The following is a 70,713-nucleotide window of genomic DNA, read 5'->3' as shown; positions in this document are numbered from 1 at the left end:
ATCAATCACATACCATGGAGGAGTGTCTATTTGCAAAATTAAGTTGCTTATCGATGAATCGCAGCAAAACATGTGAAGAGAATTATTAATGAAGTTTGATTAATCGGGTCTGGGAACCCCATTGCCAGCTCTTTTTGCAAAATTATTGGATAAGCGGATGTGCCACTAGTCCATAATGAAAGTCCGTCAAGAGTAAATGACAAGGTTGAAAGTTAAACACCACATACTTCCTCATGAGCTATGAAACATTAACACAAATTGAGAAGCATTTTGAAGGTTTTAAAGGTAGCGCATGAGAATTTACTTGGAATGGTTTGAAATGCCATGCATAGGTATTTATGGTGGACACTTTGGAACAACTTGGTTTTCGGATGTTTGGAAGCACGAGCAGCGTTCCCGCTCGAGTACAAATGAAGGCTAGCAATAGACCTGGGAGCGACAAATCAAGAGAGCAATGAATCGTCATAATCATGCTTGCGGCAAAATAAATTAACGGAGGCATAAAAGTGATACAAGAACTCTGAAGCAGTGTAAATCATCGAGGCTTAATTGACTTTTGTTCATTCATATGCATGCGTGAGCATGTGCCAAGTCGATATAAATGAATTATTCAGAGGAGGATACCACAATACCATACCTACTTATGAATAAAACAATGCAAGCAAACATCCATGACATGCTACTCATATTAATAAATTGGAGCTAAGCACGAGAGATCATGAACTACTAGACTTTCTCAAATGACATATACCTCACATGAACCAACTAAGCATGCTCACATGGATGAGTATATGTACAAAAATGAAAACAAATAGAGTTCATACCAGCCTCTCACCACAATCCAATTGTCGTAGATCGTCATTATTGCCTTTCACTTGTGTAGCTTGGATAATATGAAATGAAAACCACGCTCCAGCCACCGAAGACCATTGAACTCAAAATGAACTTTACAAACCAAAGAAGAACAGCAAATATTTTTGGTGTTTTCGAATTGGAAACAAGAACAAGAGGAAACAAGCGAACAAAGCAAAATCTTTTTGGATTTTCTTATAGCAAACCAACGATAGCTAATAAAGCAAGATAAATGCAAGAAACCAAAACAAACAAATGGTGAAGAGAAACAACAGAAATATTTTTGGTCTTTTTGGGTTTTAGGAAAGAAACAAAGCGAAAACAAGAAATGGCAAACTAGAAGAGTCACATAAACACAAAGCAGCAGAAATTCGTCAAACTTGACAGAAGTACAGTACTCAATTTTTAAGAAATTCTTCCACTGCTCAAATCGAAAAGTGTTCAACTAATGAAAGTTAGATAACAACCTGGGGAACATGCTCAAAAATTGGCTTCGCAAAATAACGTTCTGGCTGTTTTTGAGAATTTTTATGGTGACAGTCCAGAATCTGTTTTTAGGCAGGACTTCCCCAAATATCATCTTCCTCTCATTAGAAAACCACTCAAAGAAGCAAAACAAGTATATACAAGTATCCAGCAATCATAATATGCAAAGAATGAGTGATGCCGGTATACCTGACAAGGTATCAACTTGTCAATGCCTATGGATTGTAGGCTAGGGTTTAGTTGGAAGTAGAGGGTAAGTAGATCTCGAAGGTTTCAGCCGAAAAGTACTCGACGAATATGAAAACTAGGGTTTGCAGACAATGATTCAATTGATTCTTCGTCCCTCGACTCCCCCTTTATATAGGAGGTGGAGCCGAGGGATTCGTGCTTATACAAGTTTACAGAGTCCGGGACGGTTTCTAACTCATCCCGACAGATTACAAACAACACTTCCTATTACAACTCTATCTTTCCTTAGTAAATCTTGGGCTCCCGAATCTTCTTATTCTTCGGGTATTGGGCCTCCAAGTAAACCCCGGGTACCATCTTCGGCGAGCCCATTTGGGATGCCTATGTCAGTAGCCCCCGAGATTTTGCTTGAATCGTAGAATCAGGGAAAATCTCCACTGTTTATTTTTATTCGGAAGCTTTAACTTTTTTATATTTCTTCACATAAAATTCTATATTGTACAGGGATAATGGTAGTTGGGCTAGTTCATCTGACGGATCAGGTACTAGTTAACTGCTCTAGTGGCAATCCGCAAAAACCTACTTCAAAATCACGTCCCTGGACATGATCTCGGGATACTCGGTGTAAACTTCGACAGTGCCGCTTAAGGTCTTACCATTCCGTCGAGTCCCGGTCGAATTTATCGGGTACCTAACGCGTCCGTTAGGATTTTTCTTCGTATCCGTTGATACGGATAAAAGTAGCAGAGCGCAGTCTTTGGCGATGCCACGCCCGGCAGAACGGATCCGGGTCTTACCTTCGCAAATTTGCGGCATTCAGAAATTGATCGCAACTTCGGCGTTCTGAGAATATATTGTCGAGTGCTTTTCCGGCTGTTGGAATGGCACATTTTATCGAGTCAAATATGACTTATATTGCTCTCCCGATTGCTTAGGCTTTTGGCCTAAGTGGAGTTCAACCCCAACGAGGATCGCTGTTCCATGCCGGTGGATCATACATGGCGTAGTCATAATAAGGTCCATGTGCAGAAGAAAAGCGTGGAGGCTCCACATGCCCAAAATGTTGATGCGAAGAACTTGCTGCATCGGATGACGAGTCGAGGTGTTCCTCGGCCTCCTCCGTGCCACCTCTTGCATGCTGGCCATCTCCCTCCAAGTATACATTCAGTTCACCTTCTGTGACTGACCAATCCTTCCTGGAATCAAAGTTAAACAGAGCAGGTGCAGGCAATCCTACTAGTTTTTTAGTTTTCTTAGTTGTACTCCAAGTTTTCTTGTAAAATGTTATCTTGTAAGACAGGTTACTCAAATTAGATGAATCAGAAACAAATTCATGCTTAATCATGGAGACTATGTCAAGTTTCTCTATGGAGAGCGGAATATCAAGATGGTGAGGTTCTACACCATGCATAGCTAATAAATGGGAGGCGATGAGACCTCCACAAATTCCTCCCTTCTCACGGTTAGTAGCAAGTCTATATGCTATCAAAGCTCCCAAATTATAAGTCCTATCACCTCGTAATGCAGCAGCTAGAAAGGCTAAATCCTGAATAGATAGCTTACTACCATTCTTTCTAGCAAGAATGCACTTGGTAATGAAGTAGGCAAAGTAGCGTATAGCTGGGAGTTGAATGCTACTAATTTTACCACTATCCTCTGAGAAGCTTCTTCCATGACTAATCATCTTGTAGAGATTCAAGAGCTCTTGTGGCGATCCCCTCATCTTCTCGCACGATCCCCATTGCGGCACTCTAATGGCTGCACAAAAATCATTGAAAGGCAAGTTGACAATTTTGTTATAGATTTTGTACCGAACCATGGGGTTAGATTGAGACCAATTGAATTCAAAGTCCTGCACTACAGACATAGTCAGTTTGGCATATTGGCATGGTTCATCATCAACAAAATTACCCAACCCTGCACGAGAAATTAGATTCTGAACATCTTCCAATATTCCCGCACTTCTCATGAAATCTGTGCACGGGTAGTAAGAGGGGTATACTCCCTCTTCGCGGTTCACTCTCATGACTTGTTGTACCTCCAATTCTTGTTGGTTTAGTTGATATCTATTTCACTCCATTTTCAAGGAGCAAATGTGCCAAATTTCAGCAAGAAATCTGGGCTGAGCAAGGAGATCGAAAAATCTGGAGTTCTTGAGCAGAAACGCGAGTGAGAGGAAGCTGGTGTTGATTTTTTCGGGAGAGAGAAGAGTGTGGGAGGAAGAGATGAAAAAGTGGGGCAAAGGGGGGCCCACACACCAGGGTGGCGCGCCCCCCTTGCTGGCCGCGCCAGCCAGGTGTGTGCCACCCTGGGGTGCCCCACTGGTCATCCCCAGGTACTCCCAGGTGCGTCTTCGAAAATAGGACCAATGGTATAATTTTTGTGAATTTTTGAGAACTTTGAAAAATGCACATTTCTGGGTATTAATTTTATTATTACTGGGCAGGAATTTTTTTGAAATCTCTATACAACTAAAAACTTTGGAAAACAAAAGTGCTACAGCAAGTAAAACAAGTGGAGGAAGAAAGAGATGTTGTTTACCCCCTCTATGCATATAAAAAGTATTTGTTAACAAGGTTGATCAAGTCTTGCCACCAAATAAATTTTACATAGCATAAGAAGAAATAAACCTCAAATCAATCATGTTACCTTGAATTGTATTGATATGGACCCAATCATAAGAGTTTGATATTCTTCTTTAGGCTCATATATTGGACAATCAATAGTTCCAACTTTGATAGTTCTCACATTAGAGATAGTATTAACTCCACATACTTTATCAATCCTCTTGGGGAAATAGACGGTATGCTCCTTATCATCAACATTGAAAGTAACCTTCCCTTTGTTGCAATCAATAACAGCCCCTGCGGTGTTAAGAAAAGGTCTCCCAAGAATAATAGACATATTATCATCTTCGAGCATTTCCAACACAACAAAATCAGTTAATATCAAGCAGGTATTAGTAACTTGAATAGGAACATCCTCACATATACCAACAGGAATAGCAAGAGATTTATCAGCCATTTGCAAAGATATATCAGTAGGTATCAACTTATCTAAATAAAGTCTCTTATAAAGAGAAAAAGGCATAACACTAACACCGGCTCCCAAGTCACATAGAGCAGTTTTAACATAATTATTCTTAATAGAACAAGGAATAGTAGGTATACCTGGGTCGCCCAACTTCTTTGGAACTTTACCATTGAAAGAGTAATTAGCAAGCATAGTGGAAATCTCCTCATTGGGGATTTTCCTTTTGTTAGTAACAATATCTTTCATATACTTTGAATAAGGAGGCAATTTAATAGCATCAGTCAAAGGGATTTGCAAGAATAAAAGTTTCATCCAATCACAAAATTTATTATAGTGTTCTTCTTCCTTTGATTTTAGTTTCTTAGCAGGAAAAGGCATTTGCTTTTGCACCCAAGGTTCTCTTTCATTACCATGTTTCTTAGCAATAAAATCTTCTTTAGTATACCTTTTATTTTTAGCATGCTTTCCAGGTTCATCTTCAACTTCTTCTTTATCAGAAGCGTCATTCTTATCATTATCATTACCATTATCATGTTCATTACCACTTTCAGTTTCAGCATCGGAAATAGAAATACTATTAGGATCATTAACATGTTCAGAGGATTCTACAACCTTTTTATGTTTCTTCTTCTTTTTCTTAGAAGGAGCACTAGGTTCAATTCGTTGAGAATCTTGTTCAATTCTTTTGGGATGCCCTTCAGGATATAGAGGATCCTGGGTAGAGACACCGCCTCTAGTTGTTACTTCATAAGCATGTTTCTCTTTAGAATTATTTTTTAACAAGTCATTTTGAACTTTAGTGAGTTGATCAATTTGAGTTTGAACCATTTGAAAATGTTTAACAAGCATCTTAACATCATTGGAGGTTCTCTCCACAATATCATGCAAATTGCTAATAGCTTGAGAATTTTCCATTAGATGATTCTCTACTCTCATATTAAAATTTTCTTGCTTAACAATATAATTATCAAACTCATCTAAGCATTGAGCAGGAGGTTTTGAATACGGAATATCTTCCCTAGTAAAGCGTTGAAGGGAGTTTACCTCGATCATGGATGAAGGGGGAATTATCTCACATATATCTTCTATGGGAGGTAGATTCTTCACATCTTCGGATTTAATACCTTTTTCCTTGAGAGACTTCTTAGCTTCCCTCATATCTTCATCATTCAATTCAATTAAACCCCTCTTCTTCAATATTGGCGTTGGAGTTGGTTCAGGTATATTCCAATCATCATGATTCCGGCTTATTCTAGCCAATAATTCTTCCGCTTTGTCTGGAGTTCTTTTCCTGAAAACACAACCAGCACAACTATCCAAATATGCTCTAGACTCAATGGTTAGTCCACTATAAAATATATGAAGTAGATCATTCTTTTCTAAATCATGTCCAGTGTCGAGCTACGATAAGAGAACAAAATCTTGCCCAAGCCTCGGGCAATTTCTCTTCATCTCCCTGGTCAAACCTATAAATTTTCTGTAAAGCAATATGTTGAGCACTAGCAGGAAAGTATTTTCGAAAGAAAACATCACGCAGCTCAGTTGGACTTTTAATAGAGCCAGGAGGCAAATTATTATACCAAGTTTTAGCATCATCCTTTAATGAGAAAGGAAAATTTTTAGCAACAAAGTAAGTACGCATTTTGACATCATCAGAAAACAAGCTACTCATAGAAGAAAGTTCAATCATGTGTTCTACAGTACTTTATTTTTCAGTACCACAAAAGGGTGCTTTCTCTACAATAGCTATATGAGATAGATCAAGAGAAAAATCATAATCTTTATCCTTAATGCATATAGGAGATGTGGCAAATTTAGGATCATGAGATAACTTATGTCTAACAGTATATTGTGTGAGGAACTTTTTAATTTTTCTTGCATCAGCAGTGGCATTGCATCTATTAATAAAATCATCATTAAGCTCCACATAATCCTCATCAGGATCATCACTAGAATAATCAAGTTCAGGTGAATTAACAGGCGTAGCAGTATTAGGAGTTTCAGCATTTTCAATTTGTCTAGACCTAGCAATTGTAGCATCTAGAAAGGATCCCAATGAACCACTATCATCAAGCACAGCAGAAACATTATCAATATTATGAGAGTTTTCAGATTCAGCAGAAGTACCAGCAAGTGAAGCTTGCGGCGGTGAAACAAGTTGACTTATCACAGATGGTGAATCAAGTGTAGCAGAGGTACTCAGAGTTGTACCTTTTCTTGTAGTGGATGGTAATATGGTGACTTTTGGATCGCGAGATTTACCCATGATGGAGAATTTGCAGCGAACAATATCAATACAAGTGAACTTCCAAATAAAGCTATGCTCCCCGGCAACGGCGCCAGAAAACAGTCTTGATAACCCACAAGTATAGGGGATCGCAGCAGTCTTCGCGGGAAGTAAATCCCAATTTATTGATTCGACACAAGGGGAGACAAAGAATACTTGAAAGCCTTAACAGCGGAGTTGTCAATTCAGCTGCACTGGAAACGAGACTTGCTCGCAAGAGTTTATCAAGTAGTAACAGTTTTATAACAGATAGCGAGTAGTAGAATAACGACACTCGCAGTAACAAAGACATCAGTAGTAATTATAGTAAACAAGCAGGATTAAAATACCGTAGGCACGGGGACGGATAACGGGCGTTGCATGGATGAGAGAAACTCATGTAACAATCATAGCAGGGCATTTGCGAGATAATAATAAAACGGTGTCGAAGTACAAAGCAATCAATAGGCATGTGTTCCAATTATAGTCGTACGTGCTCGCAATGAGAAACTTGCACAACATCTTTTGTCCTACCAGCCAGTGGCAGCCGGGCCTCAAGGGAATCTATCGGATATTAAGGTACTCCTTTTAATAGAGTACCGGAGCAAAGCATTAACACTCCGTGAACACATGTGATCCTCACATCACTACCATCCCCTCCGGTTGTCCCGATTTATGTCACTTCGGGGCCATTGGTTCCGGACAACGACATGTGTATACAACTTGCGGTAAGATCATAAACAATAAATATCACGATGAAACAATAACATGTTCAGATCTGAGATCATGGCACTCGGGCCCTAGTGACAAGCATTAAGCATAACAAGTTGCAACAATATCATCAAAGTACCAATTTCGGACACTAGGCACTATGCCCTAACAATCTAATGCTATTACATGACCAATCTCATCCAATCCCTACCATCCCCTTCAGCCTACAGCGGGGGAATTACTCACACATGGATGGGGGAAACATTGCTGGTTGATGGAGAGGCGTCGGTGGTGATGGCGGCGATGATCTCCTCCAATTCCCCGTCCCGGCGGAGTGCCAGAACGGAGACTTCTGGCTCCCGAGACGGAGTTTCGCGATGTGGCGGCGTTCTGGAGGGTTTCTGGCGACTTCGACTCCTCTCCGTGCGTTTTTAGGTCAAAGGCAATAAGTAGTTCGAAGGAGGGCGTCGGGGGCCGACCGAGGCCGCCACACACTAGGGCCGCGCGGGCCCCTCCTGGGTCGCGCCGGCCTAGTGTGTGGGGCCCTCGGCCCCCACTGGCTTGCCCTTCTGGCTCCGCCAATATTCTGGGAAAATAGGACCTTCTGCATAAATTCTGAGGATTTTCCTGAAAGTTGGATTTCTGCACAAAAATGAGACACCAGAGCAGTTCTGCTGAAAACACCGTTAGTCCGTGTTAGTTGCATCCAAAACACACAAATTAGAGGCAAAACAATAGCAAAAGTGTTCGGGAAAGTAGATACGTTTTGGACGTATCAACACTCAATATTATGATCTTCTCATTTAAAAAATAAAACTAGACACTGATAAAACAAGTACGCTTCAAGTTTTTGCGAAAATTTTATGTTGCTCAAAAAGCAGAGTTTAGAGATGCTCAAACCAGAAGTTTTTGAATGAGTCCCGTGGGGTGTTATGGGCATTCCCAAGCTTATGATAGTCATCATACTTGAATCATCTTGGTGTGATATTCTTCTATTCCCTGTGAAAAAACTTCAACACAAACTTTTCTGACCATTATTTTCTATGGGGTGATGTTAGAGGTACAAAAAATTCATAGTTGCTGCTATTTTAATCAAGAATAAAATTATATCTTCATTAACCAGAGAGAACATAATGTTCTAATCATTCTAGTATATCAAAAGTTTCAAGTAAAAATCATTTTGATACTCAAAAGAATGGATCTAACAAAGTAAGGCATGTCCAGAATTTTTAGCAAAACTGAATTTTTGGCACGACTTAGGCACCTCAGAAAATTTATTCAATTTACGTGCATATAGAGGATGGAAAGTTACAGCTTCTTTAATTTTATGAAGATTTTAGGAGTTACCAAAAAAATACAAAAATTGTGTACCAAAAAGTGCAACGCAGAAATCAACAACTCCATATTATGTTTGCAACTTTTAAACATCCAAATGGGTGAAAACTTGATACTTTATTTAAAAACTATAGAGTAAACTAAAAGAAAACTAACATGGATACAAAAAGTATGAAAAATAAAACCAAATATAGAAAATATCGGGTTGCCTCCCGTAAAGTGCTTTCTTTATAGCCATATAGTTAGGCTTACTTACTTGATTCAAGTGTCATGGAAATTATGTGGTAGCATGAATGCTACCTCCTTATTCCTTGGAAAGTGTTGCATATAGTTCTTGTTTGGTAATTGAAATTTGACATTCCCTTCTTTAGAATCAATGATAGCTCCTATTGTTCTCAGAAAAGGTCTTCCAAGGATTATTATATGACTAGAGGCATTTCTTCGCATGTCAATAAAAATGAAATCAACATGTACATATGTTATATTCAATTCAACCATTACATCATTTATTTTGCCTAAACCCTTTTTGGTTGAATCATCAGCAATTAATAAAGCAATGGAGCATTTTCCATATTTTTGAGATTAGTAATTCATATAGCTCTTTTGATATGACAGAAACATTAGATCCTAAATATAGAATGGCATGATGTTTTCTTTATCAATAGATATTAAAATCTTGGGGATCCACGCATCCCCAAGCTTAGGTGGTATCATAGCCTCATTATTGTACCTCTGGATCTTTTCTTTAATGACATAGTTAGAAATATAGGAACCAAAACCAACTTGATTAACATTAATAGTGGGATCTTTAGCAAATTTGTCAAGTATAGCAATCAATTCATACAAGCTAAATTTATGAAGATCCAAGAGTGGTTCCCTAGTTTCACTATGCATTTTAACTTCTTCAGTATGTTTATCATTAGCAATCATAAGAGTTTATTTTTCATCCATAACATTCAGAGTCTCCCAAGATTTATCTATAACTTCTTGCACACACTTAATTGTTTCTTCATGGCTCTTTTGTTGTAAGATATTTTTGAAAGACACAACTTCTTGTGTTAAGAGCTCAACTTTATCAATCAATGCATCTTTCATTCTATGAATTCCTTATTCAACTCTTTTTGTGAAGCAATAAAAGATCTAATGGTGTTTTCTAGTTCATTAGAGTTACTACCACTAGCATGTTTGTTTGGCACATAAGGTGGCCGGCCATAATTATTGTTATTTCCATACCCATTGTTGCCAAAGTTTATTATAAAATTAACATCCACATTTTTATTGTTGTTTCCAACTAATTCTTGTAAAGGGACATTGTCATTATTTTGTTTGGCTATGTAGGCAAGTATGGCATCAATTTTATTGGATAAAGGATTTTCTTCTTCAATTGAATGCACTTTCTTAGTGGGATTATGTGCTCTTTCAGTATGCCATTGACTATGATTATGTAACATGCTTTGTAATATGGTTTTAGCTTCAAGCACAGTTTTACCCATAAAAGCACCTTCCGCAGCGGAATCTATCATGCTTCTAGACATTATGTTTAACCCATTATAGAAAGAGTGTAAGATAGTCCATTCATTATCTCCAAGTGATGTGCAAGTTCTAAGCATGTTTTTAATTCTTTCCCACGTTGTTTCTACATGTTCATTATCATTTTGTCTAAATGACAAGATGCTATTTTGATTTTGTAAAATATTAACATGTGGGTAATACTTTTAATGAAAGCCTCGTTAAGATCATCCCAAGAATTAATACTAGCAGTAGGTAATGACAATAACCATTCTTTCGATTTTCCTCTAAGAGAAAATGGGAATAATTTTAGCTTGAAAATATTATTTTACACATTTTTAAACTTTTGCATATCACAAATTTTGCAGAAATCATGTAAATGCATAGGGGCATCTTCACTAGCACTACCGCCAAATTGTTTCCTAGTTATAAGATTTAATAACCTAGGACTTATTTCAAAACTTTCAGCAGTTATCTGAGGTGTAGTGATAGTATTAGCAATAAAATGATCATTAGGAGTGTTTGTGTAATCACACAATTTAGTATTTCTTTCCCCGTGATTTTCAGATGATAGTTACTACTACTTTTTATGTGTTTTTCAATTTTTAAGAGAAAGATCTAACAAGAAAATAAAGACTAAAAACAAGATAAATAAAATACGATGCAAAATCTAAAAGAGATAAGAGAGCTCACATCAGTATTACCTCCCCAAGCTTTGGTGAGACACAGTTGTAAGAAGATTCTTGTAGGGAATACCTCTCACGCAACAACCACTATGATGAAACTCCTTTTAGCTCCTCGGCAACGGCGCCAGAAAATACTTTGATGGGGCTTGATGGAGTGTCTTGATTACTCACCGGCAACGGCACCAGAAAATGTCTTGATGACATTGGAACTCCAAGTGCAGAATGTTTTATCAGCAGAGTATTTTCCCCACCAGGGTGACTCGAGGGTTTATATCGAACTCTCAGGGAACTAGACAAAGATTATCTCTTCTCCCTTCTTCTAGCAATCCTACAAATAAAATAAAAGCCTTGTGTCCCCAACTCCACCGTGTGGTTGTCAAGCACAAGGTTTCGTGTAAGTAATATAATACAACTAAAAATAAAGTGAGTAAAACTAGACTAAATAAAATAGCTAAGTAAAGACTGTAAAGAGTTGATTGTTTTTGGTGTTTTGGATGCAAATAAGAAAAGTAAATATTTTTGTATTTTCGGATTAAAATAGTGCATCAAATAGAAAACAAGGTAAAAGCATTATAAAAGTGTTTCTTATGATAAAAAGTGGACCAGGATTCATGGGTTCACTTGACTATTTTCTCTTTAAGTTGTGGTGGACAAATAGTAATTCATCAATGAGATATGAGGGTGCAAATAATAGTATGCATAAGATCAGAATTAATATGGACATCACGTCCTAACATAGAGATGATGCAACACATCTCCTCATATACTCCACAAGAAAGGGAAAACTTCATGCAAACTTGTATTAAGAATTAACAGAGCATAGCCATAAGTACTTTAACATGATGTTTGAATATCAAATATGCTACCTTGAACAAACAAGATTATCACTACCGTCACGTGATGAACATAGCACATGCATTCACTTTATCCCTAGTGAGGTAGCAAAAGAAAAAGGCAAAGCCATAATAGATCATAAAAATATTGTCACTATCCAATCACTAAAACCATGCTACTCCATCTAATACACACATCACCCCACGCACGCTCTTGCATAGATGTTGGATCAGAACAAATACTTAAGAATGGGGTATATAACATGCATCTATCAATACATCTTACACATAATATGATCAGATCGCATAGCACAATATCATAAAATAAGGATCCACCACATAGGTATTACAAATATGGCCATAATCTTGTGAGGCAGCTCATATGGCACTAAGAACTATGAAGAACATGAGAGAAATAGATCAAGCTACTGCCACAAACCCGTACTCTAGAGGTGGACTACTCTCCCTTGATCATGGTGATGATGATGAAGATGTTGGATGAGGTAGAGATCCCTTCGGCGGTGATCCCGGTGGAGTTTCCCCCTCCAATCTTCTCTCATACAGCCTCTGTTTTCGTGTTTCCGTGTTTGTGCGGCGCTCCCCTCCCGATAACTCTGCGAGGTCAAAATACGTCGGTGGGCGAAAAGATCACGCGATTTTGACGATCGACGACCGAAAGAGCACAGGTGGCGCGTCCTAAGTGTTTGGGCGCGCCACCTGAGGTCTTTCGGGCCTCAGGCCCATCTAGGTGTCCTTGAAAGCTCCAGGGGGCTTCTCCCAATGAAAAGTGACGCTCTGAAAATTTCAGATCAATTTGACTCCGTATAGGTCTTTGAAAGTGAAAAATATACAAAACAGGGCTTTCCCGTTCTGCAGAGTGATAAACCAAATAAATGGGATCATTGGTAAATCTGCATAAATCAATGTAAAACATGGTATTATCATCATATATGTTGCAAATATATGGGAATTCAATATGATAAAGGACAAAGTTCATGTATGCATTGTACATGCATCACATATCATAGCGCATACCACGAGAAAAGTTAGTGCCAAAAAAATCTTGTACACAAATTTGCATTGAGATTTTAAAAAGCAATAAATATAGCATTACCATGATACTACTGGATCATACTACCCACTATAGAAATAGTATCATATACAAGACCAGCCTGAACTTTTGCTACCAAAAATAATAGAAACTACCTATTTTACTGTCGGTATTGCTTCAAAAATTACTTCTTGAAATAACATGGTTTTTTCATGTGTGTGGATATCTCCCAATCCAGCTTGGTATCCGTCTCACTTTATTTTTTTTGTCTCCAACCATGTGATTCCTCATAGTGTTAGTTGTTGGCTTCTCCGTTCTTGACCCCTACATCGCTAACATCAGCTAGCTCCATCGATGCCTTCAAAGGGCGGATTTATCATCCGGGCATCATGGGCACATGACTGGTCTCATCACCTCTGCTTATACGGACTCCGACGAGCTTCCTAGACATCGTACATAGCTGGAGCAGCAAGATTCAACTGAAAATTTTGTTTTAGAGAAGAATCAGCTGAAAAGTAGGGTTTGTCATTTTAAGATGGCTAACTCGGGCATGTTCGGTTGTTCCGCAACATGGCCCATTGCATTCCATAGACCATACTTAGGCCATTACTCACGTTTGGGAACTTGGGAAGTTAGACAAGAGTGAAATCCATTCACTTCATATGTTCGACACTTCATCTCTTGTAGCTAGCCGAGGCAGAAAAATATGCCTAGACTCTAAAAGTTTTCTTGGTCCACCACTGCTCCCATTCCGTGGTTTGGGACTCTTTCGTCCTCACCCTTAATAGTTCCTATGGCTTAGCCATTGTTGTTGCATGTCCAACGTGTTTCTTTAAGGCATATCCTTCCATACACATCATTAGAGTTATGCGATACTACCGAGCACATTTTCTCTGCCTGCCCCATGTGATAGTCATGTTAGTCCCTCATATTGTGTGTGTTGGGGGGGGGGGGGGGGGAGGTCGTCGTTACCTCTCTTTAAGAACTTTATGAGCACGCCTTTGTTCCCCTTACAAATCTTTATGTGCATAATTTGGAAGAATCTCAAATACGTGGCATCAAGTTCTTCGAAAAGAACTAAAGTTCAGGAGAAACTTTGACATAAAGAAAAATATGAGATTTTGTAGACTTGAAACTCGATGACTACCAGTGGCTTTGTTACCTAGAATAGTACTTTCATTGAAAGAGCCAAAACAAGAGAAAAAACCTCCCTCGTGGGGAGAGATCCTTCAGAATGTAATCCTTGAAAAATCTGAGTTCTATAACCTTTATCGATTGTAGCTTTGTGTGACTATCAAGAGGGCAGTGTTGGGTCACACAGCATTCAATGTCTGCATAATTAAAAAAATCACCGTGCAACAACACGATCTATGTCTAGGGTTTAGTTCGTGCGTTTGCCAATAGACGTGAAGGTGCAAAAGTTAATAAAGTGTGTCGGGCAGTGTAGTTTAACTCGTCTGGTCCCTCACATAGCTTCGGTGGATCCCACAAACTCCTTCGCATTTATCCTTTGACTACAACGATTTTGTCGGTATCGACTTGTACGAGAAGGAAGGTAGAGCGGTTGATTTCTAGATCTGATCGCATGTCCTAGGTCTTTATGGTGGCTATGGTTTCCAACACTTGGAACTTGTGTCAAGTGTTAGCCTTGGTCACCCTTGCCTCCATCTTATATAAGCATCCAAGCCTATAACTATCGCGTTCCCACTAAGTCCTTATAAGCCTTCTACAATACCCATCGTGGAGAATATCCCTGTGGATCTCTCTCGCCCTTGACCTTGGCCTGTGAAACCACCGCCGGCCTCTCTCCCCCTCGCCGCCGGCGGCCATGGTGGCCGGCGTTGGGTGGGGGAGGGGTCTAGCTCCAAGTAGTCGTAGGGTTCTTAGTGTTAACTTCCTCCCCGGCGAATAAATTCGAGGTCAGATCTGGAGCTTATATTCTTCCCCCTCTTGCCATTCTTAGTGGGGATGAGGTGGCGATTTGCTCCTTGGCTGACTCCTCCAGGTTGGATCCATGGCAAAGAGTAGCTTCGGCTCTCTTTTCTCCTTTCCCCCCTTGTCCTTCTTTTCTGAAGGAGTCGATGTCCTGGCGAGGCAATGGATGCTCTCCGGTGAGGCGCTCCGACGACTCTCCAAGGTGGAGGCGTGGTGGGAGCTGCAGATCTGGCGAGATCTTCTTCAATAATCGCCGCAGAAATTTTCTCCGTCAAGGTTTTCATCGGCTCTGCTGTTACTCTCGTCGTCATGGTGGAGGAGGAGGTAGCCGAGCTCCGCTTGCTTGGTGGTGGGGAGATTCTTGCTGCTTCGGAGCTTCTACCTGGGCGCAACACACAGCGACGGCCGTCGTTGTGATCCTTGGACGTAGTGGCGGCCCATCTGCAACCTCCATGGCGGAGGCCCTCATGGTCGGCTGCTGGAGCTCGACGCCGCGGGGGAGTCAAGTGGTGCGTCCCCGACTCTCAAGTGGTAGCCAGGGGCCTGATCTTCGCGCCGGACAAGAGTATTCGAGTGTCCTGTGCTCGGGACTCGGCTGCGACGCCTTGAGTCCACCGGCGATGGGTGGCCGAGGAGCACTTGGACTTGATTGCTTTTTCTTCATTTTAGTCAGGGTGCTTTTTGCAAAGTGGAAGGCCTCTTCTTCAAATTCTAGGTTTATCATGGCAGTAGATGCTAAGGGGCTTTTCTGTAAGATGTACCTGCCACGTGTGATAATTATAATTGCTCCACCGGGGTCTTTTGACCCCAATTCTGTGCAAAAAAAAACCAAGTCCTTATATGAGAGCAACACAAATCCAATTCAAGCATGACTCTGTCCTCGTTCGACTCGATTCCAACCTAGTCATCCTAGTTTAAGTCGGATCACATCCGACTAGTTTCGTGTCCTTAAATGTGTGAACTTGCAGGTTTACGACCAGTTAAACAACTAGAGCTGCCCTAGCCTTCCAGTCCCTGCCATCACTCTAAGTCCAACTCGCTCCCATGAACACTCAATCTCAAGTCGATAGTCAGTAGCAGCTCCTAGCAGAACATGCCGATTTCCAAGTGTCGTAAAGTCATCACCACCAACCTTTACAATGAGTCGTATGCCTCATTCACTTTGCCTCACTATATACCTTGTAAAGCTATAGATGAGTTCTTGTCATCCTTTTAATAGCTTTACTGTCTTCTCAATCCCATGATAGGGATTCACCGGACTAACTCTTAGTCCAACTCCTTGATACTTTTAGTCGAGTTGCATGGACATGCTTTCTGAATCAATCACAGGGCCAGAGAATATTTCTCCATGTCGGCAAGGGAAGGGGCTGGGGTAAGTTCCATCTTAATCAACCACGCCACGCAACTTGCTTCACAGTTACTACCCAGTTACTAAGTACCATTTGATAGGCCCTAAGTTCACATATCCACAACTCGGATCATTTGAAGACCTTAGATCTAAGGTCATGACATATATATAGTTTGAGACTAACAAATGATAATATGCTCTTTGCATCTCAAAGTGGGTTTGTTCGGCTCGTTAAACCCCTTTACCAGAATCAATACTATTGGATTAGCATCTCCATGGCCATGACTAGTGGGACCGGGTTATTAGCCGAGTTGTATAGTCCCCATACAGTTTTACAACCGAATCATATATTCAATGATACATATCATTGATAATGTTCAAGCACAATTGCATAACTTATAACTTATGAATACACTTCGAAAATACCACCATACATGATCGACTATAGTGCATATTTTCAACATGGAGACCATGTGGTGATCTTCTTGTGAACACCATGAAAAAGATAGCAATTGTACTAGAAGAAAAGCCATTATTTTAAGACTTACATATGTCGATATGAAATTCAGCACTATAGATCTTATAAGGCAAACATTTACTAACCAAAAGTTCAAAACTTGTACTGTCTAGGATTTAGGTTACAGAAATAAAACCCACGCACGTTCATGACGCCAAATGTACTCTGAATATGGGCCCAACTCGGCATGCATATATAGTATCCAGTTCTCACAATACTATTTCTGAAATCCCGTTGTTGGAAGTGATATGTACTCTGACTTTAAGATTTGGACGACAAATAGCGCGGACCTTGTCGACCACCTCCTCAATTGGAGCAGGTAGATCAAGGTACGGTTCATAGATGTAAGATATATTAATTTCCACATTTATCAGCTTTGTTGGACTGCATTTGGACAGAAGCAGCTTTAGGAATTCCACATGGTCATCTGTTCCCTTAAATGAACGGATCTCTATCTCTTCAAGTGAATCAAGGGTACTGTTATCCGCCTGGTGACTCGCCGTCAAACGACACGGACAATCCAACAAGCATATATTTTTCTGATAAAGAAGCACATGAAGTATTTTAGTCACATTCGTAAACAAAATACAACATGCTAGATTTATACTCCCTCCCTACTAAAATAAGTGTTTTAATTTTGCCTAGACGTGGATGTATCCTTGACTCGTTTTAGTTGCAGATACACCCATATCTAGAAAAAATTGAAACACTTATATTAGAACTCGACTAGGAGGTTCTTATTATGCTATATAAAAGAAAAAAATTTAAGTAGGCAGGGAAATATTCACTGCCTAAGAAAAAACTGAAGAAATTACCATCTCATATATCTCCAACACAAGCTTCCTTAAACTGTTGCGCATCCTCAAGAGAAGTGGCATGCTTGGAAAATAGCCATAGTGACGCCCTGTTACGTTTGCCGACAAGGTTTCACACATTGGAAGTTTGTCCAGATCATCCAAGAAGTTACTGTATCCTTCCACTTCCTGTCAAAAATTGGAAAGCCAATGAGAAGAATTAACACTAATAGTTTGACCAAATAATAATGCGAGTGGTTTTTCTGGAAGCTAGACGTGTGCGTACAATGCAGACGCGCAGCCTCAGCTCGTCGACTGCATCGAACCGCCGCATCTTGAGGGGACTGAGGGGAGGTGTTCCATCTCCGTAGTATCGCGTGGTCTGTAGCCGCCGGAGACGGCGAGGCACATCGTCCGCGAAGTGGCACCGGTTAAGGCCCGGGACGTTAGCCTCGGCGAGCTTCGGGGCCGAGATGTGAGCTTCGATGAAGGGGCAACCCAGAACAAACACTTCGAGCACAGGGGCTACGACCTCGAGCGGGCAGGCGGACTCGTTGAGCTGGAACTTGAGACGCTTAAGAGAGGTGGAGCAGACGGAGACGGCTCGGTCGGTGAGGGGTTGGACGCGCAGGGTAAGGTCCGTGAGGCGCGGGCACATGGAGGAGATGAGTTCTCCGAGCTCCTGGGCGTCCACTACGGCCCACTGTATCGTCAGGACGGTGAGCGCCGGGAACGAACCCAGCGGCCGGAGTCTGAGTGTGAACCAGTCGAGGGAGAGCGTGATGCTCGTCGCTCTCCCGCACGGGGGCAGCTTGAGCGCATTAATAGTGACGGGAGAGGGGAAATTGGTGAGGGTGAGAGAGAACGTGCCAGCGACGCGACGCGAGGCGAAGCGCAGCCACGCGGCAGTGGGGCAGTAGGGGACGTGGAAACCTTCGACCTCGGGCACGGTGATGGTGAGGGCGGAGACGGTCGGGGCAGAGTAGGCGGCGAGGGTGCCGTTCACGGCGCGCAAGAAGGTGCTCGGAGCGTGGAAACCGGCAAGGACGAGCTCGGGGAGACCGGTCCAGACGCGGCGCCAGCGACGGGAGAGGAGGCTGGTGCGCGCGGCGGCGGGGAGCGAGCGGAGGCGGAGGAGGATCTCCTGCAGAAGGTCGTCCGGGAGGCCGCTGATGCGGTCCAGCCCGCGCCCCTCCATGTGATCGATCATCGATGCCGCATCTGGTTTGATACGATGGATCGACGGAGTTTTTAACTGACGAATTAGGGCTTTCGGGCGCGTCGTTTTTTTTATGCTGTTATCTTTTGCATCAACCAACTATCCCGTGAGATAATCTTTCTTCTTTCAAACCACTTCATCTCTTGTTTCGTAAGTTACAGAACATTCAATATCATGCCGGTCACTACTTCAAACAAACCATCTAGCCGCCCTTCCTGCCATGGACGAAAATATGTACTCCTCGCGATAAACTACAAGGCCTGCTGGCACGGCTAAAACACAAAGCCGAATCAAAGTCACTCTCCGTAGACACCTAACATGGTCACCTGATGAAGCCCTCGGTTCATGAATGCCATGGCTCGCAGGTATTATGCCCAGAGAAATCATCAATCACAGCTTCAGATTGCCCAAGTTAATCTTTTGCTTGGGGTATGTGTAGGCCTCGTAATTTATCTTCTGCCCAAGGTAGCTCAGCTTCGTGAGCGTGGTTATCAGGTCAACCTGCGATATATACGTTGAGAAGCAAAACTTAAAAAATCCCAGTTGAAGATTTCAGAACCATACATCCTGCAGCATTGGCATTGCCAGCAGGTACAAATTGTCGGATCTTCCGTACCTCGTAATCAGTCCTGGAGACCGTCTCGCGACTACGCTGGTACTTCTCGACCCACGGACGACAGTCTGGATCAACGATCAGTTTCGCCTCCGTGGCAGCTTGGTCAGGCCCAAAGAAGGCTGACATCACAGCAACCTACAATAGAATTTTCATGACATTGGTGTGGTTTAATCACAGTTCTGGAGACCTAGAGAAAAAGTGATCGATACCAAAAAAAAAAGTTCATGAAGATATAATTGACTAGTAGTGACTAGTGACCTGACGAGGACCGAGACCAACGGCGATGAACTTGTCCTTCATTTCCTGCACAGAAGCGCTGCCCCACTCAGGCACCCTGCCCTCTGGATCAGGTTCTTGGGCGTCATCTCGCCCGAATATTTTGTCGAAAAAACCCCACTGCAGTAGTAGATGTATTGAAATGCATATGACTTTGTATTAGCAAACTAGGCCTAAATATATAGAAGAAAAATGAGCAGCGAAACTCTGGTCTGGCGGAGCGAATGAATACCTGCCCACTTGACCCGTATGCTGAGTATAGGGTTCTTCCCTTATCTATGTTCCCACCGGCCTTGGCAATGGCCTCATCAAGAAATGTTTTCTTGAGTGCCTGTTGTGCTGTTGCAGGTAAAAGTAGATTTGAGCATACAGGAGTACCCACAAAGATCCTAGTGCTTACACTCTCCTTGTTTACCAAAAATAAAATGTTGCTAACTAAATTGTGCAAATTATCGCACCTGCTATTTGGATCAAATCTGCAAATGAGATGGGACCTCCCTTGGAGTAGGAATCTATCTCTTTCTTTGTTTCGACTAGTAGATCCAAAGCAGCAGAAAGCCCACTGTTTTCAGGTCTGCTTATTTCTGCACTTTATTACATAACAGGAATTGATCAAACAACAGGACCGAGCAACTTGTTAGGATGTCATCTGCAGATCATAATTGCAACATCAACACAAAGATGTAGAGACACAAGCTGCTACCTTAGCCTGATCGATCCATTTGGCCCTCCTGACTTTGTGGCCTATAGAAAAGAGTTATAAACAGACAGTACATCAGGTTTAGGATATTTTCATATTGTGACATGTATAGAGGCTCCATCCAACTGGTAAAGAATTATAGGAAGCCTTGTGGAGAGTAGACCTTGTCATATGTCATAGCATCATTCAGCGCCAAGGTCAAAAGAGATGAGACGAGCTCTGGCTTTGCCTGCAACAAAAGACTTTGAAAGTTTGAGCCTACAAAAGAAACAGATAGGTGAAATGGAAAGCAAATTGTGAGTGTGCATAGTCTGCAGTCTCACCTCTATGGCTGCTGTGAGGGTGCCTTTGATGCTTGCTGAGGAAAGAACAGAGTGCATTAGTCATTCAGTTGACGTGATGGTAAAGAGCTTGTACAATTTTATCGAAAAAAGGGAGCTTGTACTAGCATTTCAAGGGGAAAGAAGGACCTGAGGCAACCTACATTGGAACTCAGAGCGCTGTCTGCGTTCGATCAAATCAGCTGCAGCAGCCTCTCCTGTGAACCTTGTCGAACCCTCGATAATTTCCTAACGGACACGCATAGCATATAGAATTAGCTGCAAAATTTTGCAACTATGATGAAAATAGAAGTATGGAACCATCTTCCACCAAAGCTACATTTGTGTCAGATGTGTCCTGCTAACACAGAATTGCGCTGTAATGATACAGACTTGCAGTGTGCATTGCTTCTTCTTGTAAGAAATTAAAAAGAAACAGCAGTGTAAAGCACGTACCAATCCAACGGTGGCGCCGAAGCAGCCTCCGATAAGATCCCTTCTGTGGAATCGCAGAGGCTGTCCGGCCTCAGAACCCTCAGGTGTGACCCTGCAGCACACTTGAATCTGCACAGAAATAGCAAGCGTTACTCACCATGTTTTTAGACTAACAGCATTGAAAAACTAAAAACCAAGAAGAATCGCAGGGTCGACATACACGTACCTGCGCATGCCTGCCGCGTGCCGGGGACGAAGAGGACGACGGTAGGCGGAGCAGCGCCGGAGCCGAGAGGAAGGTCGCACCCGCCATTTCCTCCGTTAGACTTGAGCGTTCTCAGTCACGGGGCTGGCTGGCTGGTGCCTGTGTTGTGCGCATGGCTTGCAACGAGAGGGTTCAGGATAAGGCAGCCAATCACAGACATGCACGGCAGCATAAGGCATTTCCCCTGTCTACCGGCACCACACGTTTGCCGGCAAAGCGTCGCGTCGCGGGGTACTTCCTCCGCGTCCCCAATTGGCTTTCCACGTTCTTACCGAGCCGGCAGAAACACCTCGTCATGGCTCGTGCAAGAGGCATGTATGATTTCTGCAAGTTAACTCCTTGCTACTCGGCTGGGAATAAAAAAAAAAACTCCTAGTAACTCCCAAGGGTGAGCCAAGGGGAGCATGAACAGAGCAGCAGGAAGAGTTCATCGAGTTGAAATAGCCTCTTACAGGAGTGAACTTCCTTCTTTTCTGTTTTCTTTCAAACTAAGTCCGCAAACCAGATTCCGTGACCAAAATAACATAACAAGTCACGTACAAAATCTTAACCTACAGTTCATGCTGAAAATAAATGCCCAAACATGGTAGTGCTACAGAGCAGCAAACACAAAGAGGGGCATTTCTGGCGTCGGAGCTTGTTGCTACATCTAGGGCAAGAGCCATAGCCATGGGACACCTTGCAGTAGAACCGCGGGGACATGTCACCGTTGGTAAGCCTGGTTCTCCCTCCGCTTCACGTAGCGGGTCCGGTCGCTGTACCGTGGCCTGTCTTGAGCTCTCTGGGGCACCGGCTCCACCCTCCTCTGCCTTTCCGGTGATCGTTGGACAATCTCTCCATTCACAAACAACTCAGCTGCAAAGAAGTGAAGCGTGATGAAAATCAGGACATAGATTATCGCATTTGAGAGAACTGCTCTTTACGGAGAACAGAAGTATCTACAGGGGGGATTAGTATATAGTTCAGGGCTGAAAAGACAAATTATAGTTGTGCAAGTAATGGTTCACGAGATGTATGAGCAGTTTGAGGGTAGTATAAACCCTTGAATAGAATGAAGGACCAGTCTTTCTAAAAGGATGGTTTGAGCATAGGAACCTTTACAAGGATTAAAAAACTTAAGCATCTTGCTCCTAATATGGTTTGCTCTTTCGAGTATTAAATCTATTGGATCCAACTGTGCAATGAACACAACAACTACATAATTGGTAGAGGTTTATTACTAGAATCAAGTCAACTACATAACAGTAATTGGAAGAGAAATAGCCACCTGGAATCATATAGCACAAAACAGTGAAGTATGGCCTACCAACAACTAAAGAATTCGACAAAACAATGGAATACAGAGCTCTTAAGCAATAAGCTTACCACCATAGTCCTTGTTCTCAGCATCAACATAGGAATCCGGAAGCACAAAAAGAACGCCTGGAAGGCCTGTATATTGAGAATAAAAACAATGGTTACAAAACACCAAACAATACCGAATAACAAATTATTCCTTTAGATTAGATACTGACATTAAACAATTGTGCATATGCATGTACACATATAACTACCATACCGCTGAAGCTGTACTTAATAGAGAATTTTCTCTTCACATTAGCTACTGAACATTCAAGAAACGACTATATGCCAAACTTAATGCTGTTACAGCGCATAGCCACATAATTAACCTTCTAAACCAAGATATCAACACACGATATCCTTGACACACACCAACATAGGCAAAATTGTACTAGCATACCACTCTACCGAAGTGAGATATACATTTACAATGTACATGAGCTGATGAACCCAACACAAAAGGATAGCAGATTGAATTAGTGGCACACATTTCAGCATCTAGTAATACAGGACAAACATAGGCATGTTACAACTTGCCCTATGCTCGATATGTATGTAATTCTTGGAACTTGGCATCCACGCATTCAGTCGATATTTGTTGACTAGTAAAAGCATGTTTTATCATGTTATTCAGCTAGACAACTGAATACTGAAACATGACTGCAGTACATCAATTGGAAATTGAAACCTAAGCTGGTACCTAAATCCAATTAGGTCCACAATGTATGGTTCAAACATGGAGTAAGATAAGCATTTTGCTGTGCTGTACCTTCCAGCTTGTTGGATGTTTCTTCGTCAATCTCGCACCCGAACCCAAAGTAGCGCTCACAGGACACGTTGTAGATCCTCCTCTTCGCCTCCTCCTCGCTGCACCAGCGACCAACAACACAACCAAAATTAGTCCCATTCCATACAGCGTCCTTGGCCGGAAGGATTAATTTTGCGCCAAACGCGCACGAATTACCTCCCGACGACCTTGGCGAGGGTCTGGATGTAGCAGTCGATCATCTGCTGCTTGGCGGCGCCCTCGCCGCCCGGCTTGTCCATGACGATGAGCCAGTGCTCGTAGTCGCAGCCGGGGAACAGCGGCGCCATCTCCGTGGGCGCGCGGTCCCCGCCCTGCCCCGACCGCAGCGGCGAGTAGGAGGCGTCGGGCCGCCGCGCCATGCAGCGGATGGCGCCGCGGCCGCCGCCGCGAGGCCGCGCCGGGCGTGCGGAGGAGGACGGGACGCGCCTGAGCAGGAGCACTGGCTGCGCCGGCCGGGCGGCGGCGGCGACGGCGCGCGCTGCGGTGGCCATGGCGGGGGACAGGGAGCAGCGCTGGCGAAGGAGACGAGCGGAGCGGAATGGATGGGGTTTTGATTGGGGGTTTCGGAGAAGAAGAAGATATTTGCTGCCCGCCCGCGCTTCTGGGCTTTTTTGCTAATGGGCCTTATTCGCGACGAATTAGATCTCGAACGTAAAATAAGCAGCGACTTTCTGGCCCGGCCCACAGCACAAGACAAGAAGACAATTCTGCAATAAATAGGCTTCACACACGTCGGGGCCACGACCAGAGCGGAGGATCAGCTTTTCCCCATCGAATCGTTCTCATCTCGTCTCGTCTCGTCGTCCTCCACGTGAATTCCTGTCGCCTCTCCTCCGCCAGGTAATGGATCGATCCGCCTCCCAGCAGATTTCGTTTCGTGAAATTAGTTCCCTGTAGCAAGCGGATCTGGGCTGCAATCCGTCGCGCTTGGTGATGCAGGGTCGTTTTCCTTGGTTTCGGCCAATACATTTGGCTCGCCTGCTTGATTTTTCCGATCGATTTGGAGGGATATCCCAAAAGATTGGGGAATCGCCGATTTGTTGCGAGGCTAGCCACTGTTGCTGGATCTTGGTTGATCTGATCTGGATTTGCAGTTTGGGGTTAGGGGTAGCAGCTGGTGCCTGGTATGTAATGTTATGAAGAACTGCTTGGTTGGATCCGCAGTAGTTGTTGGTATGTACGGTACCAGGATTAGCTTGCAACTCCAAGGTAGTTAGGTCCTGGAACCTCGCAATTGCGTACGGATGTATACTTAAGCCGCCTGAAGCGAAATACTGCTTGTGTGGTACTTCCGTAGCTTTTTTGTTTTTTGAAGGAAGGTAGTTTCCTAGCTTGCCGTGTGGAATGTATTGTCATTGTCTGGTATTGTGAGGAGCAGATTTGTGGATTTCTCTTCCAGTTAACTTTGTCTGACGAATTCCATGTACATATCTGACATAATGTATAGTGATATAGGCTTCTCATTCCATTGCTAGGAGTTTTGGGATGCTAATGTTCCATTACTATTTCGTAGACGACCTAGCCATGTAGTAACACTATTCCTTACCTTTTGCATTTGATTGACCATGATTCTTGATCCGGCAGCCCAAAAGATGGACGCAAGCAGGCGCCCAAGCGGAATTCAGCAATTGCTGGCTGCAGAGCAAGAGGCTCAGCAGATTATCAGTACTGCTAGGGCTGGTAAACTTCTCTTATTTTGGTGTAATTCGTTATGAATCAAATGACCTGTTTGTGTGGGCTATGCTTCTGTTGGTTAAAATGAATATTTTATACTTCATTTCATCCATCGGCTTTTGTAGGATTTGTCATGATGTAATATCATTTTTCTGATTTATCTGCTATGTCTTGCCTGCCATACTTAGTTGAATCGTACTGTAAAGTCATGGTGCCTGTTGTTCCGTTGTAACATCATCTTGTTTGTAGCAGAGTTCATTTGTTGGCATTCTGTAACCACTTTCCTTTCCTTGTAATATTCGTGTCATCTAATTCCATTGTTGAGTAGAAGTATACTTTACATATTTGTACACAGCCACAAGTCATGAAAAGAAAGTGAAACATCTGTTGCCCTTATTTCTTATTAATTGGCCAAATATATTCAATTGTTTACCATAGACAGGCTTGATCCTGTATGATTTTTATTGTCAACTATGAAGCTGAAATTAAAGAACATCCTTTTGTCTATAAACTGAATATATGATGTATTTGGCAGCTAAATCGGCAAGGCTTAGGCAAGCAAAGGAAGAGGCTGAGAGAGAAATAGCCGAGTACCGTGCGCAGATGGAGGCTGATTTCCAGAAGAAGCTTGCAGAGGTATGTACAGTGCATCTGCCATTCAACCTGTTTGTTTAAAAGATATTACAGGGTTTCGATTCATTTGAATTCCTGTTATTTCCACTTTCCAGACTAGCGGTGATTCTGGCGCAAACGTCAAGCGCCTTGAGCAGGAGACAAACGAAAAGATCGCACAACTCAAGCAGCAGGCAGCCAGCATCTCTCCAGAGGTGATTCAGATGCTGCTGAGGCACGTCACCACTGTGAAGAACTAAAGGTTGATGTGCATTCTGTCCTGCATATGATGGCGAACTTGTATTATCTGTTTATTTATTTGGAAGGTGTGATAAGAATTTGCTTTTGCCACTTCCAGCTGTAATTCCTTGTTTATTGTCTTGGAATAAGCTGCTGCGGCTCAGCAGCATGCCATGTCTGATACTACTTGATAAACATTTGGTGATTAGTTGGTAAATTTTGTGGAGTTCCAACTCATTTCTCTTTCTTGTGTATCGTTGTATGGCTACAATTGTTCTTATTTATGTGAGGGCTAGCATTCTTGTATGGCTACAACCATCCTTATCAGATGCAATAAACTTATCCTGATTCGAATTGATTTGTGTCTATGAAGGCTGTCATTTTTGTGCTTCGTTGATAGTGTTGCATCATGAATAAGCACAAGCTTGTTCCCCTGTCTGGATTAATTTACCAGAACACACAATATAGCAGATTCACATCTCTATCCTGCCCGGTAAATGCAGTAATGCAGATGATTCTTTCAAAAAGTAATGCAGATGACATGACATTGAACGTCTGAAACTACAGTGCTTTCCCTTGTCCTAAACGACGTGGCCTGCGGTTGCCCTCCGCCGGGCCGCGCCGTCGCCCCAGCTGCTGCCACCAGTTGGTCTTCTTGACCTGCACTCTGCTCAGGCTGCGCGTGCGCACCATCCCAGCTCGCGCCGGTGCCTTTCGCCCTCCGAACTTGTGCTTCACCAGCGCGTCAAACAGCGACGGCGCGTGTCCACCGCCACCGCGCCGCTTCGCCGTCACCACCGTCTTACTAGTGCTCTTCTTCTTGCCCTCGTCGTGTCCTGCAGTGCTCTTCTTCTTGCCCCCGTCATGTCCTACAGTGCTCTTCTTCTTGCCCCCGTCGTGTCCTACAGTGCTCTTCTTCTTGCCCCGATCTTGTCCCGCAGTGCGGTGTTGGAACATCCCTCCGAGGTAGCTCCACGGCGACTTGCTCTTCTTCCCGCGGCGGTCGCCCCTAGACAGTGGGCTGTCGGAGCGCCCGATGTGGTGGTGGTGATGGTGGTCGTGGCGGTGGTGGAACACCAGGGCGAGCTTGTCCTTGAACCTTCGCAGCCGCCCTTCCCGTCTCTCCTGGCGCTCCCGACGGCGCCGGCTCTTCGACGTGCTCGATGCCTCCTCCAATGGGTACTCTGGCCGCGCACCGCCCCGCGGTGACACTGAGACCGACGAGAAGGAGCAGGGAGAAGCTGAGGCGCCCCGGCTCGACGGCGCCGTGGGGCTCATGGAGGGAGTCGGGATAGAGGCACTTGCTGAGCTGCTGCTGTACGTGCTGCCGGAGTCGATAGGGTCCAGCATTTGCCGCGGCCGGCGGCTGGACCGGCCCGTGCTGATGCCGCTGCGAACGCTGCTGTCCTTTCTCCGTCGCTGCCGCAGGCTTTGTTCTTCAATTTCTTCAGCTCGGCGTACGCAGCGGTCCAGGAGCTCCCTGTTGGGCCTGATGCGGCTGCGTATTGTCACCGCCTCACCGTCACTGCTCGGCGACGACCACGTAGTTGTAGCCGCGCCGCGCCCAGCGGCTCGCTCAGAGTCACGACGGGAGAACCCCGTGTCCAGCCTCCTGACGCGACGACTTGTCAACGAGCCACCTGCTCCTTGCGCCGTGGTGCGGCCAAGCAACCGCGTCGTCGACGGCGCGCGGGACACGGAGCGGCGCCTGCTGCTGCGCTCAGGCGACGACGACCGGTCACCGCGTCCAGAGCCACGGCCAAGCCTGCTGCGCTCTGGCGACGACGACCTGTCACCGCGTCGAGAGCCGCGGCGAAGCCTGCTATACCTGTCACTACGGCCGACACGCGAAGCACTATCGCTCACGTCGCCGCGCCACGGCTCGGCGGCCATGGACGAACGGTGGGAACCGAGGCGGGCAAGGCGCTGCTCTGGAGTAGCCGGATGGAGCCGCGGCATTGCGGTTCTTGATGAGCGGTTGGAGGCGACGCGAGCGAGCAGACGATCGTCCCTCTCACGGCGCTGATGATCGTCGTAGTCGTGGCGGTCGTATCGGCTTCTCGCCGGACTTTGCGGCTTCTGCCGGCGGGACCACTCGCTGGCGTGGAGGCTGAGGCTGGGCGACGCGGGCGGCTTCAGGCGTTGCCCGGCGTCGCCGGCTGGCGGGCGGCATGGTTGGATCGTCAGCCTTCTCTCCAGAGCGGGAGACATTAGGGGCCCTGAGAGCATCTGCAAATGTACAGAATAACCGTATGTTATGCTGATCAGCGTTTTCACAATTATATAGGTGCTGGAATTTGCAACTGAATGAAATGACTTGCCTTTGCTTGTTTTAGGAGAGTCTGCTGCGTAGCATTGTCTAGCATCTTCATCAGAAGAGATCTTGATGCCTCATCCAACTGTGGCAATTTTGCACAAAATTAGAGAGTTGCAACTGAAGACGTTACTCGTATCATCTTAATACCTAATATAAAATTTCGTCCAGAATTCCCTTGAACTAGTAGGTTGTATGCAGTTGATGAAATATGAAAGAGGCAATCTAGTTTTTTCTCTCTAAGAGGAGAAGCATTCTAGTTAACAATAATAGCAAACGTCACTCTTACATTTTCATTAGCCTGCTGGCCCTTGTGAAGCAGCCCATAGAGCCCCTTCAGCGCCTGCAGATCTGACAAGATTTGCTCCATCCCCGTCGCATCCGGCGTCCTCCCTTCAACGCGACATGAAAGGGAGAGGAAAAATCATCAACACCGCCGTCAGATTGCAAACACCCAAGAACTTGCCTGCTGTTGCTTCCAATGGAAAGCACGGGGAAGAGAAAGCTATGCACTGGGTAGGGACGAACCAGGGGTACGGGAAGACGATGAGATCGACGTAGCCGGCTCCATCTCCGTCGGCGGCATCAAGCAAAATTTAGAAGTTCTGCGGTGGTAAGAATGATTTGAGCAAGCGGTTCCAAAATTCTACTGGTATGGGCAACGAGTGGCGTTAGGAGCAGGGATAAACCGGTTGGAGAATTACGCGCCTTCATGGGCCGGAAAGTAGTAGGGCTGCCCCATCCCATGTGGCCCAAGTATACAGAAGCCCAGTACCAACTGGCTTACTTTCTCTTTGTCAGGGAAAAAAACTAACCTACTGCCTATTTTTCTCCTGCAGGGTGTGTAGAATTGTCAGATGGCTTATCCTGCCACGGGAACACGGTCCAAAGGTGATTAGTAGCATTTTTAAACGCTTAATTCCAGATTTGTGTCACGGTGTCCGTACCTAGGTTCTTGGATTTCGTGTTCACGTGAAAAAAGGTTTGGAATCGAGAATTTTGTATGTTGCCGGAGGAGCAAGGCAAGGGAATTGGAAAGGACCACTCAGCTCAGTCAGTCACCAATACGCACCCTGGTCTGGTAGGTCTGCTGATTCTGACCTTCCCTGCAAGCGACGTCCGTGTTCTTACATATCAGCAGCATAAATGTGCTGCCATATATAGCCTCCTGATCTCTCTTCACTATCCGTACGTTTTCTTTCATTTGAGCCTCGACGACAGGAGGAGGATGGCGCAGTTCTTCAGCCGCATGTGGGAGAGAGCTCAAGGTAAAATCGTGCCATTTTCTTGATTCATTCATGCAATGTACTGTACCAACGTCGTCTCCGAGGTACGTTCAGTTTACGTCCAGTGGAGAAAAAGATTTCAGATCATTCAGTTTCTGAACGGAAGATGCGATCTGTGTTGCTTGGCTGCAGGCAAGCTGGATGTTCTGAGGATTTGCGAGAAGGTGTTCGAGGAATTGGCAGTCATGAACACCGCCAAGAACACCAAGCTACTGGACATCAGCTCCCTTCACGTTGCCACCCTCATGGTCTACAAGTGAGTCATACAGTATCAAGTTACTTGGACACATTGCTAATTTTGGTTCTCGTATCTTTTTGCTTGTTTGCTAATTTTCCTCCGCTTCGTCGAACATTTCATTATCCAGCTCGATCAACAAGCAGCTGGTCGGACCTCACAAGGACCCTCCCTGCATGCAGATCATCTCTCACAAAATGGAGGTATTTCTATTTGCTCTCTTTTTTCTTCTGAAACTTGCTTACCTAGTGGTCGGTTATGTAAATAACTGATTGGAAACGACTGCAGAGCTACCGGGCAGTGAAGCCGGAGGGGATAACACAGCAGGAGTTCCGGGAGCTGATCATGGAGTGGGTGAAGAAGGACCTTCGCCTCGTCCTCGCGAACAAGGCTGCGGTGGCGATCCTGGCGGCGCCGCTGCTCGCCGTCTCGGCCAAGAACGCCGGCAGGCAGGTGCCGAGGATGAGGGACACTGTCGACAAGGTGCCCACGCCGCTGATCTTCCTAGTCTTCTCCGCCGGGCTCATGCTCCTACAGGACGTCAGGGCGGGGAAGCAGTGAACACCTGTATGAGGACGCCATGAACAATGTAGTTAAGCTGCAGCCATTGAATGAAATTTGTATGCAAACGGCTCGGTATGAGAATTTATAGCCAAAGAAAGTGGTAACAACGGTACGTGATGGCATTCATTCTTAAATATGGCTATGTTTTCTCAGCGATTCGGCAATTAAATTCTTAGCATTTCATGATTATAATTATTTTTTAAAGGACGCAAAAAATTTGCCTTATTATTTTAGAGTGAAGGCAAAAGTTTTGCCTTATCCATTAATTAATTAAGCAGAAATTGCCCAGTTTAGTAGAGAGACACCGAGCAAAAACCGATACAAAAAGAGCCAAGCCCACCACAACAACAACATAACAGGGCTACGCCCAACCTCGCCAACGACACATCGGATAGCACAAAATGACGCCAACCACAGACATAACCCAACGGTGACCCGCTCCACCAAACTAGTTGAATTTCCACTGTTGTCGAAGAGAAGAAGCTGAGACTCCCACAAAGGTTAAGAAGCATGCATCCAAAAGACCATGCGCCGGAAGTGGTGCCCGACATACCGACTGCCAACGCTGAGAGTCACCTCATCATCCACACGATACGAGGTCAAACACCCTCAAAGTTGTCGAATGCTCATAGCCACCGCCCCGACATTCCGCTACTCCACCACACCCTGCGCGATCAAGCAAGACAACCACCTTCCGGGGCCGCCACTCGCTCTCGAGCTGCAATGCTGCACAAACTAGAAACTTGAAGCCCAAGCTAACTGGGAAATCGGCCATACACCACAGCCATCATACCAACACATTCGGGGTCGTTGCTGGCGAGGTGGCTCATCGGCAATGCCCACCATGATGGGCTTAGAGTTAGAGGAATCCTGCAGGTTAGCACGAGACATCGTATACCAGACAAGCAAAGAGCGAGATTTACCCAAGTTCGGGACCCTCGATGAGGTAATACCCTTACGTCTTGTCTGTCTGATCTTGATTATAGGTGAGATCAATTACAATGGGGCAGCCGAATGACTACACGCTGGTGTTCTCGCCGAGAGGCATGGTTTCTAGGGTTTGGTGTATGCGTGATTGTATGAGATCACCTCCGGTAGGCCCTCTCTTAGCCTTTATATAGGAGGCCGGGTCCCGAGAGTCCTGCTCAGAGTCGGTTAGAATATAGATGAATTCTATCTATCCTTTCCTTATTCAAACGTCTCCTTGCCTTGTCCTTCAAGAAACCGTCACCTTCCATCTTTCCTCTCCGCAACCGACATCTTGGTCCACCTTGGGACGCGGTGCTTTAGATGGGCCCCTTGTTGGGCCAAAGGACATAGGGCAATGTCGAGTACCCGAAGGGTAATGCCCAATCAGTAGCCCCCGAGTGACTGGCTGAAGCGATGCTTCGGGTAGGGACTAAAGTTGTATCAGGCGAAACTTTTCAATCCATCAGGTCTGCAAAAATACAAGCTTGATAAAAGTCGAAGAGTTGAGCATGCGTAAGGGATGGAGTAACGAGCCCAGATTTACTCGATGAATCGAGACTGGTTAACTGCCAGAGCAAAACAACGTTACCCTACACAGGTTTGAGTCCCCGGACTCGAACCTAGGCTGCTGGAACCTTCGGGTCCGTGAGCAAATTCATAACCTTCGGGTCCCGAAGTAAAGAATAAGAACCTCAGGTTTGTTTTTGCTTCGACGCTTTTTATCGACGAGTCTTCCATCTTTTTTTATCGGGAGCGCGACCAGCGATCCGGATGGGAGTAGCCCCCGAGCTTGTGGATGATTGTGTAGTAGTCATGTATAGGCCGTAATAGTTGAGTCGAATATCGTAGATTTCTTCGAGTTCCGAGAATATTCGGGCGCTCCACCATGGAGGATCCGATAGGTCCACCCGGCGCTCACTCGCAAGGTCGGCCGCCCATCGACGCCGGTCAAGTTCTGCCTGCTCCTTGGCCAGCCAAACGCGATTCTTCTCGAGGATGGCGTGGTAAGTGGTGAGGGTGCCCTGTGACACGCCGAGGGGGAGGTTGGTGTTGTTAACCACAACATTTTGTGTCGCGGCCCACTCCTCCTGAGAGACTAAGATGGTGGTGTTGGTGTTTCTATCGCTAGATTCGCCATCTCTCCGCCGATTGTTGTTGGTACGCCCGGCATTGCCTCCCGAAGGAACCTCGACTCCGGTCGCTAGATCGATGACGGAGATATGGTAGCGTGCTAGCTGCGCCGCGGGCAAATGGATAACATCGCCATGGTTGTCGATGCTTTCCTCGTCACAGGAGTACTTGATGCTGCACACGAAGGGGTGAGCGTCCGAGCCGAGCTCGTGCCTAGTGTTGCAGCCGATGCAGTAGAACGACATCAGATCCGACGACTCTGAGTCATCAGAACTGACGTACATCGTGGATGTGGTACCACACGATGATGATGATGAAGCCGACACGATTAGTGTCGCAACGTGGTGTATGAAGTCGCAGCCGACAGCTTGGCCGTGGTTGGTGATGAAGCAGTGATGTCTACGTTCCCCCTCCTTTCCTGTAGACAGTGTTGGGCCTCCAAGTGCAGAGGTTTGTAGAACAGCAGCAAGTTTCCCTTAAGTGGATACCCAAGGTTTATCGAACTCAGGGAGGAAGAGGTCAAAGATATCCCTCTCATGCAACCCTGCAACCACAAAGCAAGAAGTCTCTTGTGTCCCCAACACACCAAATAGGTGCACTAGTTCGGCGAAGAGATAGTGAAATACAGGTGGTATGAATATATATGAGCAGTAGCAACGGTGCCAGAAAATAGCTTGCTGGCGTGTAGTTGATGGTGGTAGTATTGCAGCAGTAGTAACGCAGTAAAACAGTAAACAAGCAGTAGTAACTCAGCAGTATTTAGGAACAAGGCCTAGGGATTATACTTTCACTAGTGGACACTCTCAACATTGATCACATAACAGAATAGATAAATGCATACTCTACACTTTTGTTGGATGATGAACACATTGCGTAGGATTACACGAACCCTCAATGCCGGAGTTAACAAGCTCCACAATAATGCTCATGTTTTAGTAACCTTTAGTGTAAGATATATCAACAGACTAAACCAAGTACTAGCATAGCATGCACACCGTAACTTTCATGCATATGTAGGAGGAATAGATCACATCAATATTATCATAGCAATAGTTAACTTCATAATCTACAAGAGATCATAATCATAGCATAAACCAAGTACTAACACGGTGCACCCACTGTCGCCTTTACACACGTGCCGGAGGAATAGAACTACTTTAATAACATCACTAGAGTAGCACATAGATAGTAGTGATACAAACTCATATGAATCTCAATGAGATCATTGTATTGAAGTACACGGAAGAGAGATGAACCACATAGCTACCGGTACAGCCCCGAGCCTCGATGGAGAACTACTCCCTCCTCATGGGAGCGAGCAGCGGTGATGAAGATGGCGGTGGAGATGGCAGCGGTGTCGATGGAGAAGCCTTCCGGGGGCACTTCCCCGTCCCGGCAGGGTGCCGGAACGAGTTCCGTCCCCCGAATTGGAGTTTCGCGACGGTGGCGGCGCCCACGGAGTCTTTCACGGAGTTTCGTCAATTGGTACCTGTGTTTTTAGGTCGAAAGGGGTTATATAGGCGAAGAGGCGGCGCGGGAGGGTCGACGGGGTGGCCTCACCCTAGGCCGGCGCGGCCGGAGGCCAGCCCGCGCGGCCCTATGGTGTGGGGCCCCCCGGCCCCTCTCCGACTCTTCTTCGGTGTTCGGAGCCTTCCGGGAAAAATAGGAGGTTTGGCGTTGATTTCGTCCAATTCCGAGAATATTGCCCGAACAGCCTTTCTGGAACCAAAAACAGCAGAAAACAGCAACTGGTCTTTCGGCATCTTGTTAATAGGTTAGTTCCACAAAATGCACGAAAAATGATATAAAGTGTGAACAAAACATGTTGGTATTGTCATAAAACAAGCATGGAACATCGGAAATTATAGATACGTTGGAGACGTATCAGCATCCCCAAGCTTAGTTCCTACTCGTCCTCGAGTAGGTAAACGATAAAAGATAATTTCTGAGGTGACATGCTACCAACATAATCTTAATCATACCATTGTAAAGCATATGAGATGAATGCAGCGATTCGAAACAATGTAAATGCAATGAGTAAACAATTGAATCATATAGCAAAGACTTTTCATGAATAGTACTTTCGAGACAAACATCAACAAGTCTTGCATAAGAGTTACTCATAAAGCAATAAATTCTTAGTAAAGGTATTGAAACAACACAGAAGAAGATTAAGTTTCAGCGGTTGCTTTCAACTTGTAACATGTATATCTCATAGATAGTTGTCAATGCAGAGCAATATAACAAATGCAATAAGCAAATATGTAAGAATCAATGCACAGTTCACACAAGTGTTTGCTTCTTGAGGTGGAGAGAAATAGGTGAACTGACTCAACATTGAAAGTAAAAGAATGGTCCTCATAGAGGAAAAGCATCGATTGCTATATTTGTGCTAGAGCTTTGATTTTGAAAACATGAAACAATTTTGTCAACGGTAGTAATAAAGCATATGCATCATGTAAATTATATCTTATAAGTTGCAAGCCTCATGCATAGTGTACCAATAGTGCCCGCACCTTGTCCTAATTAGCTTGGGTTAACACCGATCATCATTGCATAACATATGTTTCAACCAAGTGTCACAAAGGGGTACCTCTATGCCGCCCTGTACAAGGGTCTAAGGAGAAAGTTCGCATTGGATTTCTCGCTTTTGATCATTCTTCAACTTAGACACCCATACCGGGACAACATAGACAACGAGATAATGGACTCCTCTTTTAATGCTTAAGCATTCAACAACAGTTAATATTCTCATAAGAGATTGAGGTTTTATGTCCAAACTGAAACTTCCACCATGATTCATGGCTTTAGTTAGCGGCCCAATGTTCTTCTCTAACAGTATGCATACTCAAACCATTTGATGTGAAAACCGCCCTTACTTCGGACAAGACAAACATGCATAGCAACTCACATGATATTCAACAATGAGTTGATGGCGTTCCCCGATAAACATGGTTATCGCACAACAAGCAACTTAATAAGAGATAAAGTGCATAATTACATATTCAATACCACAATAGTTTTTAAGCTATTTGTCCCATGAGCTATATATTGTAAAGGTGAATGATGGAATTTTAAAGGTAGCACTCAAGAAATTTACTTTGGAATGGCGGGAAAATACCATGTAGTATAGGTAGGTATGGTGGACACAAATGGCATAGTGGTTGGCTCAAGTATTTTGGATGCATGAGAAGTATTCCCTCTCGATACAAGGTTTAGGCTAGCAAGGCTTATTTGAAACAAACACAAGGATGAACCGGTGCAGCAAAACTCACATAAAAGACATATTGTAAACATTATAAGACTCTACACCGTCTTCCTTGTTGTTCAAACTCAATACTAGAAATTATCTAGACCTTAGAGAAACCAAATATGCAAACCAAACTTTAGCATGCTCTATGTATTTCTTCATTAATGGGTGCAAAGCATATGATGCAAGAGCTTAAACATGAGCACAACAATTGTCAAGTATCACATTACCCAAGACATTTTTAGCAATTACTACATGTATCATTTTCCAATTCCAACCATATAACAATTTAACGAAGAGGAAACTTCGCCATGAATATTATGAGCTAAGAACACATGTGTTCATATGAACCAGCGGAGCGTGTCTCTCTCCCACACAAGCATGATGTAATTCAATTTATTCAAACAAAAACAAAAACAAAAACAAACCGACGCTCCAAGAAAAAGCACATAAGATGTGATGGAATAAAAATATAGTTTCGGGGGAGGAACCCGATAATGTTGTCGATGAAGAAGGGGATGCCTTGGGCATCCCCAAGCTTAGACGCTTGAGTCTTCTTGATATATGCAGGGGTGAACCACCGGGGCATCCCCAAGCTTAGAGCTTTCACTCTTCTTGATCGTAGTATATCATCCTCCTCTCTTGACCCTTGAAAACTTCCTCCACACCAAACTCGAAACAACTCATTAGAGGGTTAGTGGACAATAAAAATTAACATGTTCAGAGGTGACACAATCATTCTTAACACTTCCGGACATTGCATAAAGCTACTGGACATTAATGGATCAAAGAAATTCATCCAACATAGCAAAAGAGGCAATGCGAAATAAAAGGCAGAATCTGTCAAAACGAACAGATCCGTAAAGATGGATTTTATTAGGCCACCAGACTTGCTCAAACGAAAATGCTCAAATTGAATGAAATTTGCGTACATATCTGAGGATCACTCACGTAAATTTGCATAATTTTCTGAGTTACCTACAGAGAATTAGACCCAGATTCGTGACAGCAAAGAAATCTGTTTTCTGCGCAGTAATCCAAATCTAGTACTTACTTTACTATCAAAGACTTTACTTGGCACAACAAAACTCAAAACTAAGATAAGGAGAGGTTGCTACAGTAGTAAACAACTTCCAAGACACAAATATAAAACAAAGTACTGTAGCAAAATAACACATGGGTTATCTCCCAGGAAGTTCTTTTCTTTATAGCCATTAAGATGGGCTCAACAGTTTTAATGATGCACTCGCAAGAGATAGTATGTGAAGCAAAAGAGAGCATCAAGAGGCAAATTAAAAACACATTTAAGCCTAACATGCTTCCTATGAAGAGGAATCTTGTACACAAATGAATTCATGAAGAACAAAGTGACAAGCATAAGAGGATAAAACACGAGTAACTTCCAGATTCTCAACATAAAGAGGGGAAACTTAATATTATTAAGATGCATATAACCATATTTCCCTCTCTCATAATAACTTTCAGTAGCATCATTGATGAAATCCACAATATACCCATCACTTAAAACATTCTTATCATGGTTCATATGCATAGAAGTATCATTAATTTTGGCATAAGGAGAGTTCTTTTCATTAATAGTAATTGGAGCAGGATTATTATCAAGAATTTGAACATGGTAGACAAGTTGCATATTAAGGGAATTGTTTTTGGTAACCCAATCATGACTATGACAAGTTTCATAAGGATAGTTAGAACCTATATCATAGCATTCTTTGTAATAAACATCAGAGATCGGAGGCACGAGTGTCATCATAAGGAATAGAATAGTTATCTTTCACAATCGGTTTATCTGTGTCCACACCATCATTGTTATTAGAAGGAGATGTATCAAGAACATAATGACCAGTAGCTAAAGGATTTGCAAACACTTCTTCCCCAAGCTTAGAGCTTTCTATATCATCATGGGAGGAAGCATGGATAGTACTGACACTATGGCAATTATTATCATCATCATTTTCAGAATTAGTTTCCCGAGAGATTTGCAATATCAAAAGTAGTGTGCTCATTCAAATCATGATTGCTAATGTATGTAAAGGGCATAGGAAGATTATCATATTCAGATTCATTATCACAATAATCATTAGGAGCAACATACTTACGGTTACCTATTGTTATCTCATATACGCGGGGATATGATGTTACCTCTTTCTTTTTATTCCCCTTCTTCTTCTTCTTCTTCTTCTTCGTTCCCTTCTTCTTCTCCTTCTCTTCCTTCTCATCATTCCCTTCTTCAGGAGGGAGAGGCTTGAAGGGTGGCTTGTCCGCATAACCTGATTTACTTTCAGAAACAATAGAAGAAACTTGGGGGGATTGATGTCTACGTTCCCCCTCCTTTCCTGTAGACAGTGTTGGGCCTCCAAGAGTAGAGGTTTGTAGAACAGCAGCAAGTTTCCCTTAAGTGGATACCCAAGGTTTATCGAACTCAGGGAGGAAGAGGTCAAAGATATCCCTCTCATGCAACCCCGCAACCACAAAGCAAGAAGTCTCTTGTGTCCCCAACACACCTAATAGGTGCACTAGTTCGGCGAAGAGATAGTGAAATACGGGTGGTATAAATAAGTATGAGCAGTAGCAACGGTGCCGGAAAAGTGCTTGGCGTGTAGTTGATGGTGGTGGTATTGCAGCGAGTAGTAACGCAGATAAAACGAGTAAACAAGCGAGTAGTAACGCAAGTAGTAGTAACGCAGCGAGTAGTAAACAAGCAGTAGTAACTCAGCGGTATTTAGGAACAAGGCCTAGGGAATAGACTTTCACTAGTGGACACTCTCAACATTGATCACATAACGGAACGAGATAAATGCATACTCTACACTTTTGTTGGATGATGAACATATTGCGTAGGATTACACGAACCCTCAATGCCGGAGTTAACAAGCTCCACAATAATGCTCATGTTTAAGTAACCTTTAGTGTAAGATAGATCAACGCTACTAAACCAAGTACTAGCATAGCATGCACACTCGTCACCTTCATGCATATGTAGGAGGAATAGATCACATCAATATTATCATAGCAATAGTTAACTCCATAATCTACAAGAGATCACGATCATAGCATAAACCAAGTACTAACACGGTGCACCCACTCGTCACCTTTGCACACATGCAGGAGGAATAAACTACTTTAATAACACATCACTAGAGTAGCACATAGATAAATTGTGATACAACATGCTGCAATCTTAAAGAGATATAAATAAGCACCTCACTATGCCATTCAACGAGTGAATAAGTATTCTGTGAAATCTAGCCTAAGAGACCCACACGGTGCACACACTCGTCACCTTTACACACGTGGGACGAGGAGTCTCCGGAGATCACATAAGTAAAACTCACTTGACTAGCATAATGACATCTAGATTACAAGCATCATCATATGAATCTCAATCATGTAAGGCAGCTCATGAGATTATTGTATTGACACACATAGGAGAGAGATGAACCACATAGCTACCGGTACAGCCCCGAGCCTCGATGGAGAACTACTCCCTCCTCATGGGAGCGAGCAGCGGTGATGAAGATGGCGGTGGAGATGGCAGCGGTGTCGATGGAGAAGCCTTCCGGGGCACTTCCCCGCTCCGGCGGCGTGCCGGAACGGAGATCCTGTCCCCCGGATCTTGGCTTCGCGATGGCGGCGGCTCGGCAGGTTTACGTGGGTTTCGTCAATTGGTATCGGGTTTTCCGATCCAGGGGCTTTATATAGGCGAAGAGGCGGCGCAGGGGGGTCACCAGGGTGCCCTCACCACCAGGTGGCGCGGCCAGGGCCTGGCCCGCGCCCAGGTGTGGTGTGGGGCCTCCCTGGCCCATCTCTGGTCCCTCTCGTGTGTTCTGGATGCTTCCGGGGATTATAAGATCTTTGGCGTTGATTTCGTCCGATTCGAGAATATTTCGTTACTAGGATTTCTGAAACCAAAAACAGCGAGAAAACGAGAGCTGGCACTTCGGCATCTTGTTAATAGGTTAGTTCCGGAAAATGCACGAATATGACATAAAGTGTGCATAAAACATGTAGATAACATCAATAATGTGGCATGGAACACAAGAAATTATCGATACGTTGGAGACGTATCGGCATCCCCAAGCTTAGTTACGCTCGTCCCGAGCAGGTAAAACGATAACAAAGATAATTTCCGGAGTGACATGCCATCATAAACTTGATCATACTATTTGTAAAGCATATGTAGTGAATGCAGCGATCAAAACAATGTATATGACATGGGTAAACAAGCTGAATCATAAAGCAAAGACTTTTCATGAATAGCACTTCAAGACAAGCATCAATAAGTCTTGCATAAGAGTTAACTCATAAAGCAATAATTCAAAGTAAAGGCATTGAAGCAACACAAAGGAAGATGAAGTTTCAGCGGTTGCTTTCAACTTATAACATGTATATCTCATGGATAATTGTCAATGCAAAGCAATATAACAAGTGCAATATGCAAATATGTAAGAATCAATGCACAGTTCACACAAGTGTTTGCTTCTTGAGGTGGAGAGAAATAGGTGAACTGACTCAACAATAAAAGTAAAAGAATGGTCCTTCAAAGAGGAAAGCATCGATTGCTATATTTGTGCTAGAGCTTTGATTTTGAAAACATAAAGAGAGCATAAAAATAAAGTTTTGAGAGGTGTATGTTGTTGTCAACGAATGGTAGCGGGTACTCTAACCCCCTTGCCGGACAAACCTTCAAAGAGCGGCTCCCATTTTATTTTATTTTTGGATGGCACTCCTTCCAACCTTTCTTTCACAAACCATGGCTAACCGAATCCTCGGGTGCACTGCCAACAATCTCATACCATGAAGGAGTACCTTTTTATTTTAGTTTTATTATGATGACACTCCTCCCAACCTTTGCTTACACAAGCCATGGCTAACCGAATCCTTCGGGTGCCGTCCAACAATCACATACCATGGAGGAGTGTCTATTTTTGTTAATTAATTTGGGACTGGGAATCCCATTGCCAGCTCTTTTTGCAAAATTATTGGATAAGCGGATGAAGCCACTAGTCCATTGGTGAAAGTTGCCCAACAAGATTGAAAGATAAACACCACATACTTCCTCATGAGCTATAAAACATTGACACAAATCAGAGGTGATAAATTTTGAATTGTTTAAAGGTAGCACTCAAGCAATTTACTTTGGAATGGCGGGAAATACCATGTAGTAGGTAGGTATGGTGGACACAAATGGCATGGTGTTGTTTGGCTCAAGGTTTTGGATGCATGAGAAGTATTCCCTCTCGATACAAGGTTTAGGCTAGCAAGGCTTATTTGAAACAAACACAAGGATGAACTAGTACAGCAAAACTCACATAAAAGACATATTACAAGTATTATAAGACTATACACCGTCTTCCTTGTTGTTCAAACACCTTACTAGAAATTATCTAGACCTTAGAGAGACCAATTATGCAAACCAAATTTTAGCATGCTCTATGTATTTCTTCACTAATGGGTGCAAAGTATATGATGCAAGAGCTTAAACATGAGCACAACAATTGCCAAGTATCACATTACCCAAGACATTTATAGCAATTACTACATGTATCATTTTCCAATTCCAACCATATAACAATTTAACGAAGAGGAAACTTCGCCATGAATATTATGAGCTAAGAACACATGTGTTCATATGAACCAGCGGAGCGTGTCTCTCTCCCACACAAGCATGATGTAATCCAATTTATTCAAACACAAACAAAAACAAAAGCAAACAAACGAGACGCTCCAAGAAAAAGCACATAAGATGTGATGGAATAAAAATATAGTTTCAGGGGAGGAACCTGATAATGTTGTCGATGAAGAAGGGGATGCCTTGGGCATCCCCAAGCTTAGACGCTTGAGTCTTCTTGATATATGCAGGGGTGAACCACCGGGTGCATCCCCAAGCTTAGAGCTTTCACTCTCCTTGATCATAGTATATCATCCTCCTCTCTTGACCCTTGAAAACTTCCTCCACACCAAACTCGAAACAACTCATTAGAGGGTTAGTGGACAATAAAAATTAACATGTTCAGAGGTGACACAATCATTCTTAACACTTCTGGACATTGCATAAAGCTACTGGACATCAATGGATCAAAGAAATTCATCCAACATAGCAAAAGAGGCAATGCGAAATAAAAGGCAGAATCTGTCAAAACAGAACAGTTCGTATTGACGAGATTTTAAAATGGCACCAGACTTGCTCAAATGAAAATGCTCAAATTGAATGAAAGTTGCGTACATATCTGAGGATCATGCACGTAAATTGGCATAATTTTCTGAGCTTCCTGCAGGGCAGTGGGCTCAGATTCGTGACAGCAAAGAAATCTGGAACTGCGCAGTAATCCAAATCTAGTACTTACTTTTCTATCAACGGCTTAACTTGGCACAACAAAACTCAAAACTAAGATAAGGAGAGGTTGCTACAGTAGTAAACAACTTCCAAGACACAAAATAAAAACAAAGTACTGTAGCAAAATAGCACATGGGTTATCTCCCAAGAAGTTCTTTCTTTTTTAGCCATTAAGATGGGCTCAGCAGTTTTAATGATGCACTCGCAAGAAATAGTATTTGAAGCAAAAGAGAGCATCAAGAGGCAAATTCAAAACACATTTAAGTCTAACATGCTTCCTATGCATAGGAATCTTGTAAATAAACAAGTTCATGAGGAGCAAAGTAACAAGCATAGGAAGATAAAACAAGTATAGCTTCAAAAATTTCAGCACATAGAGAGGTGTTTTAGTAACATGAAAATTTCTACAACCATATTTTCCTCTCTCATAATAACTTTCAGTAGCAACATGAGCAAACTCAACAATATAACTATCAAATGAAACATTCTTATCATGAGTCTCATGCACAAAATTATTACTACTCCCAACATAAGCATAATCAATTTTATTAGTTGTAGTGGGAGCAAATTCAACAAAGTAGCTATCATTATTATTCTCATCATCAAATATAGGAGGCATATTGTAATCATAATCAAATTCACTCTCCATAGTAGGTGGCACCAAAAGACCACTATCATTATAATCATCATAAATAGGAGGCAAAGTATCATCAAAGAAAATTTTCTCCTCAATGCTTGGGGGACTAAAAAGATCATGAAAACCAGCTTCCCCAAGCTTAGAACTTTCTATATCATTATCAACAATGGTGTTCAAAGCGTTCATACTAATATTACTACCAGCATGCAAAGAAGATTTCATAGGTTTTTTAATTTTCGCATCAAACAATCCATGTTTTAAATCAGGAAATAGAATAAGAAGCTCACTCTTGTACATTATGCCAAACTAGTGTAAACAAGAAACAAAAAGATGCAATTGCAGGATCTAAAGGAAATAGCTTCGAGCACACACACGACGGCGCCAGAAAAATACTTTACCTGGGACCGTAGTATGAGAGCCTTTTTACCTTTCCTCCCCGGCAACGGCGCCAGAAAAGTGGCTAGTTGCCGGGGTTGCCGGTGTGTGAGTGCCGTTTACCTTTCCTCCCCGGCAACGGCGCCAGAAAAGTGCTTGATGTCTACGTTCCCCCTCCTTTCCTGTAGACAGTGTTGGGCCTCCAAGAGTAGAGGTTTGTAGAACAGCAGCAAGTTTCCCTTAAGTGGATACCCAAGGTTTATCGAACTCAGGGAGGAAGAGGTCAAAGATATCCCTCTCATGCAACCCTGCAACCACAAAGCAAGAAGTCTCTTGTGTCCCCAACACACCTAATAGGTGCACTAGTTCGGCGAAGAGATAGTGAAATACAGGTGGTATAAATAAGTATGAGCAGTAGCAACGGTGCCGGAAAAGTGCTTGGCGTGTAGTTGATGGTGGTGGTATTGCAGCGAGTAGTAACGCAGTAAAACAATAAACAAGCAGTAGTAACGCAGAGTAGTAGTAACGCAGCGGTAGTAAACAAGCGGTAGTAACTCAGCAGTATTTAGGAACAAGGCCTAGGGAATAGACTTTCACTAGTGGACACTCTCAACATTGATCACATAACAGAACAGGATAAATGCATACTCTACACTTTTGTTGGATGATGAACATATTGCGTAGGATTACACGAACCCTCAATGCCGGAGTTAACAAGCTCCACAATAATGCTCATGTTTAAGTAACCTTTAGTGTAAGATAGATCAACGCTACTAAACCAAGTACTAGCATAGCATGCACACTGTCACCTTCATGCATATGTAGGAGGAATAGATCACATCAATATTATCATAGCAATAGTTAACTCCATAATCTACAAGAGATCACGATCATAGCATAAACCAAGTACTAACACGGTGCACCCACTGTCACCTTTGCACACATGCAGGAGGAATAAACTACTTTAATAACACATCACTAGAGTAGCACATAGATAAATTGTGATACAACATGCTGCAATCTTAAAGAGATATAAATAAGCACCTCACTATGCCATTCAACGAGTGAATAAGTATTCACGTGAAATCTAGCCTAAGAGACCCACACGGTGCACACATCTGTCACCTTTACACACGTGGGACGAGGAGTCTCCGGAGATCACATAAGTAAAACTCACTTGACTAGCATAATGACATCTAGATTACAAGCATCATCATATGAATCTCAATCATGTAAGGCAGCTCATGAGATTATTGTATTGACACACATAGGAGAGAGATGAACCACATAGCTACCGGTACAGCCCGAGCCTCGATGGAGAACTACTCCCTCCTCATGGGAGCAGCAGCGGTGATGAAGATGGCGGTGGAGATGGCAGCGGTGTCGATGGAGAAGCCTTCCGGGGGCACTTCCCCGCTCCGGCAGCGTGCCGGAACAGAGATCCTGTCCCCCGGATCTTGGCTTCGCGATGGCGGCGGCTCTGGCAGGTTTCTGTGGGTTTCGTCAATTGGTATCGGGTTTTCTGATCCAGGGGCTTTATATAGGCGAAGAGGCGGCGCAGGGGGGTCACCAGGGTGCCCTCACCACCAGGTGGCGCGGCCAGGGCCTGGCCCGCGCCCAGGTGTGGTGTGGGGCCTCCCTGGCCCATCTCTGGTCCCTCTCGTGTGTTCTGGATGCTTCCGGGGATTATAAGATCTTTGGCGTTGATTTCGTCCGATTCCGAGAATATTTCGTTACTAGGATTTCTGAAACCAAAAACAGCAGAAAACAGGAGCTGGCACTTCGGCATCTTGTTAATAGGTTAGTTCCAGAAAATGCACGAATATGACATAAAGTGTGCATAAAACATGTAGATAACATCAATAATGTGGCATGGAACACAAGAAATTATCGATACGTTGGAGACGTATCAGGGATCCCTCCTTTTCATTAATTAGTTGAAAACACACAGCGGTCCTATCATATTTTGGCAAGGTGTCATCTTCTAAAATATCTTGTATGTAAGTATTTGTATGGCTATTATCAATGCAATAAGAAAAACACCCATGCGAGGACATCATCAATATCAAGATCACTCATATGTAACAAAGAGATTTTTCTCGAGCAGTTCTTCACACCCCAAAAATAAAGTAAGTTCATCATGCTTGATTAGGAGTAATTTCATCATCACAATACAAATTTGCAGCACTCATTGGGTTCAAAATATCACCTGGAGGAACATTGAAAATTAAAATGACCCACTTCATGGCAAACTTCACAAATAAAAGGATAGAGGGCACAAACTTTTTTACCAAGATCATCTAGAGCCCTAAACCACTTTCTAGTTTTTTCATTAGCATGATGGATGCAATATTCATCTTTGATTTGATTAATTCCACAAGGTCTATGTATTCCACAAAAATTAACATGCTTATAGGAAATAGCATTCTTAGGAGTTTGAGCATGCTTATTGCAATAATTAACAACAATTTCATTCTTCATGCAAGCCTCTTTAAAAGGTTCATGATACTTATCAAAATTATTTTTAGGCAATTCGAAATGAGAAGCAAAGGCTTTATAAAGATTTGCAGCAACTTGAGAGTCAAGACCATAAGTAGCACTCATATTTCGAAATTCATCGGTATCCATAAAAGCTTCAATGCATTCATAATCATAATTTATACCGACTCTTTACCTTTGTCGTTCTCCCATCCTTCGAGCGTTGTCCTCAATCCGATCAAGAAGATCCCACCTAGCTTCAACCTCCTTGCTTGTGAAAGATCCCTCCGAACACGCGTCCGGATAGTCCTTGTGTTGTCCTGAAAGCCTCGCATAAAAATTGTTAACAATAACATTACGGGGGAGCTCATGAATGGGACATTTGAGCATTAGTGATTTCAATCTCCCCCACGCTTGAGAAATATTCTCTCCATCACGAGGATAAAAGTTATAAATATAATTCCTATCAATATGCACTTCATGCGGAGGATAAAATTTAGAATAAAAGAGAGATGCAATTTCCTCCCAGCCAAGAGAATGCCTATTCTCCAACAATTTATACCAATGCGCTGCTTTACCGGACAGACGAAACGGAGAATAGCTTCTTCCTCACTTCATCCATAGAGATACCCGCACACTTGAATAACCCACATAATTCGTGCAAAAACGAGTAAATGATCTCTAGGATGGACAGTTCCATCCCCTTTATAGTGGTTGTCCATAACACGTTCAATAATTTTCATGGGTATTTTATACGGAATACTTTCAGCGAGTGGATTTAAAATATCAGAAGCATTATTAGAGTTATCGCATATGGGAGATAAAGCATTATCAGAACAAATTTTCTCCCCTAAAGATGGGAAGCTAAAAAGACCACAAAAACTAGCCTCCCCAAGCTTAGACTTCTTCATAGCATTAGCAGTAATTGCATTCATACTAATAACATCGCTACTAACATGCAAATAAGGTTCCATAGGTTTTTTAATTTTCGCATCAAACAATTCTAAATCAGGAAAAAGATTAAAAAGCTCACTAAATTTTTTGTTGTTTTCCATTATGCCTAACTAGTGTAAACAAGAAACAAAAAGTTGCAATTGCAGGATCTAAAGGAAATAGCTTCGAGTACTTACAATGACGAAAATAGCTTAGTAGCCAAGATCCGGAGTGTGAGTACCTTTTACCTTTCCTCCCCGGCAACGGCGCCAGAAAAGTGCTTGATGTCTACGTTCCCCCTCCTTTCCTGTAGACAGTGTTGGGCCTCCAAGTGCAGAGGTTTGTAGAACAGCAGCAAGTTTCCCTTAAGTGGATACCCAAGGTTTATCGAACTCAGGGAGGAAGAGGTCAAAGATATCCCTCTCATGCAACCCTGCAACCACAAAGCAAGAAGTCTCTTGTGTCCCCAACACACCAAATAGGTGCACTAGTTCGGCGAAGAGATAGTGAAATACGGGTGGTATGAATATATATGAGCAGTAGCAACGGTGCCGAGAAAATAGCTTGTCGGCGTGTAGTTGATGGTGGTAGTATTGCAGCGGTAGTAACACGAGTAAAACAAGTAAACAAGCGGTAGTAACTCAGCAGTATTTAGGAACAAGGCCTAGGGATTACACTTTCACTAGTGGACACTCTCAACATTGATCACATAACAGAATAGATAAATGCATACTCTACACTTTTGTTGGATGATGAACACATTGCGTAGGATTACACGAACCCTCAATGCCGGAGTTAACAAGCTCCACAATAATGCTCATGTTTTAGTAACCTTTAGTGTAAGATATATCAACGGACTAAACCAAGTACTAGCATAGCATGCACACCGTAACCTTCATGCATATGTAGGAGGAATAGATCACATCAATATTATCATAGCAATAGTTAACTTCATAATCTACAAGAGATCATAATCATAGCATAAACCAAGTACTAACACGGTGCACCCACCGTCGCCTTTACACACGTGCGGGAGGAATAGAACTACTTTAATAACATCACTAGAGTAGCACATAGATAGTAGTGATACAAACTCATATGAATCTCAATGAGATCATTGTATTGAAGTACACGGAAGAGAGATGAACCACATAGCTACCGGTACGACCCCGAGCCTCGATGGAGAACTACTCCCTCCTCATGGGAGCAGCAGCGGTGATGAAGATGGCGGTGGAGATGGCAGCGGTGTCGATGGAGAAGCCTTCCGGGGGCACTTCCCCGTCCCGGCAGGGTGCCGGAACGAGTTCCGTCCCCGAGTTGGAGTTTCGTGACGGTGGCGGCGCCCCGGAGTCTTTCGCGGAGTTTCGTCAATTGGTGCTGTGTTTTTAGGTCGAAAGGGGTTATATAGGCGAAGAGGCGGCGCAGGAGGGTCGACGGGGTGGCCTCACCCTAGGCCGGCGCGGCCGGAGGCCAGCCCGCGCGGCCCTATGGTGTGGGGCCCCCCGGCCCCTCTCCGACTCTTCTTCGGTGTTCCGGAGCCTTCCGGGAAAAATAGGAGGTTTGGCGTTGATTTCGTCCAATTCCGAGAATATTGCCCGAACGGCCTTTCTGGAACCAAAAACAGACAGAACAACGACAACTGGTCTTTCGGCATCTTGTTAATAGGTTAGTTCCACAAAATGCACGAAAAATGATATAAAGTGTGAACAAAACATGTTGGTATTGTCATAAAACAAGCATGGAACATCGGAAATTATAGATACGTTGGAGACGTATCAAGCAGCGGATGTGGTGGTTGATGAAGCTGCGGCTACTGCAGGGCCTGAGAAGATCGGGTCAGGAAGTCGAAGAACGCCACCAGCGCTGATGTCTAGGTGGACGCTCTCGATCGCCAGATTCATCCCGGCACGTAAACCTGAAAAGGTCGAACGCGACGAGAAGGGGTGTGGGGCAAACTTGAAGGATCCAAAGCAGATCGAATCCGCCAGAGTCGATGAAGGAGAAGCCGGCGTAGATGATGCCCAAAGTTATGCTGGCGTGATCGGAACAGACGATGATGTGCCTTGAACGAGCAGAGTTCCCACAGACGGCTCCAATTGGCGAGGTGGCTCCTCGGCAATGCCCTCCATGATGGGCTTAGAGTTAGAGGAATCTTGCAGGTTAGCACGAGACATCGGATACCAGACAAGCAAAGAGATTTACCCAGGTTTGAGGCCCTCGATGAGGTAATACCCTTACGTCCTGCCTATTTGGTCTTAATTATAAGTGAAATCGATTACAATGGGGCAGCCTAAGGACTACGCGGTGGTGTTCTCGCCGAGAGGAAAGGTTTCTAGGGTTTGGTGTATGCGTGATTGTATGATATCACCTCCGATGGGCCCTCTCCTGGCCTTTATATAGGAGGCAAGGTGATGAGGACATCCCATCTATTGATACAACCGCTGTACCTACAGCCACCTAAATACAAGGACCGATCACTCGAGCTCGTGCCAAACAACTTAACTATCAGGTACTTTCGTTTCTTGAAACTATTCCTCATATACATGAGAATATGATGCTTCCTAAATCAGATGTGTTTATTACTCTTAGGAATGATGGACCTAGTATGGACAAGAGGGACAAGTTTTGGAGCATGATCGTGCATGGAGATGGCAGCCAACATGTGAGGATTGAAGAGGACGCTGCAAGTGGAGATTTCAGAACTTTGAAGCCACCATAATTAGAGATGAAGACATGTATGAAATATAGAGTTTTCCACTTCATAATTTCGTCCATATGATTACATGGTGCTCCGTTACCTTTAGTTTTGGGTCAGGTCCATGTCATTTTCACAGGAATTAAGTCAGCCACTTTTTAGAGTCTGTATTGAAGGGGAAAAGACCTTCTAGGGTTTAGTTCGGCCACCATACGTATGGATGGCTGAAACTCCACATTTTCCTCCTTTAAATACCCCCATAGCCGTCATGTTTAGACTCAGATTTTGATTCGATTAAAAGTTGGCCACTGCTACAACTTCATGTACTTCTTTTGAGGCCAACTTCTAGAACAACACCGACTATTCAGAATCCCACCCTATTCAATAAAGCTTTCATCTTTCCTACGCAATATTCTGATTGCATTATTAGTGCTTACTTGTTCTCGATTTCAGGTAGAAATTAAGACCCTCGTTGGTCACACTGATCGTGCATCCGCAAGATCAGTAACTCCCAGAGATTGTCCTTGCGATTGCATTGGCACACGAGCTTTGCACGTGTAGTCGAATCGTCAAGCACGAACTCCACCAACAAATCGAAGTTATCATCATCTCATCGAAAGATCATCCACCTTTTCCCTATCACCTGTTCCAGAGAGTTTTGCTCGGAGTCGGTTACAATATAGATGAATTCTATCTATCCTTTCCTTATTTGAACGTCTCCTTTCCTTGTCCTTCAAGAAACTGTCACCTTCCATCTTCCCTTCCCGCAACCGACATCTTGGTCCACCTTGGGCTGTGGTGCTTTAGATGGGCCGTTGTTGGGCCAAAGGAGGTAGGGCAATGCCGAGTACCCAAAGGGTAATGCCCACATCAGTCGCCCCGACATAAATTCCGATCGTCCCCTCTATGACGCATCAGGACAAGCCGACTACCCTGCCACCCCCACGGCCAAAGTCACCACCCACTCCGTGACAAGCCGCAACCCTGCACCATAGAGTTGTTGCCGCACAACCTTCAGGGGTCGTTGCCCCGGCTCCCCACTTCCTACTCGAGGTCATCACTTCCACATCCTCATTCCTCGCTGGCACCACGACACTGGATGGCAAATGATCCACCGCTTCCCAAGAAGGTCATGCTCTCCAAGATGACGCCCCCAAGGCAGAAGCGACGAGACCGCCGCAATATCCCGGCCCCAGTCGAGTCTGGAACTTGGGTTTTCACCCGGAGCGCGAGACCTCCATGGCAAGAGAGAGCCCCATGAGGATGCCTCCAAGGAGGGGCACGGCGTCCCGAAACATCATCAACGCCAGCACCGACCCGGTCGGAGCTGAGTTTTCACTCGAAGCGGACATATCTCATTGCGAGGATGGTCGATGTCCCACAAGCCACCAACAGATCATCGTGGGCAACCACACAATTGAACCTCTTGACCCGTGTCGCCACACTGCCACCAACGCAGCTAGAGAAGCAACCCAACCGTCGGGCCGTCGCAATAGGTCGACGCCCTCTCTGCCAACAAATCTGGACACGAGGCCCCTAGATCCACCACCCCCAAGCCCCGGAGCCACCGCTCCGCTCACCAACCCATCGCGTCGATGGCCGCCTGAATCCCAGAAGCACGCCACTGCACCGCACCACACCTATTCCCGCCAGGCGCTTGGCCCGCATGATGTCTAGGCACGCTTGTATTCTTGTAGACAATGTTGGGCCTCCAAGTGCAGAGGTTTGTAGAACAGCAGAAAGTTTCCCTTAAGTGGATCACCCAAGGTTTATCGAACTCACGGAGGTAGAGGTCAAAGATATCCCTCTCAAGCAACCCTACAATTACGATACAAGAAGTCTCTTGTGTCCCCAACACACCCAATACACTTGTTTGGTATATAGGTGCACTAGTTCGACGACGAGATAGTGAAATACAAGTAATATGGATGATTGTATGTGGTAATTGCAATCTGAAATAAAAATGGCAGCAAACAAACATGTAGAAGGACTGGTTGTAAACGGTGTTTCAATGCTTAGAAACAAGGCCTAGATATCACATTTCACTAGTGGACACTCTCAACAATTATATCATAATTTAATAGATAAATATTATCTCTTCACTACGCTACTCTGAACCACTCTCTGGTTGGATAACAAACACAAATTCACTGTGTAGGGCTGCATATGAACTCCTTAAAGTTTGCGTTCCCAATCTATGAACGCCCCATGCTATCACTTTGAGCATACAAAGATAGTACTAACAAGACACCACAATTCATAAGTATTTCTGTAAATTAAGCTTAAGAGACACACACGGTATGCACACTGTCACCTTCACACCGTGGGACAAGGTGTCTCCGAAGATCACATAATAAAACCACTTGAGTAGCATAATAGTTGAAGAATAACATCTACTTATTCAACTATATTACAAAGCTCATGATCACATAAAGATCATACCATGTGAGAGAGAGAGAGATAGACCACATAGCTACCGGTAAATCCCTCAGCCTCGGGGGAGAACTACTCCCTCCTCATCATAGGAGTTAGCAACAGCGATTAAGATGGCGCTGAAGTCGATGGAGATGGCTCCGAGGGCAATTCCCTGTGTCGTCAGGTTGCCAGAACAGATACTTCTATCCCCCGAAACTTTTCTTCGATGGCGGTGGGGCTACAGAACTTTTTGTGGATGGAGGCTGGTTTTTTTAGGGTTTTCACGTCGAGAGGCAATTTATAGGTGGAAGGATGAGGTCGGTGGGTCCCAGGGGGGCCCACACCATGCCTAGGCGCAGCCAGAGGGGGGCCCATGCCTAGGGGTGGTGTGGCCACCTCGGTGCCCTCCTCCGTCTCTTCTTTGGACTCCGTCGTCGTGTCGGGAAAAATTGGAGGTTTGGCTTTTGTTTCATCCAATTCCAAGAATATTTCCTGTACAACTTTTCTGAAATACAAAAATAGCAGAAAACAGGAACTGGCACTCTGGCATCTTGTTAATATGTTAGTTCTAGAAAATGCATAAAAACACCACGAAGTGTAAACAAAACATATAGAAATTGGTGTAAAACAAGCATGGAGCATCAAAAATTATAGATACATTTGCAACGTATCATCATCCCCAAGCTTAACTCCTGCTCATCCTCAAGTAGGTAAGTGATAACAAAAATAATTTTCGAGGTGACATGAAGCCAACACAATCTTGATTAAGTTATTGTAAAATCATTGTGAGCTGGGATCAAAGTACTCTAAACATAGGCATGATAGATATAACTCTAACAATAGAACTTATCAACTATGTTACAACATGAGAAGTAACTCAAACAAAAGATCATGAATAATTGCGCACTGAAAGCAACTGTTTATTTTTTAGCATAGAGAAACCATAGCAAAGTGGTACTCAGCTTGTCCTTTATGGAATAGCAAAACATAAATGCCAGGACGCGTTTAAAGTTCAAAGGGTGACTAGATACAAGTAATTTGAGAACAAGTAATAACATAATCATGAATCAATCAATAATAAATTTTAGAACTATGCACATTATACTCAGAATGACAACTATGCTCTCTTAATTGGTGCATAAAGTAAGAAGATGAAGACTCAACATAAAAGTAAAAGAAAGGCCCGCGCAGAGGGAAGCAAGATTACTCATGTGCTAGAGCTCTTTTATTTTGAATGCAATAGAGGTATTGAAAATATATTTGGAGAGGTATGTATGTCTATGTCAACGAATGACATCAAATGATCTATCATCCTTTCATGTTTAATGGCTTGAAGAGCGTGTTCCATAGAGAGAACAATAAAGTTCATCTTCTCCTTTGTTTAAACAAGCTAAGTTCACGATTTCTCAAGTACATAGTGTTAGGAGATTTAGATTATTGGTTCAATTTATATTTAGTGGGTTGGGCACCCGCGCCTGCTATTTTGCAATATTAAGGACTAGCACATTATGCATGCTAGTCAAGGTGTGAAGCCATAATAAACATGAAAGAGATGATAAAGCATTCGACACTTCCTCATGAGCTAAAACAAAACACAAAACAGGTAAGAAATTTTTGAAGGTTTAAAGGTAGCACACAAGCAATTCACTTTGGAGTGGCGGTGAAATACCACATATAGGTATGTATGATGGACACAATTGGCAAACTTTGGCTTTTGGGATTTGGATGCACGAGTAGGGCTCATACTCAGTACATGCGAAGGCTAGCAAAAGACTGGGAGCGACCAACTAAGAGAGCAATAACGGACATAATCATGCATAGCGACAAAATATTATTAATCAAAGCATAAAATGATATTATAAGTCAAAAACAAAATGATCATAGGGGCTTTAGGTGACTGGTTTGTAGTCATAACATGGTGTAAGTATGTGCCAAGTCAACCCAATAAAGCATCAAAGGAGAATACCATAATACTATGCTTTTGTATGATGGAAACAACACATGATTCTTTCAATGGCACATTAATCACTCTTAGATATTTGAGACAAGTTATGCTACAACAATAATTACTAAGAATATAATTGAAATAACATTCAACATGGCATGCCAAAGTCTATGCCACAGTCTAAGCAAGCTTCCTTTTACATCACTATAAGCATGAAACATTTTACTCGTCTCCAACACCAATAAATTTATTTAAAACAACTCTCATAGATAATAATCAATAAAGACCAGAGAGCTAATCATACCTAACTAAATAAAAATAACAAGCCCTAAACAAAATACTAGTGGAAAACCAGAGCTAAACACAGTACTAGAAAAAGAGAACACTCGCAGAACAATAAGAGTGAAAACTAGAGTGTTCTATGCAATGAAAACGGAGCGTGTCTCTCTCCCACACAAGAATGCTAGGATCCAACCATATGCTACAGCAAACAAAAGAAAATAAAACAAAAACAAAAATAAAGACGCTCCAAGAACAACACATAGCATATGAAGCAATAAAAATATAGCGTCTAGAAAGATGACCTGATACTTCGTTGATGAAGAAGGGGATGCCTTGGGCATCCCCAAGCTTTGACGCTTGTACCTATTGGATATTTCTTGTGCTGACATGGGAATCCCTAAGCTTGAGCTTTTGTCCATACTTCATCTCATCACATCATTCTTCTCTCCCTACACTTGAAAACTTCCTTCATATAAAACTTCACACAATTTTCATTAGCAGCATTAGTGCAATTAAAATAACAAATCCACTTGGGTTCAGTTATAACATAAGTAAAATATCCATTAAAACATGGACAGAGTGTTTCTACACCCGGGTGCATATGCACCCTTTATTTGAAATACATATTAAACATATTTTAAAATGTTAGAAAAATACAAATAAAAATTCTCCGTGTATACCTTGACATATTACATGCTTACAAAGTTGTTTCAGCAAAAACCGATATGTTTCGTGCCTTGTACAAAAAAGACAAATCTTTAGTGCTAAAATAGTCTATTTTTTGAGGCATTATTTGTCTTTTTTACACAGGGTAGAAAAATTGTTGGTTTTATGTGTAACTTTACGTGCACACATAGAACATGTCCCTCTATATGCTAAATTTTTTTACTAAATTTTTTATGTTTTGGAAATATGTTTTATACATACCAGGTGCATATGCACCCGGGATCAGATTTGGTTTTCCGTTAAAACATTAGCTACTTTAGCTACTTCTTTTAAACCTTTCTCTCAAAAGAACTCAAAAATAAAAAGATTAAGAGGTAAATGTAAATAGTGATAGAAATCTGTCAAAATAGAACAGGAGGTAAATAACGATTTTTCAAAAATCCTCTGTTGCTAAAATCAAAAAGTGCGAAACTAACGAAAGTTAGATAATAACCTGGGGCATATGCTCAAAAAGTATCAGATTAATATGACATTCTGGCTGGGAATAAGAATTTTTTTCTTGACAGCACATAATCTGTTTCAGGACAGCAACTTCTCCAAATTTTACTTTCTTCCTATTAAAGGCTACTCTTAGCACACAAAAACGAAATAAAAATTATAAGGAAAGATTATTACAGAGGTAATAACTTCCAAGAATCAATAAAATAAAAATTATAGAAAATAAAACATGGGTTATCTCTCAAGAGTGATTTTTTTAAACTCCTTTCAGCTAGGCGCAGTAGTTTGAGAAGATGCTCACATAAGAAATATTAATTGACGTAAAAGAAACAAATATAAAACAAATATAAATCTAACCTACTTCCTATGAAAAATAATCTTGTAAAAAAACAAGTTATGGAAGCACAAAGCAACAAGCATAGGAAAGCAAAACAAGTGCAACTTCAAAATTTTGAACGTAAAGAGGTGAAACTTAATATTGTTGAGATACATAATACCATGTTTCCCTCTCTCATAATAACCTTCAGTAACATCATGAATAAAATTAACAATATAACTATCACATAAAACATTCTTATTATGAGCCATATGCATAAAATAATTATTACCCCCACATAAGCATAGTCATTCTTATTAATTGTAGTGGGAGCAAATTCAAAAAAATAGCTATCATTATTATTCTCATAACCATAATCATCAAATATAGGAGGCATATTGTAATCATAATTATTTTCTCCTCAATAGTAGGTGGACTGAAAATAACATAATCATCATTGTAATCATCATATATTGGAGGCATAGTATCATCATAGCAAATTTCCTCCTCTAAAGCTGGGGAACTAAAAAGATCATTTTCATAAAACTAGCTTCCCAAGTTTAGACTTTTCCATAGCATTAGAAATAATGGTTGTCGAGGGTACTCCTCGGCAATGCCCTCCGATTGGGGCTTAGGGTTGACGGAATCCTGCAAGCTGACACGAGACATCGGTTCACAGACAAGCGGAGAGAGCGATTTACCCCGGTTCGGGGCCCTCGATGAGGTAAAACCCTTACGTCCTGCCTGTCTGTTCTTGATTATGAAGATATTGGGTTACAATGGGGTGCCAAATAGTTCGGCTGAGATCTCGTCGAGAGGCTAAGTACTGCGGCGACCTAGCTCTGGACTTTTGGTGGCTAAGGTTGCTAAGATTGATTGTGTCTCTCGGCAGCCCCTCTCCTGGCCTTTATATAGGAGGCCAGGTCTCAAGAGGTCTAACCGAGTACGACTAGGTTTATAGTAGCTTTAGATCTAATCTTTCCTTGTTCGGCCGCCTCTTTGTATTGCCCGTCAAGGAATCTTCTGGTGCGCCATCCAAGTAGCTCGTCTTGCCTCCAAGTGCCTTCATGGGCCTCCAACTAGACAATACGGGATAGGGTAATGTCGGTTACCCGAAGGGTAATTCCCACGTCAGTAGCCCCCGAGTGTCCATCCGAACATAGTTCGGGTGGATACTGAAGCATGTCTCCTTCTGATGTTCTTCTCCTTGATTGTCCTTGTTCATCTTGAATCAGCATCATCTTCTTCTGTCGGGTGCGCGTCAGCGCTCCCGATAGGAGTAGCCCCCGAGTCTAGGTACGGATGCTTGCAATCCATGCGTAGACTCAAGTTGTACCACTTGAACATTTTACTCTGCCAAAGTTTTTCTGCAAGTCTTCATAGGTCATCCGATATACTTTCCGCATGCAAGGGATGATGAGTAACGTTCCCAACTTTTGTTGGTTAACTACCGATGGCAAAACAACGTTACCCTACACAGAATCAAGTCCCCGGGCATGATCCTGGAGTTCAAAAAAGTTCTGTCGGGTGCGCGTGCAGCGCTCCCGATGGGAGTAGCCCCCCGAGTCTGAGCGCGGATGCTTGCAACCGGGTGCAGACTCGAGCTGAGCAACAACTTGTCCTTCATCCTTTTCTTTCTTTTTCTTTTTCTTCGAGTCCTCATTTGGTCGGGTGCGCATCAGCGCTCCCGATGGGAGTATCCCCCGAGTCTAAGTGCAGATGCATCGCAATCTGTGCATAGACTCAAGTTCACCATCCGATACCTTTTATTCCTTCGAATGCTTCAAGCATTTTTCACGTCGTCATTGATGATGTTTCTTGACATCTTGATTTTGACTGATAAGACGCGACCCGCTGGGCCTGGTCCTATTTTTAAGCAATATCCACTCTTCTTGCACGGTTATCAAGACGCCTCCTCGATCCCTGCAACCATCAATCGGAAAAAGGTCCACTGGCAGTAACGACACGTGCCCACGCAGCCCTCCTTCTCTTAAAATCTCCAAAGGACGAAAATCCCTAATCTTCTCCCACATTTGCCATAGCATCCTCTTGACCTCCTTCTTCTTCTCTCTTTTGCAACTGCTGCGCCGCCACCACCGCTTTTCCGATTCTTCCCAGATCTCGTAATGGTGAAGAAGAAGAACTCTAGTGCCGCCGCCAGCTCCACGAGCGGTGGTGCCGCCGCCAAATCCTCCTCTAATCTTCCGAAAAGGAGCGCTCCAGACGCTCCTCCTCCAACTCCGGCGCCGCTAGCGCCGCCAAGCTCGATAGCCAAACCTGGGGATTGGCTGGCGTCCTCCATCATGAAACGTGATGAAAAAAGGGCCCGAAGCCTTGGGTTGATCTCCGCCGACGAGGGGAACGTGATCCTTCCAGGTGCGATTTCTCAGCCCAATCCCCCTGCTGGTTTTACTGTGGTGTTCCTGTCGTTTCTGTACCGGGGTCTCTCGCTTCCTTCCCATGAATTCCTCCTTCATCTCTTGCGGACTTACGAGATCCAAATATGGCAACTTACTCCCAACTCAATCCTTCACGTTGCCGTGTTCATCACCCTTTGCGAGGCGTTTCTGGGCATCGAACCTCATTTTGGGTTGTGGAAAAAGATCTTCTACGTAAAGAGGTACAGCAAAAGCAATGGACCTTTTGTCATCGGAGGAGTGGGGTTCGTGGCTCGTTCTGAGGTTAACTATTTCAGTTTTCCAATGAGAGAATCCGTGCAAGGATGGAGACTGAAATGGTTTTATGTCAAAGATTCCTTGACAACCGAGTCCCAGCTTCCCTGCTTTGCCGACGTCCTCGAAGCCAAGCCGAAGGATTCTTGGAAGAACATTCTCTCTTCCGACGAAAAGACAACAGTCGACGAATTATTCGCCAAATTCCTTCGGATCAAAGAAGCCGATGGCCAAACTATGATCGGTACAGAGGTAGCAGCGGTGTTCTTGAAACGTCGAGTTCAACCAATTATGGCCAGAATCCGCCCAATGTGGTTGTATTCGGGTGCAAAGGATGAAACCAGGATAAATATCGTTGAACTGTCGGAAAAGGAGCTGCTTGATGAAGTCCGTCGCCTTACTCTCTTTAGTCAGGAAGACTCGATTCCGTTGATATCTTCTTATATTCCCCTTGATGCCGATCATCCACCAACAGAGGTATCTTTCCTTCTCGTTATGCTGCTTCCACTTAGTTAATATAATTACCATTATTCATTTATTTTTCTCTTCAACAGATCCCCATAGTTTCTGGAAACTTGCACGATTCGCCAAACGATACTTCTGAGGGAAGAGGCTCCTCAGTCCCTGTTGATTTTCATACTGTAGAGCGCACAATCCCGGAGGGTGGAAACGAGGATCCGATAGAATCTGAAGCTGTTCACACCGATCTTCCTTCCTCAGCCGATAATGCTTGCAACACAGAGGGATCAGTGCGTGATGATGACGCTGATCGTGATGCCTTTGTTAATGCAGCTGTGGAGGAGACCAGGGCTTCACCCTTGAAGAGATCGACCGGCGGCTTTGCCGACGAAGACGATCTTTTCGATATGTAAGTACCTTCTTCCCTGAAGCCGTATTTTGTCCTTTCATTCCTCGCATTCCTTTCATATTTTTTGTCAATCACTTCCTTTCGCAGTGACGAAGGTTTTGTCGAGCCTCCAACCAAGAAAGCCAAATACGGAGCTGCTCCGCCGGACGTTGCTGCTTCAGAAGCTTCGGTTCCTAAGGCAGCCCCCACAGCTCAGGTATCGACAGCTTCCTCCCTTTCTAAGGGGAAAGATGTTCCTTCAACTGCCGTGACTCCTCCTTCTGTAAGTCCTTTTTTGATTTCAACGCGAATTTTCCTGGTGTGCACCTTTGTTTAATGATTCTTCACTAAATATCCTCTTTTCTTTAGGACCTGCGGGGTGTTACCTCCTCCCTGGAGGCCTTTGCCTCTCAATTTACTTCTCTGGAAGCGGACAAAGTTCGACTGTAGGAGGAAGCTAAATCTTCTTCTTTGAAGTTGGATGGCGCCATTAAAAAGGCCGCCACAGCTCGCCAAGAATTCGACTCCCTGAAGGAGGAGCTGGGCAAACTGAAGGCGAAGCTGAAGGAAGAAGAAGCGTTGAGGCTGGCTGCCGAGGCTCGGGCAGCTGAGAAGGATGAACTCCTTCGTCAGTCTTCCTTGGCTTTACTTGGTAATCTCTTTTGCACACATGTGTTGACTATTGTACTTATGGATTCGATCCTTTGTTAACGACTTTTTCCATTTCATTCTCTTGCAGAAGCTGCCAACATCCCCGCCAATGCCTTGGACAAAGTCCCAAACAACTCTCCGGCAAATGGTGTGTCGATGACTCTCGCCTCCCACCAGCTTACGCGGGAGCTTCTTGAAAAGGGAAAAGGCGCCTTGGCGTGGATGCACTCGATGATCTTCCCCAAGATCAATCAAGACAAAACTCTGGGGCAGCTGATCGACGCCTTCGCGGTTGACACCAAGGAGGTTATCGAGGTATTCAAACGTACCTCGCGTACCTATGGTGCCCTCCTTGCCTGGGTCACGGCTTTAAGGCTGACATTGAAGAAATGTCTAAGGAGCTGCCGAAAGAACATGATGGGCGGTTTGTTGATTTAAGCATCTTCAAGATATCGGCTCTTAAGTGTGCACACTAGCTCCTTGAGCTGGTGTTATCAAAGAAGACATCGGCCGGCCCTAGTTTATCGACTCAAACCCAAGCCATTTAATTTTTGTAGCAAGCTTTTCTTTGAACTGGTGTGAAACAATGTCCTACCGGGTAACTTCTGTTTGTAATAAACTTTTGTGCTAGCAATGTTGCTAGCACACTCTTTGTTATGATACTTCCGCTTGTATTCTCCCGATGGGAGTACCTTCTGACGTTGAGGCGAATCGATCTGTCATGCCTTTGACGTCTTTCCTTGCAGGTGTTCCCAGTGCCTTCATTTGTTGACGATTCCTCGGGTGCTCTTTCTGAAGATGATCGAGTGCAACGTATGAAGGATCAGATCACACAGTTGGAAAAGGACCTGCACAGCACCTACACCTTGACTGCCATTATCAAGAAAAAGGGCGAGATTGCAGCCGACGTAGAGCGCTACGCTCTTACTGAACTGCATAAGGCCACCGAAAGTTTAAACTGTAAGTTCCCTGGTCTTTGATTTCATTACTCTTTTGTTGAAAACGCATTGCATGATCTTCCATTGATTTCTTTGCCAGTCATAGCTTTGAACCGTGCGGAAGAGAACAAGCGGATTCACGAGCGTGTGCACACATTGACCCAGCTGTCATCAGCCGAAGAAATTTTCTGGCGAGAACACTCGAAGGCTTCGGCTGTCGCACAATTTCAGGATCGGGTCCAACAAGTCCACCATTTCTTCGACAAGTGCTACAAAGCCTTGAGGGTAATTTGGAGGACTATGTTCCCTTTGAACGTGGTCCCTCCTACGTTACTGACTTTGATGTCGGAGTTTGGAAATACCAAGAAGATTCGGGACTTGGTGTGAGCTCAGGTCTTTGCGGGGGCCAGGTTTACACTTGCCCTTGTCCTTGCTCGTTATCCCTCAGCGAATTTGCTATCTATCGCCAACGCAACTGGTGATTTGGAGACACTGTATCCAAAGGTATTGTTACCCGCCAATATAATTGTTGACAAGCTTGAGGAGGACTCGAAGGTACCTGAGGAAAGAGAAACTCCGCAAGGGTGATTTCAGGGGTTGAGGCTGTTTTATAAATAGGTATTGTGGCTACTTCATCCAAGTGTTTGGATTTTGTAATTAAGCCCTTTTGTTCGGTAGATACATGTATATGTATTTTTACCGTGTTGATGCCGTTAGCAAGTTTTGAAGGGGCAAATATTAATTGCCCGTATGTGTATTCGTTGGTCAGCAAATCATTTGAGTGATCAGCTCGTGTTGCAGGTTTTGCTAAACCTGTTGTATGCGCAACTTTGCTTTCAACCGATGTATGTGTTGACAGTCACTCCCGAATAGTTCGGGTGCAATGATTCTGCCGATGAGCATGTTTTTCTTTGATATTTCCATAAGTAAAATATCGAACGTGGGTTGTATTATATGTATTTCCAAACTCTTGCTATTTTCGGCACTCGTGGAGGCATCTATAGCAAAGGAAAGGGTTGGTGTCCCTGTTTATTTTGCATCCTTTTAGCACTCGCAGAGGCTGTTTCGGAGCACGGTCGTTTGCCGCATATTACGTTACACCGTTGCTCACCAAAAGGCGTAGGCAAGGTTTACGATGGTGCGGTTTAGATGCTCCGAATCACTGCAATGCTTATCAAGGGATTAAATTCTCATAAAGTAAACACGAGGCTAGAGGGCGAAAAACAGGGGTCCCTGCTGAAAGTAAAGGGAAAACTAAACGCTAGTAAATTGCTTAAGCAATGAAGGGGTTCTTCTCATCTTCTGGCTTGGTCACCATGTTAGTGGTTACCGAAGCGTTGTTTATTTCACCAGGAGCCTGAACGATGGTTGTCAGTGTCTTGCCGTCTCCTAAGTCTTCTGCACCATCAGCTGCCGAAGCTTTTGCTGCCGAAGCTTTATCTGCAGAAGTTTGTGCTGCTGAGGCTTCAAGGGCGAGGTCGGCTGGCTTCTTCTTTGCTCCTCTGACGCGTTCTTCTTCTTTAGTATCGCGTGACGATGACTTCGAAGGAAGGTTAGTAATTTCCTGCTGCAGTCCAAACTTTGCAGCAATCCTCTGAAAGTCTCGATCACAATTGTCCGAGCGTGAAAAACTTCCATAGACTGTAATGTTTGTCCCGTTGTTCCCAGGCATTTTCAGCTTGAGGTATGCGTAATGCGGTACAGCCATGAACTTGGCATAAGCTGGCCTGCCGAGTATAGCGTGATACTGCGACTCCCATTTCACGACTTCGAACTCGATCTTTTCCTTCCTGAAGTTGTCGGATTTACCAAAGACGACGTTCAGGTAAACTTTGCCAAGAGAGTACGCCGGTGAAGTAGGGAGAATCCCACTAAAGCGGGTGTCCGATTCTTCTAGCATTCTCATGGTGATCCCCATACTCTTGATCGTGTCGAGGAATATCAGGTTTAATCCGCTTCCACCATCCATAAAGACTTTGCTCATCTTGAATCCCCCGACCTGTGCTTCGACTACTAAGGCCGCGTGTCCTGGTTTCGGTATGGTCATCGGGTGATCTACTCGACTAAACGTAATGTTCTGAGAGGACCACTCGACGTACTCGGGGATGTTCTCCATGATACTTTCTGCCAAGTTAATCTCTCGGGTGAGCTTCTTCATTTCTCTTCTCGAGACACCTATCCTATGGATCATGCTCATCTGTCCACGTGGTGGTGGAAACGCCTCGTTGGGCTGATGAGGTTGAGCCTGCTGGACTTGATGTTGCGGTGGGGGTGGTGGTGGTGGTGGCGTCTGCGGCACTGCTCGTTGGATGAGTTTGTGCATGTCAATGAACTGCCGAGCGGTCCACGAGCAAGTGGCTTGACTTCGTTTTGCCGTCCTTAGAATCGACATACGAGTGCAAGTAACAGGGAGCGTTGATCTGCTCGGCGTAGGGCAGTTCAGGAGTCCTTTGCTGCCGTGGTTTATAATTGCCACGGTTCCCAGAGTTGTTCCGATTACCGTCCTGTCGATCATCTCTTCTATCGTCCTGCCAATCGGAGTATCCTGCGGCTACCAGGTTGTTATCGTCAAAGCTGCGGTTCTTCCTTCTCTTGTGACGATACCTTCGACCACCCGAGTCGTGCTTCGGCTGGTCATCATCTTCGTCATCACTGCGCTGTCGCGGCTTTCGCACGTTGTCTTCGCCATCAGCCCAGCTGTTGGCGATTTCCATTAACTTAGTTATGGTTTCTGGCTTTTTGCACCCGAGTTCTTCTATGTAGCTTTCACGTCTGATGCCATCGTTGAAGGCGTCGATTGCTCTGTCGACAGATACGTCTTCGGCAGCATTTAGGAGTTTGGTGAATCTCCCGATGTATGAGCGCATCGATTCCTTCTGCTTTTGCTGGCAATGCTGTAACTCTTCAATCCCGACGGGTCTTTTGTACGTTGCTTGGAAATTGGCAACGAAAGCATCTACTAGGTCGTCCCATGATTTGATAGAACCCTTCGGCAGACCCCTTAACCAGGCTCGCGCTGAATCCTTTAGGTAAATCTGCAAGCACTGCATTGCTGCTATCTGGTTCCCCTTGTGCAGAATTACAGTCTGCAGATAATCGTCTATCCAAGACCTTGGCTCCTGCTGCCCATCGTATTTGGCAGCGTCGGTAGGGGTGGGTTTGAACTTCCTGGGTGGCATCGCCTCGCGGATTTTGTAACTTAAACAATCGGCACCCCTGAGCTCGCCGTCGTTCTCCTGGCTCTCATTCGAAGAATCACTGTCATACTCCTCCCTAGCGGCGCGTCGTCGCCTTGCTTTGTCAACCCTGCTCTGGGTAATTTCATCCCGAGCATCTCTTGCATGATGCTTTGAGCCACTAGCCTGTAGCGTGGTTTTTTCCTTTCGCGGAACTAGATTATCTCCCAATATCACGAGACTTTCTAGGGCACCTCGATGGGCTTGAGCCATGGAACCTTCAGGGGGCTGGTTGATAAGGTATGCAGCGAGGTTGGCGGTCGCTCATGCGACGGTTTTTGGCCGTGGCATGCCCGCGGTGTCCGTGGTCATAAAGGACTTGGTCAGATTTGATGTTATTTCTCTAGCGTCATCTTCCGATAGCCTAGATAGTCTCTGATACGTCCAATTTGCATCACTATTTTATATCATAATTTGCTGTTATTCATTGATATATTTCATATTTGGATATAATACTTATGTTATTTCATCTATTTTGCATGTTTCATGATTATTGGAGGATCGCGCACCGGAGCCAGGATTCTGCTGGAAAAAGCACCGTCAGAATGCAATATTTTGGAAGATCAACAATTGACGGGAATTTCACGAAAACTCCTATTTTTCCAGATGACGAAGGGAGCCAGAATGGGGAGAAGAGGGGATCCGAGGTGGGCCCACCCCATAGGCCGGCGCGGCCCAAGGCACGGCCGCGCCGCCCTATGAGGAGGGGGCCCACGGCCCCTCTCGCCTCCTTTTCTTCGCGTACTCCTTAGTCCCGAAAACCTAAGCCGAGAGGGGTACGTCGCGAAGAGTCACGGCCGCCTCTGCGGGGCGGAGAACACCGAGAGAGAAAAGAGCTCTCCGGCGGGCAGGAATCCACTGGGAAATTCCCTCCCGGAGGGGAAATCGACGCCATCGTCACCGTCATCGAGCTGGACATCATCTCCATCACCATCACCATCATCTTCATCATCATCACCGCCATCTCCACCGCTGCACCTCGTCACCGCTGTAGCAATTTGGGTTTGATCTTGATTGTTTGATAGGGGAAACTCTCCCGGTGTTGATTTCTACTTGTTATTGATGCTATTGAGTGAAACCGTTGAACCAAGGTTTATGTTCAGATTGTTATTCATTATCATATCACCTCTGATCATGTTCCATATGATGTCTCGTGAGTAGTTCGTTTAGCTCTTGAGGACATGGGTGAAGTCTAAATGTTAGTAGTGAAGTATGGTTGAGTAGTATTCAATGTTATGATATTTAAGTTGTGGTGTTATTCTTCTAGTGGTGTCGTGTGAACGTCGACTACACGACACTTCACCTTTATGGGCCTAGGGAATGCATCTTGTACTCGTTTGCCAATTGTGGGGTTGTCGGAGTGACGAAGCACGAGCCCCCGTTGGTATATCGATGCGGGAGGGATCGCGAGGATCTCGGAGTTTAAAGGCTGTGGTTAGATTTATCTTAATTACTTTCTTGTAGTTGCGGATGCTTGCAAGGGGTATAATCACAAGTATGTATTAGTCCTAGGAAGGGCGGTACATTAGCATAGGTTCACCCACACAACACTTATCAAAACAATGAAGATTAATTAGCCGTATGTAGCGAAAGCACTAGACTAAAATCCCGTGTGTCCTCGAGAACGTTTGGTCATTATAAGTAAACAAACCGGCTTGTCCTTTGTGCTAAAAAGGATTGGGCCACTCACTGCAATTGTTACTCTCGCACTTTACTTACTCGTACTTTATTCATCTGTTACATCAAAACCCCCTGAATACTTGTATGTGAGCATTTACAGTGAATCCTTCATCGAAAGCTGCTTGTCAACACCTTCTGCTCCTCGTTGGGATCGACATTCTTACTTATCGAAGATACTACGATACACCCCCTATACTTGTGGGTCATCAAGACTATTTTACGGCGCCGTTACTGGGGAGTGAAGCGCTATTGGTAAGTGGAATTGGTAAGGGAAATTTCTCATCTGTTTGTGCTGATTTTATTTCTGCTCGCTGCTATAACTCATTATGGAGAGATCTTCTCTTGAGTGTTTATTTGGGAGATCCACTACTACTGCAAAGGTAGTGGATGAAGCGCCGAGTAAGGAAGAATTACCATACAAAATACCTATGAAAATTATTGAACGTGTAGTGGGTAACCGTTATACGGGGATGGAGCTGTCCACCCTGGAGATCATTTATTGTTCTTACATGAATTATGCGGTTTATTCAAGTGTGCAGGTATTGCTATGGATGAAGTGAGGAAGAAATTATTCTGCATCGTATCTGTACGGTAAGCGGCGCATTGGTATAAATTATTGGATAATGGGGATTCTCTTGAATGGAATGATATTGTGCCCCGGTTTTATTCTAAGTTCTATCCTCCAAGTGAGATTCACAAAGATCGGAATCGCATATATAATTTTTGGCCTCATGAAGGAGAAAGTATTGCCCAAGCGTGGGGGAGATTGAAGTCTTTAATGCTCAAATGCCCCATTCATGAGCTTCCTGGTAATATTATTATTGATAATTTCTATGCAAGACTTTCTTTTCAAGACAAGACCTTGTCTGGATACTTCTTGTTCGGATCATTTACACGCAACAAGGAAGAGTTTAAAAGGGACCTTCTTAATCGGATCCAAGAAAATGTCTGAAGGATGGGAGAACGACAAGGATAGAGAATCGGGTATAATTTATGATTATAAATGCATTGAAGCTTTTATGGATACTTGACAAATTTCGTAATATGAGTGCTACTTATGGTCTTGATTCTCAAGTTGCTTGCAAATCTTTATAAAGCTTTTCTTCTCATTATGAATTGCCTAAGAAGAACTTTGATAAGTATCATGAACCAGTATAAAGATAAAATTGATTCATCTATAAATAAATGTGTTGTAGTTGAAGCTGTTGATCATGTTATTCCTGAAGCTTATATTGAAAAAACTCCTTTCCACTGCTAAAATGAAGGAGTACTCTGTTATAAATAGTGCGGTTCATAAAAGTGAAAAGAAACCTATAGAACACTGAAGAACAAATAAAAGTTGAACCTCTTTGTTGCAATTGTTAAAGATCTTGTGACTGAAAATGTGGAAGATGGTCATATTATTTTCTGTGAAGATGCTTCCAATATTGTTTTGCATCCTAATAAGTCTAGGAAAGCTAGTGTTCCTATGCTATCTGTTAGAATTGGTGATCATTGTTATTATGGATTATGTGATATTGGTGCAAGTATTAGTGCTATTCCTTATGAGCTTTACACGGAGATTATGCACGAAATTGGTTCTTGTGAACTTGAAGATATTGATGTGGTTATTCGGCTGGCTAATAGAGAAACTATCTCTCCAATTGGTATTATTCGAGATGTTGAAGTTCTATGTGGTAAGATTAAATATCCTGTCGACTTTTTGGTACTTGGTTCTGCTGCTAGTAAATATTGTCCTATCATTTTTGGTAGACCTGTTCTAAATACATGTGGAGCTATTATAGATTGCAAGAAAGAGAAAATTTTGACTAAATTTGATGGTGAATCTTATGAGTTTAACTTCTCTAAATTTACCAAAACTCCTTATAAAATTGATTCGCCTAATAGTGATTTTAAAGTTGAACAGTGTGCATCTATTGCTCTTGCTCCTAATAATCCTTTGCAGCAGCATTTGGAGAATAGTGAGAGTGAAGTTTTTAGGGAAGAAAGAAATGAGCTTGATGAAATTTTCCTTCGTCAACCTATTCTTAAGCATGATTTACCGGGTGGAAGATTTGGGTACAACACCACCACCAAAGGAAGATCCTGTCTTTGATTTAAAACCATTACACGATAATCTTAAATATGCTCATATTGATGATAAGAAAATATATCCTGTTGTTATTAGTTCTAAGCTTTCGAGTTTGAAGAAGAAAGGTTATTGGAAATACTTGAAGAAACACCGAGGTGCTATTGGCTACACTCTTGATGACTTGAAGGGGATTTCTCCAGTCTATTTGCCGACACGCCATTAATATGGAAGATGATGCGAAGCCCGTTGTTGAACCTCAGCGTCGTCTAATTCCTAAAATGAAGGATGTGGTAAGAAATGAGGTATTAAGACTCCTTGAAGCTGGTATTATATATCCTATTGCTGATAGTAGATGGGTTAGTCCTGTGCATTGTGTTCCTAAGAAAGGAGGAATGACTGTTGTGCCTAATGATAATGATGAGCTCATACCTCAAAGAGTAGTTGTAGGTTATAGAATGTGCATTGATTATCAAAAAGTTAATAAGATTACTAAGAAAGATCATTACCCTTTGCCTTTATTGATCAAATGTTAGAAAGGTTGTCTAAAAATACTCATTTTTGCTTTCTTGATGGTTATTCTGGGTTTTCACAAATTGCTGTTAAAACTAAAGATCAAGAGAAAACCACTTTCACTTGTCCCTATGGAACTTATGCTTATAGGCGTATGCCTTTTGGTTTATGTAATGCTCCTGCTACTTTTCAAAGATGCATGTCTGCTATTTTTCATGGTTTTTGTGAGAGTATTGTAGAGGTATTCATGGATGATTTTTCTGTCTATGGGAATTCTTTTGATAGTTGCTTGCGAAACCTTGATAAAGTTTTGCGAGAGATGTGAAGAAACTAACCTTGTTCTTAATTGGGAGAAATGCCACTTTATGGTTAATGAAGGAATTGTATTGGGACATAAAATTTACGAGAGAGGTATTGAAGTTGATAGAGCTAAAGTTGAAGCCATTGAGAAGATGCCCTATCCTAGGGATGTTAAAGGTATTCGTAGTGTTCTTGGTCATCTTTGGGTTTTATAGGAGATTTATTAAAGACTTCTCTAAGATTTCAAAGCCTCTTACTAATCTTATTCAAAAAGATGTACCTTTTGTTTTTGGTGATGATTGTAAGGAAGCTTTTGAAACTCTAAAGAAAGCCTTAACAACTGCCCCTATAGTTGAACCTCTCGATTGGAACTTACCATTTGAAATTATGTGTGATGCTAGTGATTTTCTTGTAGGCGCTTGTTCTTGGACAGCGGGTAGATAAGAAATTGAATGTTATTCATTATGCTAGTAAAACTCTTGATGCTTGCTCAAATAAATTATGCTACTACTGAAAAAGAATTGTTAGTCTGTAGTCTTTGCTTGTGACAAATTTAGATCTTATATTGTTGATTCGAAAGTTACAATTCATACTGATCATCGCTGCAATTAGATATCTTATGACAAAGAAAGATGCTAAGCCAAGGCTTATTAGATGGGTACTTCTTTTGCAAGAATTTGATTTACATATTGTAGATAGGAAAGGTGCTGATAATCCTGTTGCTTGATAATTTGTCTAGATTGGAAAATATTGCTTATGATCCTGTTCCTGTTAATGATAATTTTCCAAATGAACAATTGGCTGTAATAAAGGTGAGCTCGCGAGACAGTCCTTGGTATGCTGATTATGCTAAATTTATTGTTTCCAACTACTTGCCTCCAACCTTTTCAGCTCAGCAAAGGAGGAAATTCTTTTATGACTTGAGGCATTATTTTTGGGATGACCCACACTTATATAAAGAAGGAGTGGATGGTATTCTGCGAAGATGTGTTCCCGAATATGAACAACAAGAGATATTGAGTAAATGTCATGGTAGTGCTTATGGAGGACATCACGCCGGAGATAGAACCGCGCAAAAGGTTTTACAATCAGGTTTTTATTGGCCAACTCTCTTCAAAGATGCAAGGAAGTTTATTTTATCTTGTGATGAATGTCAAAGGGTTGGTAATATCTCCAGACGCAATGAAATGCCTATGAATTATACTCTTGTTATTGAACCATTTGATTGTTGGGGATTTGACTTCATGGGACCTTTTCCCTCTTCAGAAGGTAACACTCATATACTTGTTTTTGTTGATTATGTTACTAAATGGGTGGAAGCCATACCTACAAAAAGTGCTTGATGGTGAGACCTCTTTAAGAATGCTTTTAGACATTATTTTTCCTAGATTTGGAGTTCCTAGATATATTATGACAGATGGAGGTTCGCATTTTATTCATGGTGGTTTTAGAAAAACTCTTGCTAAATATGGCATTAATCATAGAATTGCTTCTGCTTATCATCCTCAAACTAGTGGGCAAGTAGAACTATCAAATAGAGAAATTAAATCTATCTTGCAAAAGACTGTTAATAAAACTAGAAAGAATTGGGCTAGTAAATTGAAGGAAGCACTATGGGCTTATAGAAGCGCTTATAAAAACCCCATGGGAATGTCACCTTATAAAATGGTTTATGGAAAAGCTTGTCATTTACCTTTAGAACTAGAGCACAAAGCTTATTGGAGTACATTAGAGAATTAAATAAAGATCCTGAACTAGCCGGTAATAAGAGGTTGCTGCAGTTAAGTTCTCTAGATGAATGGAGAAGTGAAGCTTATGAAAATGCTAAACTCTTTAAAGAGAAAGTTAAGAAATGGCATGATAGAAGGATTATCAAAAGAGAGTTTAATATTGGGATAAAGTCCTATTGTATCGGTCTCGTCTCAGATTCTTTGCAGGGAAATTACTCTCGAAATGGGAAGGACCATATGTTGTTGAGGAGGTGTATCGATCGGGAGCAATTAAAATTAGTTCTCTCCAAGGCAATGCCACGCAGAGTGGTGAATGGACAAAGACTCAAGCATTATATCTCAGGTGATTCTTATAATGTTTATGTTGATATTATTCGAGTGGAAACACCGGAGGCTTTCATCAAAGGTCAAATTGACGGTCCGCGAACTCGACTTTGAATAGGTAACAGTACAGGTAATAAAAAGTTCGCGATTTACTTTCCGAACATTGTTTTCGCTGTTTTTGGAAAATATGAAAAATTACGAGATCGAAACGGAGTGGAGGAGGCGCACGAGGGCGTGTCCCCATAGGCCGGCGCGGGCCCCGGCTGGCCGCGCCGCCCTATGAGGACACCGCCTCGTTGTTCCCCTCCGACTACGGTTCGACTCGGTACTTTCCGTTTGTTGCGAATTTTTTGCTA

General features: G+C 43.4%; 5 protein-coding genes across 5 annotated transcripts; 2 read left to right on the top strand and 3 right to left on the bottom strand.

The window, feature by feature from the left end:
- Positions 1-16,791: 16,791 nt before the first annotated feature.
- On the bottom strand, positions 16,792-18,743 carry LOC124671385 (putative FBD-associated F-box protein At5g50270). The gene is made up of 3 exons (XM_047207761.1): positions 17,832-18,743; positions 17,567-17,734; positions 16,792-17,290 (listed from the first exon to the last, which is right to left on the bottom strand). Exons 1-3 carry the CDS (start codon positions 18,741-18,743, stop codon positions 16,961-16,963), a joined length of 1,410 nt encoding a protein of 469 aa, XP_047063717.1. The 3' UTR covers positions 16,792-16,960.
- Positions 18,744-18,873: 130 nt separating this feature from the next.
- On the bottom strand, positions 18,874-21,479 carry LOC124669258 (thylakoid lumenal 29 kDa protein, chloroplastic). The gene is made up of 11 exons (XM_047205907.1): positions 21,338-21,479; positions 21,133-21,240; positions 20,841-20,925; positions 20,680-20,714; positions 20,520-20,585; positions 20,360-20,400; positions 20,115-20,245; positions 19,889-19,995; positions 19,639-19,776; positions 19,381-19,515; positions 18,874-19,265 (listed from the first exon to the last, which is right to left on the bottom strand). Exons 1-11 carry the CDS (start codon positions 21,422-21,424, stop codon positions 19,155-19,157), a joined length of 1,044 nt encoding a protein of 347 aa, XP_047061863.1. The 5' UTR covers positions 21,425-21,479; the 3' UTR covers positions 18,874-19,154.
- A 312-nt stretch (positions 21,480-21,791) lies between these two features.
- On the bottom strand, positions 21,792-24,016 carry LOC124669259 (multiple organellar RNA editing factor 2, chloroplastic-like). The gene is made up of 4 exons (XM_047205908.1): positions 23,682-24,016; positions 23,487-23,584; positions 22,742-22,807; positions 21,792-22,231 (listed from the first exon to the last, which is right to left on the bottom strand). Exons 1-4 carry the CDS (start codon positions 24,014-24,016, stop codon positions 22,080-22,082), a joined length of 651 nt encoding a protein of 216 aa, XP_047061864.1. The 3' UTR covers positions 21,792-22,079.
- Positions 24,017-24,262: 246 nt separating this feature from the next.
- LOC124672278 (V-type proton ATPase subunit G 1-like) lies at positions 24,263-26,288 on the top strand. Its single transcript, XM_047208535.1, has 4 exons — positions 24,263-24,365; positions 25,110-25,205; positions 25,735-25,835; positions 25,928-26,288. Exons 2-4 carry the CDS (start codon positions 25,118-25,120, stop codon positions 26,069-26,071), a joined length of 333 nt encoding a protein of 110 aa, XP_047064491.1. The 5' UTR covers positions 24,263-24,365; positions 25,110-25,117; the 3' UTR covers positions 26,072-26,288.
- A 2,934-nt stretch (positions 26,289-29,222) lies between these two features.
- LOC124671384 lies at positions 29,223-30,447 on the top strand. Its single transcript, XM_047207760.1, has 5 exons — positions 29,223-29,256; positions 29,451-29,633; positions 29,784-29,907; positions 30,017-30,089; positions 30,175-30,447. Exons 1-5 carry the CDS (start codon positions 29,223-29,225, stop codon positions 30,445-30,447), a joined length of 687 nt encoding a protein of 228 aa, XP_047063716.1.
- The last annotated feature ends 40,266 nt before the right edge of the window (positions 30,448-70,713 follow it).

This window comes from Lolium rigidum, chromosome 7 (assembly GCF_022539505.1).
Source record: "Lolium rigidum isolate FL_2022 chromosome 7, APGP_CSIRO_Lrig_0.1, whole genome shotgun sequence".
NCBI classification, from domain to species: domain Eukaryota; kingdom Viridiplantae; phylum Streptophyta; class Magnoliopsida; order Poales; family Poaceae; genus Lolium; species Lolium rigidum.
Note: the sequence above shows the minus strand (reverse complement) of the source record. Positions and strands in the feature narration are given on the sequence as shown.

What these genes read in the sequence shown, in the direction of transcription:
- LOC124669259 (XM_047205908.1), bottom strand. Translation starts at nt 24,016, where the DNA reads ATGGCCACCGCAGCGCGCGCCGTCGCCGCCGCCGCCCGGCCGGCGCAG. An exon ending in AACATCCAACAAGCTGGAAG is followed by an intron (nt 22,808 to 23,486) that starts GTACAGCACAGC and finishes CTCAATATACAG; the next exon opens with GCCTTCCAGGCGTTCTTTTT. An exon ending in TGAGAACAAGGACTATGGTG is followed by an intron (nt 22,232 to 22,741) that starts GTAAGCTTATTG and finishes ACTTCTTTGCAG; the next exon opens with CTGAGTTGTTTGTGAATGGA.
- LOC124669258 (XM_047205907.1), bottom strand. Translation starts at nt 21,424, where the DNA reads ATGGCGGGTGCGACCTTCCTCTCGGCTCCGGCGCTGCTCCGCCTACCG. An exon ending in TCGGCGCCACCGTTGGATTG is followed by an intron (nt 20,926 to 21,132) that starts GTACGTGCTTTA and finishes CGTGTCCGTTAG; the next exon opens with GAAATTATCGAGGGTTCGAC. An exon ending in ACAGCGCTCTGAGTTCCAAT is followed by an intron (nt 20,715 to 20,840) that starts GTAGGTTGCCTC and finishes TTCTTTCCTCAG; the next exon opens with CAAGCATCAAAGGCACCCTC.
- LOC124671385 (XM_047207761.1), bottom strand. Translation starts at nt 18,743, where the DNA reads ATGGAGGGGCGCGGGCTGGACCGCATCAGCGGCCTCCCGGACGACCTT. An exon ending in TGAGGCTGCGCGTCTGCATT is followed by an intron (nt 17,735 to 17,831) that starts GTACGCACACGT and finishes AATTTTTGACAG; the next exon opens with GAAGTGGAAGGATACAGTAA. An exon ending in TGTTGGAGATATATGAGATG is followed by an intron (nt 17,291 to 17,566) that starts GTAATTTCTTCA and finishes CTTCTTTATCAG; the next exon opens with AAAAATATATGCTTGTTGGA.
- LOC124671384 (XM_047207760.1), top strand. Translation starts at nt 29,223, where the DNA reads ATGGCTTATCCTGCCACGGGAACACGGTCCAAAG. An exon ending in CACGGGAACACGGTCCAAAG is followed by an intron (nt 29,257 to 29,450) that starts GTGATTAGTAGC and finishes CTGGTCTGGTAG; the next exon opens with GTCTGCTGATTCTGACCTTC. An exon ending in GCCACCCTCATGGTCTACAA is followed by an intron (nt 29,908 to 30,016) that starts GTGAGTCATACA and finishes TTCATTATCCAG; the next exon opens with CTCGATCAACAAGCAGCTGG.
- LOC124672278 (XM_047208535.1), top strand. Translation starts at nt 25,118, where the DNA reads ATGGACGCAAGCAGGCGCCCAAGCGGAATTCAGCAATTGCTGGCTGCA. An exon ending in TATCAGTACTGCTAGGGCTG is followed by an intron (nt 25,206 to 25,734) that starts GTAAACTTCTCT and finishes TGTATTTGGCAG; the next exon opens with CTAAATCGGCAAGGCTTAGG. An exon ending in TCCAGAAGAAGCTTGCAGAG is followed by an intron (nt 25,836 to 25,927) that starts GTATGTACAGTG and finishes TCCACTTTCCAG; the next exon opens with ACTAGCGGTGATTCTGGCGC.